Below are 72,089 nucleotides of genomic sequence, written 5' to 3' on the forward strand. Positions count from 1 at the left end.
CCTGATACTAAACGACTAACGCCACCACACTTGGCTTCCATTCTCTGGCAGCTTAGTTTTCTGCCTTTAGCAAGTTCGGTTTCCTAACTGACTTGGAAACTACACAACTCTGGGATGGTGTCTATCTTTCCCAAGCCACCCTCTCGGTTCCTAGCCACTTCTCATTATGTAAGTGGACATTCAATAACTATCTTCTGCCTCACTTTGACAGTTCTGTGTTCTATATCCCCTTTGTTGCTCTTAGGAAGGAGACTTCTCCATGGTGGATCTGTACAGAACCTAGAAATGCTGGCTCGAATTGACAGTAAATAGTCTGGGCATCCCAGCAGCGTTCAGTGCCTTATCATGTTAATCTTCCATGGGAGATGTCCTTCTCAGATTTGTAATGAAAGTGTTAGGCTACAGGTCATAGAAAATCTTCTCCAGAAAAATCCTTAATACTCCTCATCCTGTTAACAGGAATGAACAAGTTGACTGGAGAATTTTTCTCTCACTCTCAGTTACATGAGTTCCAAAGTCTGGAGGGATAGCTCAGTAAAGACACTGTGGCAGCCGCACAAACATGATAGCCCGAGTTCAGACAGTAGCACCTACTGAAAAAGCCAGGTACTGTGGGGGAATGGAAGGATCATTGTGATTTACTGGATATCAGCCCAGCTCCAGGTTCAACAAAAGACCCTGTATCAAGACCCCATATAAGGCAGTGAATAAGAGAGTAGGACACTTGATGTCTTCCTTTGGTTCCTCACATAGAAGATCACATATTCCGTTCACACACAGCAGATCATTGCTGTTCCTCTCAGTTAAGTATGTATATGTACAGATGCATGTGTCATTGGCTACAGCCTTAAATTTTCTTTTATAAGATATGGAGAAGAAATAAAACTTGAAAACTTAGAGGCAGAGGAAGAGAAGCATAAAACCATACACTCTCCTTAAAAGCATTTGCAGCTACCATCGGGTCATGACGAAGCTGGATCAGATTGCTACCTCAAACTCCCTTTAGAGAGGCAGAGGTAAAACAGTGCACATTAGCTGACCACAAGGAGAGAAGTCATTAGTTTCTGTCAAAAAGTCCACAGATTTGACACCCCCCTTCTTCTTCCTTGAGCTTCTCTCTTGTATTCCCACTTCTTGCAAAGTACAAGTAGAGCAAAGGCTCTTTTCTCTTCCTCCAATTCTGAGGAAATAATTGAGGTTTGTCTTTTTTTTTCTCATTTGCTAATTTACAAATCTAAAAAACTATAAATCTCAGTATTATTATCCAAGAATTAAAATTACGAAGTAAAATACATTGCTAATATTACTGGGTAGCATCGTTTTAATATTTATAATAATTCTATCACTTTTCTTAGAAGCTTATTAAGTTGAAGAGGGAAATAAAAACACCACTCAGACCCTTTACAAAGCATTTTTCTCTTTGCATACCACAGCAACCTAATACAGATATGGTAACTTGGCAGATGGCATGGTACATTAGCCTTGGAGCAAAATATTAGATGCCAAAAAAATGCTAAAATAGCCCTGCCTTCCCTTTTTTGCTTCCGTTTCCTTCCTTCTTTTCTTCCGTTGTTTCTTCTCCTTTCCTTCTTCCCTTCCATATTTGTCTTATCCTTCATGTCATTCTATTACAAAAAAGTTATCAACTTACAGTTTTTCAGTGCTTAAACAAAAGACACTTGCTAAGGCCAGAAAGTTTCTGGCCCTCTCAATCTGGATAAAAGCATTGTAGGTAATAGTTTCTGTCTTCTTAAAACTGTCTTGTAAAATGTATACAGACCGGCCATTTCTGCCATGTCTGAGCAGAATTATTTTCTTTGTCTTGTTCTTACACATACATCTGAGTCCCTCTTCTAATGGAGTGTGTAGAATCACCCAGCTGTACACTCCAGGAGTCTCAGCATCTGTGGCCATGAAATAATGCAGGCAGGGTACCCCTCTTCAGGGGGGAGATGGACCCTGTTAAAAATACAGTCTTGTTTCTTTAAGAACTAGTAGAATTTTTTCCAGCCAGCCTCTGAGGGCAATGAAAGTTATCCCTGCCAGGTGGCAATGCTCCAGGTGAGGGAAGATGTAGAGCACACTTTTTATGTGTGTGTGAGTGTGTGTGTGTGTGTGTGTGTGTGTGTGTGACCAACTTTGTAAGTTATAGGTTCATTAAGAGTCCGAGGAATTAAGCTAGATCTAAGTTATACTGGAAAGAAAAATCCTCTTCTTTCCCTCCTCCTTCTTAGCCCAGCCCCCTTTTGTTCCCTCTCCTTCTCTTTTCCCTCCCTACTCTCTTTCTAAAGATCTCCTTGGACACAGACTTTTTAACCTCATCTGTATCAGAACAAAACTATAGGCAGCTTTCTGTGTTTCACACTTTTCTTATGAGTATGAAACCAATGAAAGGGCCTGTCCTCTAGAGAGGAAAAGATTCAACATTTTGCCTTGTAAAAGCTGGCTTTTTTAAAAAAACATTGTCATGTGATTTCAGTGCCATCTAAAGTGTCTTATTCTATAAAGGCAAATCTCTCTGTGAAATAATTGTCATAATTCAGTCTCAGAAAGAAAATTCTACATAGCAATGAGATAAACACAGGTTTTCATGAAATGTATTCCAGGCTATGAGCCTAAGAGAAAACAAACAAACAAACAAACAAAACTAAAGATGGACAATCCAACAAGATTATGAATCCCTTTGGAAAAAAAAATTATTTGTAATTGTCACATTAAAATTTAGAATGTTCTTTATAAAAGAAGAATCAGAAAATTTAAGAAATGAGACTTGTTATTTCCCATCCGTTTTCCTTTTCTCTTGGATATAGCTCTATCTTTCTTTTACCTTCTACTTAGAGTTAAAGTTATTTAGTAGGTTGAGGGTCAAAAGAATATATCCCACTTCCAAGTTTAAGCCATGAAGACCTCTCAGCAGCCAGCTCATAATCTCTTTCCCTCCATCTATGAGCTAGAAATGCAGTATAAGCTAGAAGTCATATGGTGAGTATAACATGGCTTTCATCAGCCTACTTCCCCAAATGGCTGCAGGGAGCTGAGCCTCTTCACTAATCAGATTTCGGTGAAGAAGGAATAAAACTCTGCGGCTTTACGCTGTTGAGATTTCAGGGTTTATCTTCGCAGCAGCTAAAGTTGCCCTAACTCTAGCTGGACTATTGCCATATCACAAATGTGAAATGTATGGCGTGGTTCAGCGACGAGGGCAGGAACAGCAGTGGAGTGGACTTTGGAGGCTGGAAAGATGAAGCTAAGTTAAGCGGTGGCAAAATCCTTTGATGATATTGCCTTTGATACAGCCCAGAAGATAGGCCAAGTGCCTGCTGGTTCCTTAGCTCCGGGGGAAAGCGTTAGAAGACAGAATGTTGGTGGCAAGTCACAAAAGGGTGGATGAACTCAGGAGCAAGATGGCTTGTTTTCCAGCAAAAAGAAAGCTAAGCATCAGAAATGAGAGGTATTGAAAAGCTGGAAAAAAAATGACTGCTTCTACAACAAAAACAGCAAGGAATAAGACTGAGTAAGACCCAGCTTTGCATCTAAGATCAAATCAGGAGTGAAGTCTCTCAGTGTAAGCTACATAGCCTCAAGGTAACAAGGAAGCAGAGCTGGGGCAAGGATGGGAAGAAAAAGGGAACTCCTACCTGAAAGTCTTAACCAGGAAGAAGCTGATTGCAGCAAGCCTTTCACCAGAGCAATAAACTTTAATCCAAGATTATCAGTAAGAGGTGAGCTTTGAAAGCCAGGAATTCTCCAGGAAAGCATGTTGTTCCCCACCTTAACTTAAAGGTGGATAAAATAGCATGGTCCAAATAACTTCTAGATGGTGTACCTGACATGCCATGAAGAACAATAAACAGAGAAGTTTCTGCAGGGAGGCAGGTTCTCCTCATCCCCAGTGTTCTCTCAAAACAATAAGATGTAACATCTTTACATACCAGGGACTGCTCTGTGTGCTTATCACTGAGTATATGTGGATCTCATATCATGGTAAAATTAAAAAGTTACGAAGTTAAACCAGCCTAAGGAGAGGACTGTCCCTGTCTTCATCCACCCAATATCCCCATATCCTCACAGAATGTTGAGGCTAGAAGTGGTTCTGATACTCGTGTGAAAACACCTTGCCAATGTCAGCTGCCTTCTTCAGTGCATGCATGAAGCAAGGCCTCCCATCTTTTCCCTCCAACACCGAATGATATTGCGTGAGGAACATTCAATTAAGCCACTACAACTTCTTAGTTGACATGTCCAGGTAAAAGAGGGTCTATGAGTTCTCAAATATCTTTTTAATTTATTTGTTTTCGGTTTCACCAAGAATTGTTTTTTGACTGCAACTGAAACTTTCGCCTAATGTATTAGTTGTAAAAATCAACCTCTTCTTCTGGTGTACTGACACCTAAGTATATCACACATAGATAACAGCTTTTTTTTATTTTACCATAGGTCAGTTAAAACCCCTATCTGAGTCAACAATTGAATCCAAATATCACCTCTCTGCAATGAGATTGTTGCCTCCTGTTAACTGATTACTGAGAAGAATATTATATGACTGATGAATTGTGATGAGAGATGTGTGAACTCAGGACTTAATGAGAAACAAAAACAGTGGAAAGAAAAAACATGTATATTTTCTTATTTTCCCCAAAGGACCACGTCAATCATAGCCAATACAGAAACATCTAAACACAAAGAAGAGTTGAATGTGTTTTACGATGCAAGTTGATGGTGACTGTTTAGAAAATTTCATGCCCTGGGATGACATTAGGATGTCAATTATCCTAGAAGGCCCATGGGGTAAGTACATCTGCAAACAAAGACTTGTAGAATATGGACCTGTGGATAGATTTACTTTGGGGATGGTCTTGTAAACCATAGTTTTAATCTTGCTCAAGGAAGAGCAAATTACATTAACACTTGTAAGGAAGGCTCATTAGGACGATTCAGTTGACCGAAAGAGGGGTGGAATTTTCCATAAACTCAAAGTCATAAGCCACAGTATTGAAGTCTCATGAATTTGGAACTAAAAGATCATTTGGAGTTTATGTCAAGCTCTGAAGACCTTCAGAATCTGAATTCAAATATCTTCCTTTCTCTTTCTATATATTTCAACCATTTTTACCTTTTTTGGTGTTAATTATAAGTAATTTTCATTTCCTTGCTTAAATATCCATTTGTTATAGACTACAGCTTTCTTCTCCATGGTTTAGCATGGGTGGCTACATATTTAGCTATCATATCCAGGCTTCCAAGACCATAATAGATAGTATACATAGATAAGAGGAGGAGAAGCAAAGAGATTCCAGCATCTCATTGGAAGATTGGTTCCTCTATGTTCTTACATAGTACTTACGTTCATGTTTTATTAATTTTACTAATAGGAAATTGAGAATAGGAAGAAAGACTCAAAACAAGTCTTTATTTTGGATGGTCACACATTCAACAGAAAAAAAATAGGTATAGAGTAGATCATGAGAAAAAAAAGGACAATGGTGGTAGACACAGAGAGGGTGTCAGCAGTCTTAATATTTATTTCTGTAACAAACACACAGCACTTATGAGTTCACAGACACTGATGCCAAGTGCTTGGAGACTACTCTTTGTTCTACAAACCTTGACAGCATGGTTCAAGTGCAAGAAAGGTGTGTGGGGAAATGCAGCATGGGTTTGACAGCTGTAGGCTGCTGATACACTGTCAATACCCCTACCAGAGGTCAATCACCTGAAAACCAAAGCTGACTGAAAATTTACTCAAACAGCTATGCTCAAAACAAAGTGATCAGTTTCATGTCTTCATTACCTTGCTTTTTGGTACAGTTTTCAGCTTCTACAATTTACTTTTCAACAGTAGCTATGGCTAAAAACTGGCTGGCCAATTTCCTGTTGATATGACAATCCACTTTTACAAGCTAGAACAAGCCAGTTTCAGCCCAGAACTGGGTACCCCCTGCCTGGAGATGGAAAAAAAAAAAAAAAAAAACTGGCAACAGGAGCTCCACAACCAGCCAGGGCTTATTTGCATGCTTAGGGTTGCAGTGGTACCAGTATCTGCTCCATCTCCTTCAACTCCAGCCCAGACTGAAACCTCAACATCACAGAGCTCTTTCTTCCTAGGGAACAGTTCTTCCTAGGTTAGAGACGGGAAACACCTCACGTTGTGGTTTGAAGGTTACTTACTAGTCTTCCTGCTTTAGATAATCTGATGAAGAAAGTCCCGCACAGGAGTGCCCAACAGCTTATTATATGACATGAATTGTGAAGAGAGACTGAATCCAGATCCAGTCCGGTTGACAAGCTAGATTAGCCATCCCAGAGCTTCTACAGTGTGCTATGCTATAGAGCTCGTAGTAAAATTCAAATAGCTCTTTGGGATGGGTTAGCCAGAGTTCAGCATATTCTCATATCACTTTCCTCCTGACTCAGAAAATGGTTGTCTTTCATAGGGACACTTGGCCATCTTGGATATTCAGAAAAAGAAAGACTGTGGTGGGAGGGAACCCACTCCTTGTTAATAAATTGGGGAGCTGCTAAGAACTTTCATGGATTATAAAAAGGGAGTTCTCTTCCTCTTTGTAGTCTTGGCTTCTATTGGTAGGGGGGTGGGGGTGGAGGTTTGATTAATGTTCCTAGACTGAATGTGGTGGCAAGCTTCATGATGGTCCTTAATATGCCCTTTTCCTGGCAGCTTACTCTTTTGTGTGTCGATGCCCCTTACATTGTGTTAGGATGATCTGTGACCAACAGAATATGGCTGAAGAGATAACAAGTCAGTTATGAGGCTAGGCCACAAAAACACCTTGACATCTATCCCACTCACTCTTAAGTTGCATGCTAAGAGGAGGAAGGAGGGCTCGCCTTGCTGTGATCAGCAAAGCAACTGCAGCCCCAGCTGACATCTTGACAGCAAGCTCATGATTGACTGTGAGCCAGAGCTAGCCAGTAAGCCCTTGACCCTCAGACTCTGCATGAGATAATTAGAATTTGTTGTTTTAAGCTGCCAAGTCTACAGCCATTTGTTATGTAGCAATAAATAACTTATATACAGTCTCAGGTTGTTTTTCCGTATGTTCCCATATAACTCATTCTAGATTACAATCACTTACTGGTCTGGCTCCTCCATTGAACCACTTATATTTTGAGGACAGAAATCAAGCTGGTGATTCCATCCTCAGTACCAAGGGAAGCGTATAGCACACGGGAAGGACTCGGTCAGTGTCGCTGGATAAATGGCTATGACAGGATGGAATGAAAAGTCGAGATGTCTCTCAGGCAGGCTGATGGGACCTGCCAGCTGAGGACAGAGCTTGTGATTGAGTTATTGTCTCCAAGGCTGAGAGGTTCAAAATAAAGCTTCCTTCTCCTCCTGCTGTGACTTTCCTTCCTGCTGTCCCCCCTGATTCTCCAACTTGGCTGCAAGTAGCAGAAAGAGTGGCTTTACCTCCCTAGCCACAAGAAGCTCAGACCTTGGGGACACCCCCCCTCCCAGAGAAAGCTTGTTTAGAGGAGGCCGAAAGTTCAGCAGCTGCTCTAAGGGGTGTGGCATCTGGTTACAAATGTTCTGGGACTGACATCTCCCCTTGAGGCCTCATCATGCCCTCTTTGAGAGCCATACAGTGTGATCTCAAGCCCTTCATGGAGCCTTTCAAAGAACCCCGAGCACTCCATCATTCATCATCTGATGAGAAAGTCTGAACTGATATGCAGAAGACCAAAAAAGTTTTTAAAATAAACAACAAGAAAACTGTCCAGTAAAATAAACAACAGAGAACTGTCCAGGTCTGATCATGGATGAACGCTTGGGCGGGAAGCATCTTTGCAGAGAGTTAAGGAACCCAGACAGTTGTCTGAGAACTGTCAGGAAATTTTAAATAATACTGACTGCATATTTTTTATGTATACCTGAGAATAAGGAGTAGGGAAAGATGCCCCCTCTTATTTTTTTCTCATTACAGAACTTTCAGAAGTAAACATATAGTATTCCCTTGGTGTGGTAAGCAGGGCCGTGCACGTGGAACAGAAGAGTGGGATTTCAAATCCCTCAACTGTTACTTCTAATTGTTTAACCACAGGCGTTTCAGCTTTCCTCAGCCTCAGACTTTTTTTTTTTTTAACCTATTAAGTGAGTGGTATTTGCCAACTCTCCCCAGCCCCAGTTCTCCCTGAGAACATGTCAGCTCAATCTGACTAGGATTCTTGAGGCCAGAGGAAATTTTAAAAAGATGTTAGCAGAATTTGGGAATGTTTGATTAAATTTAGGGTCTACGGATACAAGGGGTAACTCAGAGGCTCCCTGCCAGCTTGGGGTATTCTGCTGCTATTTCTGCAGGTAGTTTGGTGTCACTCCAGGACACATGCATAGACCTAACACTGAGCTTCTATTGGCCATGACAAACTTAATTTTTATTTCTACATTTGCAAGAGACTATTTAGTATAACTCAGCATCTGACTAAGGAAAAAAAAAAACAGTAAAAAAGAGAGAGATCTTTGCAAACAATTTGCTGAAAGTTAATAGGTTTTCTGACATCCCATGTGCCTCAGAGGTTTGAACTCCCATAATTCCTACCTTTATAAAATCACCAGTGTTCCCTTACATTGACTTGGTCTGTTTCATTAGTGAAAGCGAATCTAGAGTGCATTTCCATGGACTCTTTCAGAAGTCTTGTGAGACTTGAGACCCGTTCCCTGCCAAGTTTTCATAGCACATTGTAATAACTCTAAAAAAGGAAGCTATATAGAAACAAAGTGGCTACTAAAAGGGCAAAAGCTTATATATATATATATATTTTTTTTTTTCTCTCAGTGCTGGGGTTTGAATGTAGGGCCTCAGGCATGCTAGGCAACAGAGCTAGGCCTCCCTCCCAGCCTCCTTTTCTCTTAACTTTTCATTTTGACAGGTCTAGCTAAGTTATGCTTAGGTTTGACCCCACCCTGTAGCCCAGGCTGGCATTTGGCTTATGAGGCTCCTGCCTCAGCCTTCCCAAGTAATAAGGCCTACAAGTTTGCACTGTCAAGATTGGCTCTTTTCCCCGATTTTACCTGTTTTTCTTTTCAGGATGGCTTGTAAGGATGGCTTACAGTTCAGAGGTCTAGCCCATTGTCATCAGCTGGGGAGCATAGCAGCACGCAGGCAGTCATGGTGCTGGAGAAGCTGAGCGCTCTCCATCCAGATCCACAGGCAACAGAAAGAGAGAGAACACCTGGGTCTGGCTCGGGCTCTTCAAAACCTAAAGCCTACCCCCAGTGACACGCTTCCTCCGACAAGGCCACACTTCCTAATAGTGTCCCTACTCTGTGGCCATGCATTCAAATCTACGAGCCTATCAGGGCCATTCTTATTCAAACCACCATCTCCCCACAGACAGTAACAAGGAAGTCAGGCCAAATGGCTTAGTTTCCTTTTGGTGGCTGTGGTGGTTTGAGGTATCTGAATTCTCTGTCTCCAGGTAGTAGCACTGTTTGAGTTGATTTAGAAGGTATGATCTTGCTGGGAGAAGTATGTCACTGGCAGGCAGGCTTTGAGGTCTAAAAGCCAGTACCATTCCCGGTTCATTCTCTGCTGGTGCTTGTAGTTCAAGAAGCGAGCCCTCACCTCTCAGCTGTTCCTTCTACCCGCTGCCACAATTCCCAGACACGATGAGCTCAGATCCCTCTGGGACCACATGCCCAAATAAACCCCTTTTTCTGTAAGCTGCCTTGGTCATGGTATTGTATAATAACAATAGAAAAATAACTACAGTAGAAAAAGAGCTAAGTCAGGGAATGGGCTGTGACAGACCTGACCATTCTGTGTGTATGGGAAATATGGAAGATGCTGAGGCTTTCTAGAAGAGTGGTAAATGCTATAAGTGGAGCTTGATGAGCTGTCCAATGGGAGATGGAAAGGTGTTAGTGCTGAGACCCACGTGCACTGTGGAGGAAGCCCAGCTCTATAGGTCACAGTATAGAGAATCAGCAATTGGGCTAGAGTATACTCCAGTGATCATCTGGCAAAAAACCTGGCTGCCTTCTGCCCTTGTCCTAAAGGGTAAAGTAAAATGTTTCAGTGAAGGTTTGTGCTGAAGAAGAGAATAAGATAAAGAGAGACCTGACCTACAGCCAGACAACATGTTGCAGAGAGGCCCCGAGTGGCTGTTGCATAAAGGCTGAATTGCATTGGAGAACCCAGGGTGTTTGAGATGCCAGAGACCTGGGCCACCTGCTGAAGAGAGCTGTAGACAGGGAGTGGAACTAGCCCGAGGGAAAGCCGGATGCTACAGGCAGCAGAGTCGAGACGCTGGCCGATCCAAGCCATTTGACACCAGACACGGAGCTGCAGGGTTTGGTGTTTGTTCTGTTGGGTCTCAGTCTTTCTTTGGCCAAGCATTTCCTCACCGTGTCCCCAATCTTCCCTTTTGGAATGGCAGTTCTGTGTCATCGTATGTTGGAGGGATATTTGCTCTTACAGGGACTTACAGTTAAGAGATTGCCTGGAGTTTCAGAAGAGAATTTAGACTTTTAAACACTGCTGATCCTGAGAGACAGTGAACAAATTCATTTTCCATTACAACATAGCCATGAGCCTTTGGGGCAGCAAGGAGGGAGATGTGGTTTGAAAGAGAATTTCTTCCATAGGCTCAGATGTATGAATGCTTGCTCTCCAGTAGGTGGCACTGTTGGGTGGGTAAGTTTAGGAGGTATGATTTTTTTTTTTTTTTTTTTTCCTGGAGAAAGTGTGTCACTGAGGCAGGCTTCGAGGTTTTAAAAATCACGCGCTATTTCCAGCTGGTTCTCTCTGCTTCATGCTTGTGGTTATAGAAGTGAGCTCTGAGCTTTCAGCGTCCAGCTCCAGCCTTCATGTCTGCCACCTGCAGCCTTGTCATCCCCACCATGACTGACCCCAACTATCGCAGTATTTTATCACAGCAATTCCTTGAAGTAGGATGTAGAGCCACACTCGGCTACTATCAACAGAGAGCCTTCAGCTCCCACAATCCACCTGGTCCTCTGCCATATAGACTCTCCCAATATAGCCATTTCCTTTATCAGAATATCAGGAAGAGTCTGTATGATGATTTTTGCTGGCAAATCAGTCGTATATAAAAGACTGTTATATTTATTACACTTTATAATCAGATGGAAGACATCCTGTCACCTTGACTATCCTGTCACTCAAAAGGAGGGGTCACACCAGTGTAAATGGTGGGGGGGGAACCTCAAAGACTGTCCATTGCTATCATCAAGGGAAAAGGCACAACTAGTTTTCCATTTTAATTGCCCAACTCAACTTCTGTTTTATCCCTATAGGCTGGGCAGGTTTTATAGTCTGTTAACGAGAGGCACAAAAGCACAGGCAAGATGGAAAGAACCAAAATTAAGAGAAAGGGAAAGGGAAAATTATATGTTCTATTTGAACTGTGGCAAGGGTGATGTCAGCGCCAGAAACAAGGGCACAGCCAGTGTGGCTTTGGGGAAGGCACTCTGAGGAGACCCACAGAGCAGGCCTAATTCAGCTGCCCTCAGACCTACTAGTCAGGAAACTGCCCCCTGAGCCGTGAGCAAAGCTGCCTGCCCCGCAGGCAGGTCGGGAAATAACTCTAACCTCCCTTCAAAAGACACAGGATAATTAAGAACACAGCACTTCAAGCAGTTTCCTTTCCAGAAAGGGAACTGGGGAGATAGACTAAGGTTTTAGCAAGAAAGATTTGTATAGACCTCTGGATGGTCACTCGGCATCAATGGAAGCTAGGAAATGAAACTGAAATACTTGCCCCTAAGCTGTTTTTAAACAAGCTACAAAACTACCTAGACACTAGCCCAAACTCGGAAAATCATCCAATAGGTCCAACACAGGACTCCCCTTTCAAAAGAGCTACGAGCTGGGCATGGTGATGCATGCTTGCAATCCCAGAGCTTTCGAGGCTGAGGCAAAATGACCATGAATTTGAAAGGAGCCTGGATTAGATGTCGAGACCAGGTTATCTCAAAGGTACAAAAACAAGTTCAACAAAAACCTTGTTTGTTTGTTTGTTTTATTAAATACAAAAGTATGTTGCTACTGATAACCAGCCCAATTGACGTAGCTATTAAACAGAGACTATTGCTTTCCCTGTACTGAAGCAAGTACAGATTCCCGGGTCCTCCCGAGAGTAGAATAGAGAGGAAGTGAAGTATTTTGAATTGGGGTTCAGGTGTAGACTGTGGGAGTGTGTATGTGGATACTGAGGCTACCATAAACAAATCACATCAAAAGTGGGATTCCTTCTTCAAATTACCTTATCTCTACACTGCCACCCACAACCCTAAATTCCAAAGATGCATCTGCTGCCTCCCCAGCATCTCAGAAGGCCCCTGGCTTTAATCTCTAAGCACAGGCAAGCAAACACACTGCATGGGCATGGGCACATAGGCTGGCTGTGGCCGTGCTGCCTCCCCTGGGAAATGACGTAATAGTTTGCTGGCTGGCGCGCGCTGCTGGTCCTAGCACTGCAGATGAAGCCCCACTCCCATCTCTCTAGGACTCTCGTGTTTTGAGGGGAACCACAACAGCCTGTCTGCGGCCTGCACCCCAGGGCTCCAAGTCATGCTGGAAGAAATGTGTGGCTGCTGTACCGCCGCTCAGGGCAGGCCCTGCTAGGCCCTGCAGGCCCCCGCTGCAGGCTGCGCTTGAATTTTTGCAGGACCCTATTAGGGTCCCCAGGAGAGTTCTCATATGAAGTTCAAGAAATCTGAAGAAACTGTGGCGCTTACATGATGGACTAATTTCATTTCAATAAAATTCCCGTATTACATTCAATGCGCCTGGCTTTATTAAGTTTTGTCATAAACGCTGGGAACGCTTCCAAATTTAGGCTTGCACAATTATTTTTATTGGTGCGTTAACTAAAAATGGTATATGCATAAGTCAGAGTGTACGTTCGACTTCATCTGGGAAGCCAAAATGAGCTTTGGGTTGATTTATAGTCATTTTACCCCTGTAAATGAGATACAGGAAATGGGAGCTAGAGTTTCTGATCACGGCATCGCTAAAGCCTCCACCGGTTCCATCCACAGCTCTGTCGTGTATCTAATGAATTTAAATTCCAAATGTCTATCGGAAACCCACAAAGTCACTGAACAAAGAGGCTGGCTTACTTTCAGACCCAGAGCCATCCAAACAGCGCAAAAAGCTCAGAGGTTTGTTGCACAAAAGTGGGACTGGGGAGTTCTTGGTGCTTTGAAAGGTTTTAATTGCTATGGAAAAATCCTTTCAAAGATTTGCCCCCTCAACGTGGGCCCCTTGGAAACTTTTCTTAGGGGAACTGTAAAATATTTATACAGCTAGCAACATTGTTTAAAAAAAAAAAAAAGAAAAAAAAAACTAGAAGAGAACTATACTGAATGAAAAGCAGACTCACTTGGAGCAAGCCCTGAAGATTTGGGGAGCCTCGAGGGGAGGCCATTGCTGTTTCAGCCCTGGAACACAGGATTCATCCGTGTCGGAACCGCACAAGGCACAGAATTTACGGATGTGTGACCTGCGTGGTCACTCAGTCCTGCATTGTAGGGTCCATGTTCGGTCCAGGGCTCGGTCATCACTGTTTGAAACTCTTTTTAATAAGGGCCCCGTATTTTTCGGGGCGCGGGGCGGGGAGTTGCTAGTGAAGCTTGTGGAGTGAAGGAACTGGCCCTGCTTACAGAATTTCCTTCCGGAAGTAGTTTTGGAGCCCGGATGTAGGATCCCCATCTGGCAGTTTGGCGCTTTTACTCTTCAAGGTCATTCCAGGAGGCAGTCCTAGTGCTTCCCACCGGCCTGTTGTGAGCACACACGTCCTACCCACGAGACTGTGTGCGGGAGGCTCTCAAAAGCTTGGAAAACATGGCCCTGATCTGGGAATAGGCCCAAAGTGTGGAGTTTGGGAGTTCAGAAAGACCGTGGTGATCTCGTTTTGTAGCGTAAAGGTATTCCCAAGGCAACTTATTTAGTACTGGTCAGGGGCAGGACCTCGGGCCCACGCGCCTCTCCCATTCTGCAGCATCTGTCAAGAGGAGCTCACCTGGATGATTACAGTCCCAAACAGCCCTAGACTCACATCAACTTCAGCCTTAGTGTGCGCTCAGTACTTCAATCAACAACAGCTTTATTAAAGGAAGGGATGAGGAGATAACCGCTCTCTCCGCATCATCTCCCCCAACATTTTCATTTCCTCCCACTGCTTGATCTTTCACTGATGAAGCTATGTGCTAATAAAAAAAAATAAAAATAAAAATCACGGATGTCAATCGCATGGCCTCTCGGGATTCAACCTACGCACGATGCCGTCAACCCTGTAACCCTGTAGAAAGGAGGAGAGAACCCAAGGTCCAACAACCCACAAAGTGGGTAATTAACACTCAGAGATAGTCAGATTTGGCTTCGTCGTGGTGCCTGAATTACTGAGGGGCAAGATGAGACAGAGCCCCAAACTTTCCTACAGAGGAGAAGGGCTGCAGTACCGCCATGTTCTCCTCAATCAGAAAGGACCCTCTTGTCTCAAGACGGACTTAATTGCCATAATTCAATTAACATGCTTCCACTAATTATATAAGCTTGGAGATGACAGTTCAACAGCAGCACCACTGAGAGCAAGCCAATTTCTTTTCATTTTTTAACTTAATCTTAATTATAAGTGAATTGGATTGATTTCTTTTTCACATCTTGCCTTCAGCCTCAGCTGTTTAGTAGTGTGGGCTACTATTATATAATTTAAAGATACTGGGTCTTTGACAAAAATTAAAGGTATTTATTTTGTGAAGAACTGCTGAATCCATAAACATAAATTCACAAATATATAAATTTCTTTTTTCTTAGATGACAATTCTTATCATGTGTTAAGTGAGATAATGACTGTTCACATCAAGCGAAATAAATGATCATTTATTTCCCAAATTCTGAAGTATATATGGAAGATTCAATAAAGATTTGTAAACTAGTTATCAATGAGATGACTTTGGGCACAGAAAGAAACGCTAAGGAGAGCCAGCGCTATGCTACCTCATTACAAAGAGCATACGTGTTCTCTCCCAAGATAAAGTGTACGGCCATTCACATAAGGAGCCATTCAAAAGCTACCTGGAATTTAAGACACCGAGTGCATAGTCTATGCTGTAAAAATGGTAATTGGATTAGCTCTTCCACCGAGCAAGATAAGAAGACGGGCCTTCAATATGAGTTACCATAGCCACACACAAATGAGAGCTGACAAATGTGAATTACCTGCTAGAAACCAGCAGACAGTGGCCCCACCACACTTGGAAACATTTCAGCAAAGCAAAGAATATCCCAGGAGGGCTGGCCCAGCGCTCATTTGCATCACAGAACAGATTCATTTTGATAAACCTCTGTGTTCATTCAACAAAAGTGTACGTGTTCTCCCTGCCACACCATTGCTGATGTTTTAGGGTTTCCATGAGTTTTGATTTAGTAGAAGTTCATGAGTAAGTCAGAATTTTGATATACTCAGGATTCTAAAGTTAACAGAGTAGAAATAAAACTATTTTTCCCCTTATGAGCCCTTAGCCTCACTTTCTTGCCTCGCATTTTATTTTAGTTAGATCAAATTTTGTCTTATGCATTTGCTACTTCATAAGGCCCCAGACTAAAGAATAAAAAGTACCAAAGGGACAATATAGCCAATAGCATCAAATGAACAAAGTGGTATCAGCTTAGGGGGTGTGGAAACAGACATCTTAAAACTCAAATACTCCCCAGCTATGCAGGATTCAAACGGCAGCGCCAAGCTTGGCCCAGAAGCATGAGGTGAATTCACCCACCCTCATTGCTTGCCTGTGTCCTTCCTTTTCCCCAGGTATTAGGCTTCTTGTTTGGGTTACTTCGCCTTATGGAACAGTAGACATCTGAAGCTCACCGGTTATTAGCTATCTTTGATGTTTATTTATCCAGCAGAACATAATCTGCCTGAATGTCATCATATCACGGCCATGGTTCTGTTCTGGCACTTCCACAGTTTTTGCAAACATTCTTCTGGAGGAAGAGAAAGAAACTGAGGCTCCCAGCTCATCTACCAAAGTCTTTGACTTCGTTGGAAGTTTTTCACTTGCATGGGATAAACATATGGCTCAAACTCCTGAGATTTAGGAATACAGCAAGCTTTCTTACAGTACTGGAAGAGACAATATTCCCTCTGCCTGCCACCAGACGTCTGGTGGGAGGAAGGTGGTTGCTTTCTCCTTGGTCATTTGGCCATACCCAAAATACAGTGCTAAGCTGGTTCAGACTGAGTCAGGTGACTATTTCTGTGGTCAAAGGGATACAGAGCATTGTTCTCCAGGTTTTACCTGTCTATAAATTAGTATTGTGGAGCAGTAGTGAGTAGAAACAAGAGTGGGAAGGATGTTAGGCACAGACAATTGCGGTGATCCCAGAGTCAACCTTCTCTGGAAGAAAATAGGCTCTTCCGAACCTCAGAATACACAGAAGCCTCAGCCTCAGGAGGGGTAAGTTTTACTTCATATTGTAAGAGCCATCTGCACTAATGAGAGTTCACGTTACCATGCCTATCTCGACTGAGCCTCTTGCTAGGAAAAGGTATATCCACATGCCAGGAGCAGTATCTTGCAGTTATATTCATACTGCTACCGACTGGTCATCATGAATACGTGATTTGGAAAATAAGACATACATCTGGCTTACTCTGGGAAAGATCTGAGGGACAGAAGTGGCAAGGGTTAAGGAAAAAAAGTGTTCTCCTTCATTTTAAAGAATGTTTTGTTGCTCCTGGACACAAAAGCTCAGAACATCCAGGAAGATCTGCTTCGCCTGGGGCCCTGTAGCTTCCCCCTGCTTCCCCGTGGATGTGGGGCGCATTTTCATGCCCACACCATACATGTAAATCGATCTCTTTCCACAGAGATATGTGCAATGGGATGGCTTTTTTTTTTTTTTGAGTTATATTTTCAACCCACATGTGGTTGCCCAAGAACATCAATACCCCTCCTTCCTGTACCCTTCTCCCACATACACTTTTTAATCTGTGTGTCAGGCCAGGCTTCTCTATTTACACAAGGACAGAAGAAAAGTTTGAGGAAGGTAAAAGGGTCACTGGGCCCATTATCCTGGCTATCTATGGCTTTCTCCTGTCATTTCCTCTCGTCCATCATTGTCCTTTCTAGAAACTCATCCATGTCACTTGAGTTTCGATTATGCCCACCCCTCCCCCCCCCTTAGGTAATGTTCCTTTTACAGAACCTATTTTTAAGATCATTATGTTCTCTGCAAAGTTGTTTGGCCAGAATGTTCCTGTTGGTCCGGGCTTTCTATCCACCAGTACTGGCTTCCTTGTTCCCACATGCAGGGAATATTAGCATTCTTTCTTATTGTGGGGAACAGAGCAGTAATCTTACACCGTATGTATTTTTATATCGAAAGTCATGAGATCCTTATTTTGCATTCCTTCACTATGAGCCATCTTCCATTTTTCCATCCTTCATAAGGGTAAACCGGGTCAGCAAGGCCATTAGAGATTTCTCAGAGAAGCTTGGGAATTTGGCAAGGGTGGGGGAGGGTTCCTACTTGTTTGTTTGCTTCTGATAAAGTCTTTTAAATTCTAGTCATTAACTGCCTAACTCCCAGGTACTTCATATTTGCCGCCCTGATGTCATGGTAGCTGTAGCTAAAAAGCAAGCCCAGGCTGGGGGGTGGGGGGAAAAAGGGCGGGAAACAAATTGGAAGTGAACGCTCTTCTGCAGCTTGCCTGTGCTTACTTAATGAGGAAGGAATGTAGCAATGGGCACAATCAGGAGTTTAAGGACAAAGGATCTTCAAGGTCTTTCACTCCTGAGCTTTGCAGAGCGCAGCTTCTAGGAGTTATAAACAAGTGTCTTATGAGCAAATAAGTTTGGGAAACATCGTATCAAAATTCACAGAACACATTAGCATATTAAAGGCTCTGATGGTTTCACATTAAATAAACTTAGTTAACTTTATTTAACTCAGCATTCCCAAAACCTATTTGAGCTTGAAAAACTTGCCACAGTTTACCCGGAGGCAACCTGCAGAGCCACATTCCTTGGACCACTCAATTAGAGGACATAGAAATACAGTCTATTATCTTAAAAGTGGTATGCTCTTTGTAGATATTAAATATATGAATGTAATTTCCTTCTCTAATCATTGTTCATTGCTGTATCTCGTGGACCTGGGCCACAGGGATCACTGGCCCAGATGGGGTCTTTGATTTTTCAGCAAGATAGGCTTCAAAGAAAGGGAAAGGAGGGTTTTCTGGTGTGTTTGTTTGTTTAATTTTTTTAAATTGCTGATTAGATGCATCTGAACATACGTTTTGGGGATCATTTTACATCAGGGTTATCTAGGTAGAAAGGGGAAGTGAGAGGGAAATTATGTTTTTGGTGCTGAAACACTTTGAGGGCTGATTGTGCAGAGAATGTGAAAAGTGGAAAGTGGATGGATCAAACCTGATGCAGTTACCCCTTCGAGGGATGGCTGCTAGAAAAGAGGGGTGAGCACTGGGAGAATCTGGAGGGGCCAGAGGGGCTGGCTCCTTCCTCGGAGAGCTCTGGTATGGACAGGCAGAGGTGATACTTGAAATTCAATTTCACAGCTCGCCCCTAGCTTTGAATATGGCGTGGCAGATAACCCCTAACTCCAGTACCATCAGAGGCCAGAGAGAGGAGGAGTCAGTCTGGATGGGCCAGTTAGACCTCAGCAAAGGAGAGCAAAGCCAGAGCACAATATCCCCCACCCACAGCCCTGTGGGACAGACTGCAAACAGCGGTACTGCTTGTGGTCTGTGCCCCACCCCTGTGCACCCCTGAGGACTTGTGAATCCTGCTGCCCCTTCTTCGCCCCAATTCTGCACTTCCTGAGAACCGGGAGAAAGGGTCAAAAACAAATGATGCTGAACTACCTTTGGAAAGGCGAAGCACTAGCCACATGGCATATTTATACTTGTGGGTTGGAATAAAATTCACCTGGACATTTAGTTACTTATTTGCCTACCCACCTGTAGAGTGGGGCTCATGAGGAAGGAAAGAGAAACTGGAGAAAGGAACTGTATTTTCCTGCGTACGTGAGTGTTTTAATTTGGAATTTTAGACATTGCTGCATCCTGATTTGGGTATTCCGGAAACACTTGCTATGAGCCCAACTGTTGGACTGCCTTCTTATGACAACAGCTTAAATGCACTGTTGTAGTTTCCAGTTTATTGGAAAGGAGCCAATTCACTGCAGAGGCCTAGCTCCAATCATTATTTCTCCCAACACACAGAAAACACCAAGTTTAATACACTCAGTATACACCCAATAAGCATTCACTGAAATGAATGAATAAAAAGGTGAAGGAATGAAATGTGCTCAGGACATATTCTACAGGGAATTCGCCTGTGCATCTTTTTTTTTTATTATTAAAAGAGAAAATAAAAGGAACTAAGGCTTGCTTGCAGAGCACATGGCTCAGCCATCCTTCCCTGTGATGTCCTTTATTTTTTCTCTCTCTCTTATTTCTGTCTCTGTTCAACCATTTGCTTCCCCCACTGACTTTCTCCTGGGTAAATGCTTTGGAGATAAAGTTGGCTGACAGATTAAAGGAGTGGTTCAGTGTTTGAGCAGTCCCAACTCCTCCTGAACCATGACTTTGGAGAAATTTAAATCCAGCTTAAATGGAGAACGGAGCCTTTTGTTCTTAGCTTGAGAATGTTCGTGCTCATGCCATGATTCTCCTCTACATTCAACCTGCACAGTTGCCCCATCTACCAACAGAGTTTCTCTGCGGGCTGTGGGTCCTGCGTTCTCCCAAGGCTTTGCCTGGACCCATACGATGACGTAGTTTGGTGGGTTGTAGCGACCCATTTGCACATCTGTTTCCCTCTATAGACTTTAAGCTCATTGAAAGCCCTGCCTTCATTATTACATTATGAAGATGCTTTCTCCTGTGTGCATGGAGCATATAGATTAAGGCAGATATTTTTTTGATTTCTTAAAAGCAGAAAAAAGGAAGTTTACTTCTTTAATATTCAAATGCTGGTTTTTCTGATCTCCTGTCCCTGCTGGTCCATCAAGCCTGCAGGGTGTGACTGAATGGCTGCCTCCCCTCCTCACCATCCCTCTTGCTAGAGAGTAACTTAGGTATTCAGAGCGTACCCACAGAGTGCTCTGTCTCTTCATACCTGCTGCTCTGACTGTTGTGGTATTGTGCCTCTGCCTTGTCACAGGCACTCACAAGTGTCCCCAGACATGCAGAGGCTTCTGAAGAGGCAAGTTCCTCAGACTGCACAATGGTGATGAGTCTCTTCTGCTTGCACTGCATCAGAGCCAAGCTGGGTCTTCAAGAGAGGAGCACATCCATTTCCTTTCCGTGACTTTAAGCCAGAGTCAGGGCACTCCGTATTTGGTAGTCATCTTTGTAAAGACCGTATCTGAGTCTTTGGGACTCTTGGTGATAGGAGAAAGATTTTTCTAGGTTCCCAACTGGGGCTAAATGGCTGCTCATATCTTTATCATTCTTGTGGCTTGCTTTTTTTTTTTTTCTTTTTATTTTCTTTTACTGAATAGTAAATGTCGGGTGATCTTTTTTCCATTAAGGCAAATATATTGCTTATTTTGTTCAGTCTTTTATCCTTTTCACTTGCCCTTGTGCCTACCACATTATAATGGTTGATAATTATAATAATTACGGGCCATCGAGCAGGTCAACAGGTAAAGGTGCCTGCCGAGCAAGCCTGACAACCTGATTTGATCTCTGGAACCCACATACAGAGACAACCGACTGTGCAAAGTGGTCCTCTGACTTCCATACCCATACTATGGTGCTGGTGCTCTCATCGTGGTGCTAAAAATTATCACAGTGAGGATTTGCATCCACACTGTCATCTGTACAGTTGCTTTACCAGCTCAGGCTGCCCACACATTCCCCCTGCAGGGTGTATTTATCGGTCACATCATATAGCTGGACAAAGAAAGGCAAGAAGAGACTAAATAATTTGCCTGTGATGGTCACCCATCAAGTAGCTCATAGTTTAAATATAGGTGTCGGACCCTAAGCCTCAAATGTTTGGCAACTAGGCTACACCATGCCCCTTACTCTACATAGATGGTACCTGCCTGTCACTGTCACTCTGGGAACTGGGTTCATTCTTGGAAGCAGACCCAGCAGACTAGACAGAGGAGACCACTTCTCTAATGCAATGAGGATGTGCACAGCAAAGAAGGCATAAGTATCCCAACTAGGTATGAAAGAGAGAAAGGTATAGGGTGTGTAGATGGCTGGGAAAATCAGAAAAGCATGGGACATATGTAGCCAGTAGTAGAAGCTGAGGGGAGGGGCGTTCAAAGAGACAAAAACATCGTGTCACAAGGAGATTTGTGGGTAAAGCTCCTGGTGAGGCAGCCTGAAATACCACAAGACCTCATCTAAAAACCTTCTAGTCTAGGCTTACATTCTCCTTCAGTTTAGTCTCGTCACTGAGTAAGACTGTGCTACGGAAACATCCAGACTGGACTCTGGTTCAACAGGCAGTTAGCGAGGCGGTGGTTGTTACTGCTTCTGCCCGTCTTTAAAAACCTTGGGGAAAGAAGAGGAAATGGCCAGGCCTAAGCTTGAAGCCAGCTGCAGCTAGGAGTTCTGGTCAAAAGCCCTCCTGTTTTGGATTTGAGGATACACACATTCAAGAAATGACAAAGGATGCAAAGGCATAGAAACGGAACAGGAGAAAGTGAGAGAGGCCGCAGCATCTCTGATTTTTATGGTGTGATCGCTGACATGGTTCCAGCTTGGTGGGATTTATGTGGCTTCATTAATCACACTTTCATTTGAAATGGAATTTTCTGCCTTGGAGCCTTTGAACGTTGACATCCAAACACAATCTATTCCTTTAAAATCACCTCTGGTTAAAGACAACCTGTGGGGTTAATTCCCCCTGCTCGTGGACAGGGGCTGTTTGGTTCACAGATCTTGATGTAGTATGTGAAATTGGCCCCTCCCTGCCCAGAACAGAAGAGTCCCTTGTCTCTGATTAATGACAAGCAGTGCCATCTAGTGGCAATTTGTGTTTATCCTGGATAATGAGAAAGGGGCCTCCCAGCCCAGCTTTCTCAGGACTGGGAAAAACAATCACTTTTTCGATGGATGCAGTTAAACGGCAGAGAGGAGAGTGTCATGGGACTGCTGCCAGTCGAAGTGGCCGAGTCTAGAACAGGCCTTTTGTTGGTAGGGTGTCAGCTTTTGAGGGCTGGGAAGTCCACACAAACCACACAGAACAGAGTTCCTCGGGAACGGGAGGACAAGGGAATGTTCTTGCCAACTGCACATCTTACCTAACGTTAAGACTAACCCTGGTTTGAGAAACCAACCATAAACATTGGAAGCCAAGCAGTGGAAGGGGCAGAGGTGCGGGTCTCTTTACTCCTTCCTTCTGATTCACTTTTTTTGGAATTTCCCTTCCGGGAGGCCAACATCTCTAAGTCTTCCCTGGACTGTCAGCTACTGAGTTATCAGTACCACCTTAGGAGAGGTAGAGGCCCCCTTAGGTTATTTTTTAGAACACAGTTCCTGTGACTGAGGTGCAGAGAGAGAGAGCACCCATGCTTTACCTCTCACAGCCCCTATCCTTGAGTTTGAAGCCCAACAGAGGGATATTCGCTAGCTTATGGGGCAGCTGCCCCCGGCTGCTGCTGCAGCTCTGCAGCAGGCCTCATGGCATCCTCAGGGCACCTGAGCAACCTCTTTGCCTCAGTACTGTACCTTGAAAGTAAATTCTAGCTTGTCAGATTGTTTTAACAAATCGTTTCCTGTGGATTGTGAAAATAAGTTAGAAATATATGATTCACAATGGAGAATGGAGGGTGACTGCAAAGCAGGAAACTACCTCTTTTTGAATAGCTAGTTCACCTGGGGCTGCTCAATGTAGGACTCAGTCAGAAAAATAAATGTTGATTTCCTTTGTTGCTGGAAGTTGACTGAAATAGAAGGAAAAAAATATCCAAGAATATAAAGCCTCTTCAATGTAACACATGAAGCATGGGGACCAATGAAATAGCTCTGCTCCCCTGAACTACAGCAAGAAAGAGAGAGCATTTGGCTACAGCTGGCAGTAATGAAGTAAGTGTATGCAGTTCTGGATCTTTAATCAGGCACTCAACTGCAGTTACATAGGTAAATTATTGTGTTGTTTGACCAGAATCTAATAGACCACACAGACAGACCAATATGAGGGGCATAAAGTTTTAGGTTACATAGCAAATTAATATATAGTCTTAATTTGACCACAAGTCCTGGCCAAAGGCACAGAAAATGAGAGACTGCAGAATACTCAGCCTTCAAGTTAACTTCTATACCACAGCCCCCTCCTCCCAAGGCTCTGGGGTCACTGAGGAAGATGGGGCAGAAAGAGTGTAAGAGCCAGAGGCTGTGGACGACAACAAGGAAACACTGTCTTCCAGGCACATCAGGGCAACTGCACATATGAACTCACTGAGGTTGCGGCGGCACACAAGACCTCTGCAAGTCCGAGACCCATCAAATTCCAGCGCAGAGATGGGGGTTGGGCGTGAGAGCCCACCCACACCCATGGAGCCACTGGCAAGTGTTAGCTGCTGGGAACGGGAAAATCGGTTTTCTCTCAGAGGCTAGCCCTGGCGAGTCAACCACACTCTTCCAGTAGAAAACCAGAGACACAAAGTTAGGTGGATGCAGAAATGGGTAGCTCTTGGAAGAGCTGAGGGAGGTGAGTATGAGCAAACATTTTTTAAAAAGTCAGACTAACAACAATCAAACAAAATACCCCCTTCCAGTTGTAGCGGACCCTCTGGAAAACAGGAAAAGAATATCATTAATTAATTAAAACTATAGTTTTCAAAGCTGCTGCTGCACCACTACAAAAGGGACTCAAGTCTCAAGTGTTTCATCATCAGTGTGAAAAATTCATTCTCCCTGAAATGACCTGAAGCTGACATTTCAGAGAGGTAATTTCTGAAACATTATATCACAATTACCTGTTTGTTCACTAGCAAACACTGGCTCTTTATATAATATGAGCTGTTCCTGAAGAGTGAAATATAGACTATGTAAACATGGAGAAAATAGTGGGGTCTGTTTTGATATTTGTAAAATGCTTCTATAAATGAAAACGAGCAATGTCTCCATGTTAATGTAATTTAGAATAAGAAGTCGTTTCCCCTCATAACTTGGGCTTTCATTTATTCTGAAAATGAACTTGACATGAAGTTGTTTTTAAGAGTGAAAATTTGACACGCTTTCACAACAGCAAGAAGGAGCCCTAAGGTACGCAAGCCATGGGTGAAAGCAACCGTTGGTTGTCACGGCTCTCAGTCATGGAGACCAGGTGAAGAGGTGGAAGCCGGGACTGCAAACATGGGTATGGCTGCAGTCACTCCGGGGGTGCCGATTTGGGCTGCCCTTGAGTTAGAGTCCACACTCTCATATTTTTAACACTTTCTCAAATTTATAGTGCTGAGACCTAGTCTTAGCTTAGGCTCACCCCGGGGTTTCTACCAGCGGAGGCCAGACGATGCCCCACAGAGTGATCTCAGTGGATAAGGGAGAATGTTACTGCTGTGGCCGACGAGGTGCCAGTGTTCTCTTTCTATATATGCTCGTGTGTTAGCTGGTTTTCATTTGTGGGTACATTTTTCTTTGAGTTCTAGTCACTCACTCTCTTTTTCATGTGAGAGCTCATCATCGGCTCAAGAAAGGCCTCCTTCTGCTGAAGACAGTGAAGAGGGCATTTGAAATTGCTGTCTGTTTAGGCAGCTGCTCCAACTGTGTAGCTGGGTTCAAAGTCAGGCCCAGGCTAACTCTATTCATACTATTTTCCCATTGTTTTCATTTACCACAAGGCAATTGTGGTGGTTTGAATGAGGTGCCCCCGATTCTTCAGTACCCAGTTGGTGGTCGTGTTTGGTTAGATGTAAGAAGAAAGTCTCACTGGGGATGAGCTTTGTGGTTTTCAAGGTCAAGTGTGTATTCCCGGTTGGCTCTTCCTCTTTTCTGCTTTTCCTTCCAATTGTGAGCTCTCAGCTGTTTCTGTACCATTGCCGTCATGCTCTCCCAGGCATGATGTAGATGGATTGTTAGGATTGTTATCATAGCCCCAATAAATTCTTCATTGAGTAAGTTGCCTCGTTCATGCTTTTTTTTACCACAGAAGTAGAAAAGTAACCAGTACAGCAGTAAACACACTAGCGGTGTGGGAGGCAAACTCTGGGGCTCGTGGAAATCCACAGATCGCCGTTGGTGCTCTTCTCTACAGAGGTGGCAGCAGCTCCAAGGATGTCAGTTCTCTCCCCCTCCTTCAGAGACTGACCTCCTGATGTGACAAAGGCTCTCTTTTGTCTTATAAGACTGTCCCCATGACATAGCTGATGGACTCTGACTAAAGATAAGCCCATTTCATCCTTCCCAGGATTTTGGAAAAGAAACAGAGGAGATAGCCCACTGTCTCCAATGCTTAAGACATAAAGAGCAAACCCGCCACATTTCCATCTATATAAAAGTACATTTCAGAGAATCACAGTAACATTCTCCGTGAAACATGAGGTGGAAACAGCCTGCTCTCCTCAATACCCTAGTCCTCCAGAGCTTCTGAAGCTTCCTAAACTCACGATTCGGTTCATGCCTCTCTTGCGCACAGACTGAGTTGCTGTCACTTATAACCACTGGATCTGTTGAATGCGGGGTGCTTCCCAAATGAGTAGCTCATTGCACTCAGTCACTTACTGAGATACAAAGAACTCTGGACAGGCTGCTCCTGTTTTAACTAAAGAACTATGGTTCGGTGTTGTCTTGAAGTGGCGTTAGTGCTGGCGGTAAGACAAGGTGTGCGGATCTGAGGTAAAGGCTAGGCCAGGGCCTTTGGAAAAAAGGACAGGCATGTGGGGACAGACGGAGAGGAAGGAAGGGTGTGAAGTCAGCAGTTAGAAGAAATTCCAGAGTGAGAAATGGTCATGAAAGTTGAGTCTGGAGGAGACAATGAACACATTTTACTGCTTCCATAGCACGGTGCTCTGAGACCAACGTATTTAGGGTTCATAATGAAGGAGTGACTGCTGGCTTTGAAAAGGGAGGAATGGTACTTCTTCTGGTTCTTCTGCAATATTATTTGCAAGAACTCACTGGCTCTGAAAGAATTTGATCAACTCTGTATATTTTTATTTGAACAATTTTCAGTATCCCATAAACTCAACACACTATTGCTAAGTCATGGAGGAGTCAGGCACCAGGGCATTAATGTAGAATATTCTAGGGGTCCCTTATTTAAAACGTGACTGCTGCAATTGGAGAGCAGTAAAACCTCATTATAACACACTTACTGTTGACATTTTCAGGCTGGATTGTTCATGGTCTTAAGTCCTGGAGAAAAGCCCATTAAACCCGTGTTACCAGCGTCAATTCAACATTTAGCCACTTACAATACAAACCCCAGTCTTTTGGAAAATGACATTAAAAAAGTTACGCCATATATGGACATTATTTATGGCCTGAGCCCTATTGTCTGCTTTTAACATGCCCTTTATCAGACCCAAATGCCCACTTCAGAGATTTTCATTCTAAGCAACAACTGGCTTCTTACATTATCCAATGATGCAGGAAAGTTAAATTACAGCCAGTTCATATCATAGAAACAAAATGTTTCCTGCAATTACTGATAAGGGACAGTTCATTTTCTCTCTGTCATCCTGAAAAAAAAAAAAAAAAAAAAAACCCTCCTAACAACAATTCATGCCTGGTTAAACAGGATTTCCACATCTCCTGCTGACATCTTTCCAAATAATTCAGGGCTGTTATTACTGTACAGCCCTGGCAAGACTCAAAAGCAAGCAGACTTGACGAGTCCGCTCAAAGCACAGCTTAAGCAGTTGTAATTAATAATAATTACATGCCCACTACACTCCAGTTTTATCATATTATCCGTCAATGCAAATTAAAAAAAAATCCCCATACAACACACTCGCAGCAAGATTGGTGCTTTAATAAAGCGGCTGCATACATGTCATCTTCATAGAGTTTAAAGTATTTGTGCTGGTTCCTGTTTTTATTGATGTTCATTATTCTGCCTGCTTGCAAAATGTGGCTTGGATGCTAGACAACACATGGCCACACCTTTTTTTTTTCTTCCAAAAGCCTCCTCATTCCTGCCGTGACTCGGATTCGAACCGAGGTTGCTGCGGCCACAACGCAGAGTACTAACCACTATACGATCACGGCGAGCTACTGTCGAGCTGAGCACCAAGCCTCCCTTCAAAGCCTCTGCAATATTAAAATTTGTGGAAACACTGCCATCTATTGCCTAAGCATGTATTTTCCCCATGTTGCCAGAGAAGAGCTGTGCATCAATGAAAGCCAGCATGGAAGGAGCTCCGCCTTCTCCACTCACTGGGAAAGCTGTCCTGGGAGAGGAGAAACTGGATCCACTGCCTAGGATGTTAATCGAGGCGACAAGGCAGGCAGAAGCTGGCGGGCTGATTCATGCTCTCTACTGTTTTATGTGGCAGAGGCCACGCATTGCCCACCCCATGCTGCTCTGGGTGACATCAAGTGGAGTCTCTGTGTCCTTTCTGCTGTTTGTCTTACTTACACCTGCTTAGGTAGCACCACTTTAAAAACATGGCAGAGACAGAAATGTCCCGGGATTCAGAGGATTTGAGAGACTTTTTCCTATCACAGAAACAGAACATATCCCCAAAGAGGAAAGGCTTCCTCCAAACCTGCTGATCCCCGAAGCTAACTTTCCCCCATTCATGGGTGTAAAAGGCACAATCCAAAAGTGCCTTAGCACCAGCAAACCATCAGACATGGGAAAGAGTATGATACAGGCGCCATACATTTCCAGGGGAAATTTAATATGTTTTTGTTGTTGTTTTGTAAACATTACTATTTGAAAGGCTGGGAATCTTAGGAGAAAGCTACACCAGAAGGGGTCCTTATTTTGTTATCACTTTTAAGCCTTGGAAACCTGGGCACAGCAGGCCGGACTAGCAGGTGGATGATGATGCCATATCAGTGTGCTGATTAGCTAGGAGCTTCCGGGTTTCTGGATGAAGAGTGACTCTAGAGGTAGAATTAGAATACAAAAGTTCACTCTCTTCTCTCTTGACCCACAGCCCCTCTATCTTCTTTTTTCATAGATATTCCTTCTTTCCATGGTGCCATAGAACAGTCTTCCTCAGTTTCCTGAGCCCTTCATGGTGTGTGTAAGAAGCAAGGCAAAAAGTGGATGAATCCAGCAGGCCACCAGGTGCAGAAGGGACCAAACAAATGTCTTCTCAAAAGGAAATAACCATTTTCTAAGCTCACTCTTTGGTAGATCAGCTTTAGTTGGCTGCGTTTTGTTTTTACTATCGCCAGTTACTAACTAAAATACTACTTTTATGAAAAGGACTCTATAATACAAATTATGAAATAAGATTCTGTTTGAATTGTGGTTTGTCAACTATAAACTGGGGAGGGATAGGCCATTTTTAAACCTCTGTGCTTTTCTACTTAGGGATCATAATGGCATCTACCCCACAGGACTACCCGGAGAACAGATGGGCAGGTACGTGTCAGTATTTAAAATAGGACTCTCACCGGGTAAGCACTGTAGAAATGTTAGCTGCTATAGTTTAAATAAACACATCTCATTAGCTGCTGAAAGCCACTTCATACATCTCTCTGTCTAGGATATACTATGCAGCAATGCCCAAAATAAGATTTCCTTTCTGCTTGGGCATCACAGGGTCCTGATGTGTCTCCTCACTCAGGGTCCCAGGCCCAGGGAACATGTGTTCTCGGGAGCTGACTGCCCATTGAACGTTGCTCATTGCTTGACAAATGAAAGAAGATCTCTAGAAATCCTAAAATAAGCAAGCAAAAGCTCTTTGGAGCAGCTGAACCATGCATTCTTGCCCTAGGGGTCAAACTCTTGGATTGAGAAATATGGGTTTTGAATACAGTATGTAATAATCATTAAGCAGCCATCGGGTATTTGGAAGTTGTTGGAGACCATATTGTCCAGGCTGTGCTGACTGTTTTGCAATGGGAAAGGAGTTCATCTCCTTTCTGCTATCTTCTTGGACCCATGAGCTATATCTGACATCATCCAGACCCCATTTCCAACAGCCAAAGTTAAGCATCAAAATCTTAGCTTTCATTACACGTCACCTCTTTAAGACTTCCCCAAATGGAATTCTATCGAAAAGAGTGTAACGTAAGAGCAAGGTGGCCGAGAGAAGGTTACCACGACGTGGTAGGCTCATGTTTTGTTGGGTTTCTGCGGCACAGTCCATCTGGAAATGATGTTTCCAATTCCTTTCCACTGCATCTGTCAGTGCAGTGTCCTGTTCAATGGGCTGCATGAACGTTTGCCTTTTGCTGTCTTAATTCAACGACCCAGGAACAAACTCTCCATTTAGCTACATCCGAGAAGCAAACCGCTCAACTGATGAAGGCAGAGAAGGTATGATGAGAGAAGGGGGCCCATTTGCTGTTCCTGTATTCTAGCACATTCTCCGCTCGTTCTTTTCTTTTGACCTTGGCCTGCTCACTGATCTTTCCTCATGAAAGTAAGAGTTATTGAGCAAGATTTCTTCTAACATATGTTGCATCTCTGACATGCCACAAGTTAACTTACATACGTTTATGGACAATAATGCAATATAAACTATTTGCAGGAAAAAAAAAACCATTTAAAGAGGAATGGTCACCACCATTACAGTCTGTTTCTCCTGAAGGTCACAGAAGCTGTCTTTTAGCCAGTTAGCTGGCTTTTTGATGCTTGTAGCTTTAGTCTCCTGCCCTTGGGAACATATTTTAAGCATTTAGGATTGGTTATTTGGAAGAGTGGCTTAAGCTGAGTGTGGGGAAGAGTTTCTTTATCGTTAGTAAGTGTTTAATACAGTCTTATTTTGTAAGAAAGAACACTAATGTAAGACCAGATGCATACACACATTGTGGATAAAAATTGTTTGCAGGCCTGAATGGCAGCGGGTTCCAAGAGGACCAGCATCTCTCATTTGTGAGAGGCGCTAAATGACGGATTTCTCTCCCGAAGACACTAACTGTTGACTTCCCTTCTCAAGCCTTTAAGAGGAAGATTGATGCTTACTAGGGTCTCATTGTTAGAGTAACAGCCTTGCCGCTTGACTGCCGTGGTGTCTCTCTGATGGAGCTGTTACCTCCTGGTTGTTCATAATGGATTCTAGCACAGGAAAGGGGGCTGACAAGGGGCCAGGGACTGCGCGGGTCCCCACCTCCCAGCTGAGCCCTGTCTCCTCTGTCACTCCTCCTCCCTCTTTTCCCAGACTCAGCTCTGTTTTCTCCTCCCTCATCCCTTTTTTTTTTTCAGTTTGCCTCCTGCCTCACTGGGGGTGGGGAAATGACAGTCAGATCCCTCACTGGGCTGGAGGCCAAGCACGCCAATCCATTGGGCTGAGGCTGGCTGCCTGCCCAGTTTTCAGACAAAGACAGGTTGGGAACCCCCCTACAAAGAAGGCTCCACGGTCCCCTCCTCCCAGGGTCCTGTCTCTTCTTGGGCACTTTCTAGAACACCACCTCCATCCTAGGAAGCTGTGTGTGTGTGTGTGTGTGTGTGTGTGTACATGAGAAGAGAGGGAGAAAGAAAAAGACAGAGGCACAGGGGGCAGGGGGGAGAGAAAGAAAGAAGGAGGGAGGGAGGGAGCAATTAAAATTAGACAATCTGGTACCTATAAGGGGACCAAGGATTTCATGTACACAGCACATGACTCAGAGAATAAGACGTATTTTCAGAAGGAAAAATAAAGCAACTGGAACCAGGAAAAGCCCAAACACATGGTGGCTTTGAGTTTCAAACTTCACCACGAGTCTCCATCACAAACAGATCGGAAGTGCCGACTGACTCAGATTTGAACATATCTTTGAGGCTCCCTATCTGCACTGGAAGATCGCTGACTGGGAAATCACAAAACACTGGAGAAAATGCATGATTTTCAGAACGCTTGTAACCACAAAATGTTTTAACAGCTTACGTTTTTGAGAGTAAACTGCCTGGAGTGATTTTCCCTCTGCTTATTAATGAATTCTATTTAACCAAGTCAGAAATCTTGCTGTGGGGAAAGCTGGAACTGTGGGTTGGCGGTGGGGGGTTGGTGGTTGGTGGTTTCATTTCAATTTTTTTTGCCTGAAGGCACCTTTATAAAACTCCAGATGCAAAGCTCTCTCATAGAATTCCTCCTCCACCTAACACTCTGAAACATACAGCCTAACCTTACGACTGGCAGTCCAGGCCTCTGGAAGCCTTCCGAAGGGGCTGATCCATTAATGAGAGTGAGAGACAACAGGGAGTGACCCAAACAGCTGAAGGCCTCCGGCAGCAGAGAATCGGGCTCCGCATGCAGGAAAAGTGCCCACTGGGTGGGAGAGGAACCCCTCAGGATGGATAGCAAGTTTCTTTTCATCACATTAAGACCTGAGGCTTGCAGAAAGAGAAGTGATGGAAAAAAGGGGCCTGTTAGCAGCCTGGATTTATCTCTTGACAGATTCACTAGGCAACTACTTCTCTTTTATTGTTTATTATGATTATGTTTTCTGGTCTGCTGGGGATTGAACCTAAGACCTTATTCAGGCTATTCACCATTGAACATAATCTATGCTAAGGCTAAAGCCTTGGATAGATTATTTGGCCTTTCTGTGTTTGTTTCTTTCATACAAGAGGGGAAATAATATCTACTTTATAGGGCTGCTGTGAAGATGAACTAAATGTACAATATGCTGAAAACTGTCTGGTTCACAGTAGACTTTAGAACAGTGGATCAGATGTGAAAGCCAGCTGCTCTGAGTCCTGGGCCAGCATGAGAAGAGGCGGAAAGAACAGGCACAGGGCAAGGCCCACAGTGGCTTGAGGTTTACCTACTGGTCTCTTTTCATTATGATCAGTGGCTGTGCGGAAGGGTCTGTCCACTCTTCACAGCAAAGAGTATTGCAAGGCCTGGGAATTCCAGGATCAGAGGAACCCAACTGGAAACCGTGGCTAGAGCAGGAGGCAAAAGTAGAGCTGAAGAATCCAGAAGGCTCCCAAGACAGGGGCCACTTGTACCAGGTTCAAACTGATTTGTCGCCACTGGGCCCTAAAAAAGCCAATGTCCGAGCCGGTTCAGCCAAGAAATAGGTGCCTGAAGCAGGAAGTGGTGCTTTGGGGTAAAGGGAGGGTTGGAGAGGAGAGGTAGGTAGGTGAGATCTAGGGGTTGTCTGTCAAGCCCTCTGTGATACCGACAGAGGTGAGAGGCTCACCACCTGGGCCAGTTCTTTGTCTAGATCTTTTTTCTTAACAAGATTGCTCTTAAAATGACTGTGCAGTCACGTGTAGGAAGCTCCTGGCCCCAGGTGGATGGGGTTGAGGGCAGTGGGTCATGTGTGGCCTTTGGGAGGGCTGACACCATGTTACTCCCCCGCCTCCTACACTCTTCACTGAAGTGCTGGCGGACCCCAGCCACCGATCTCCAGGAGCTTCAGGAGTGAGCTGTGTCTGGGTATGTTTTGGAATCCAAAGTGTGGTCATTTCAGGGCAAGCTGATAATACGTAAGAGCTTTTGGCTGGATGTGGCAGCACATGAGTTAACACCAGCGCTTAGGACAGCAAGGCAGGGGGGGTCACGAGGTCAAGGCCAGCCTTGCCTACACAGCAAATTTGAGGTCTAGTTTATGTGACAAGACCCTGTATCAAAAAATGCAAAAAAAGTTTTCCTTGACTGATGATTAAATGCTTTGTTACTGGTTATTTTAATGCCGTTCATTTCTGAAGAATGCTCCATAAGTATATATTTATTAAGTTGGTAGAGTACTTGGTCAGTTTTGAGCTTTTCTATGCATATCAAATTTTGTTTTGTTTTGTTTGTTTGTTGAGACAAGGCTTCACTGTGTAGCCCTAGTTGTCTTGGAATGCCCTGTAGACCAGGCTGGCCTTGAACTCAAAGATCCACCTACCTCTGCCTCCCAAATTCTGAAACTAAAGATGTGCAGCACTATTCCCAGTGAATATCAAATTCTTCAGGGCCAAAATCTCTCCTAATTAAGGTGGAGTTAGAATCCCAACAAAAGCCAGTTAAGATGACTCAATAGGTAGGGACACTCGCTGTCAAGCTGATGACTTGGAACCCACATTGTAAAGGATAAAACTAATTTCCACAAGTTTTTCTCTGTCCTCTACATGTGTTCTATGGAATACACACACACACACACACACACACACACACACGGAATAAAAATATTTAAATCTGAACAAGCTAGCTAACAGGTCAGACCTTGATAACTTGGCCATCAGAAATACCCAGAAGGAAGTATAGCTTGCCTTGATCTCATTTTTTTTAGCCACATGCACCAGAGAGAGGAACCAGGAAGTTAACAATGAGATGCAATGAACACCTTGAACAAAGTGACACCTCGCATCCTGCTTATTCATGTTGTGTTTTCTTTTTTTCATGATGAAGTTTATGCTCTGGGAAAGCCATTTAACCTCCTTTGCTTCCCTGGCTTTAAAAAGAGCAAAAGTAAATAAATAAATAAATGCAAAAAACAGCTCCTTATCTACTATATGAGGATGTTAAGAGAAAAACGTGAAATAATTAATAGAAGGATTTGAACAGTGTCACCTACAGTACACAACTGTAATTATCTCACCTTTATTATCATCATAGCCATTATTAATGTAGAAAGTAAATATTAAGGAGCTCTGCAAGGAGAGCAATAGAACCAGAAAACCTGGGCACAGGGGTTCTTTCTAAGACTGATACTCCAAACAAGGACTATTCATGGAGATAATCTAGAACCCCTGCACAGATATAGCCCATGGCAGTTCAGTGTCCAAGTGGGCTCCATAGTAATGAGAACAAGGACTGTCTCTGACATGAACTGATTGGCCTGCTCTTTGATCACCTCCCCCTGAAGGGGGAGCAGAGTTACAAAGCCACAGAGAAAGAGAATGCAGCCACTCCTGATGAGACCTGATAGACTAAGATCAGAAGGAAGGGGAGGAGGACCTTCCTTATCAGTGGACTTGGGGAGGAACATGGGTGGAGAAGAGGGAGGGAGAGTGGGGTTGGGAGGGAAGGAGAGAAGGAGCTACAGGGGGGATACAAAGTGAATAGACTGTAATTAATAAAAATAAAAAATAAAAATAAAATGGCAAAGGGGAAAAAAAAAGATTGTTAAAAAAAAGGCAGACTTCTTTCCTCAAAACCCTGGGGTCAAAAAGATATATCTTGGATGAAAACTGTAGACTCTGACACCTTTCTCTTATCACCAATTCTTTGGGTGATTGAAAAAAAAAAAAAAAGAAAGAAAGAAAAGAAAAAAAAAACAGAGGAAACTAGCCTAATTGAACATAGTATAAACTATTCATTAGCAAACTAAGTAGCTACGCATTTAATAACCTATAGTGCCTCATGGAAAGCCAAGACACTGCCAAAAGTAATTGAAGTTTGCGATTCTCCAAACTGTTATTTAAAGCAGGGTTTGGCAAGGCTCAGCCAGCCTGCACCAATTTTAATTGTATTTTTAAAACTCAGGATGGAGATTGCATTTCTTTACCCGTTATTTGCATAGTGAAACCTCTTTATGGTGAATTTGCTTACAGTAAAACCTTACGCCGTGATTTTAGAGTTCAATCAGTGTGGGCTCCATCGATACCAAAACCCACACTTTAAGTTCTGACCTTTTAAATGATTAATTCCCGGTTGAACATTCCTTCCGATTTGGTCTCCCGCTTCCACGCCCCCTGACATCTAACAAGGCAGTGAACTCTATTACTACTAGAGAAAGCTTCTTGAGAGGCTTAATCTAAGGAGACTAGCTCACCGGGCCCTTGGGGAGATTTAGCAAGTGGCAAGATTTAAGCCACGGTTACCACACCCTGCCCTCCTGGACTTGGTTAAACATACATACACAGTGCATTTTGCACAAACTCTTCATCCCTGCCTCCACACACACACACACACACACACACTCTGCCACAGCAGTATGGACAAACTGAGCCCACATGTGACTTTTCGTAACTTTGTCCCCGTTGACTTTTTGTGCCTTACCACACAGGCACCTCAATCTCTGAAGGCTTTTAGAGACCCCTACCTTGTAAGAGCAGTTGTGGGTAATACCTCCCATAGGAGGTCACAGTGAGGATAGTTTGAGCCCCAAACAAAGGAAACGGCATTTGAAGAATGACAGGCTACATACAGCCATGCAGTGCTTGCCGAGGGCCACCGTAACTGCATAAATGCAGCAGCTTAGATGCATAACTCAAATGCAAGAAAGAGCCCCCGAGTGCTCCTCTTTGAATGAGGGTCTGGAACAGCTGCTGGTTACTCCAACCTGCACCAGTTCTATAAGATCTGTTCAGAACCCCTTTTGATCTTCACCTTCCAACCACCGAGGCTCAATTTGTTAACTTTTCTCTCTAGCTTTACCGTTGAACTCATCTTCCACATTTGCAAAGGTATTCGAAAAGGTAAACATGAGGGCAGAGTTTTCATGAGAGAATTGAGATTTCAAGTGGGCGGTTTGCTATCCAGAACTGTAATTAATATGAGAGGTTTGAGGTAGACTTAGATATTGGCAAGGTGCACAGTATCAATAATAGCCAAACAAGTGCCGCAGATGAACTCAAGGGACGGTCAGTGCAGATTCAGGGAGAGTATTTACTAAGCTCCACGCAGATCATCCAATGAGGCCTAAGGTTTCACATAACAATGGGTCTTTCGCTTGGCAGCATCTAGAAGAAACCAACCAATGGGCACAGGTGTCAAGGAGCAAGGAAAGTAGAGATCTGGAAGCCATAACCATAATGATAACTGATGAAGCTCTAGGAATGGAGGAGAACTCCAAATAGGCATACTTACTCTCATGCTAGAGAAAACCTCGATAGCACAATCAGACAGCAGACGCTAAGAGACGGAGACTGTGAGGGGCAGCCTTAGCTGTAAGACACCCATTTTCTTAACATTGCCAAGTGCTGGAAACCCATTTGCTCCTTGACCTTCACTCCCATTTTCTCTTTGACCTCTTAAGAACTATGAAATATGTCCAAAGAATATGGAGATATATGCACATTTCTAATAATTTTAAGTGAGTATAGGTGCAGCCAAATTGAAAGAGAACACTGTCGGGGGAACTGGGAAGACAGGAGGGAAGGGAAACTGAGGTCAGGATATAATATATGAAAGAATAAATTTTAAAAAATTAAAAGGGAACATTGCAGACCACAAGCCTTTCCTGCCCACTCTGCCTTCTCTCGGAAGTAACTGATACTCTTGCTTCTTTATTGCCATTATCCCCCACGTATATATTCCTCAGCTGTAAATGAATTAACTGTACTTGCTTACAAACTCTAAATACATGGAACAATAAAACATACACTAGCTTGCAGCTTGCCTCTTATTCTCATAGTTATGTTAGTGAGTTTGTGTGTGTTGTCATGAGTAGCTGAGGTTTGTTAGGTTTGTTAGGTCTTAGTGTTTTATGGTGCTTTTCTGCCCCACGAATTTGGTTGTGCTGGTTGGCTTTGTCAACGTAACACAGACGCTGGACATATCTGAGAAGAGGGAATCTCAATTGAGGAAATGTCGTCACATACTGGCCTGCAGAAAAATCTGTAAGAGGCATTTTCTTGATTGGTGATTTATGTGAGAGTCTCCAACTCACAGTCTGCGGCTCTCCCTGTCCCTCCACCCCCTGGGATCTTGGCCATTAGTCCCCTGTCCCTGAGGATAAAGGGAACAGAGGGAGGGGCTGGTGGGAGGTGCAGGCTTGGATGTCCATGAGCATGACAGAATGACCTCTGGATCAGCTGCTGGAGGAAGATCAATTTTCTTTGGGGTGAAGAAGGGTTAAATAGGACTTTGGGGGAAAGCCAGGGTAGGCAAATCTCATTGGCTAAGGGCTTAGAGTACTGAGATGCCTCATTTACAGGGAGGCTGCTGAACAGGTTCTACCTGGAGAAAATGAGCTGGACCTGTAATTTCCCTAAGGGCCACATGACATTCCTCACATAGAGGATGTGGGGATTTGGGCACTCCAGATAAGGCAAAGAAGAGGGAACCCCAACTGACAAAAAGGGAATCCAGTCAGGTAATGCCAGATTTCGACCTTAGCAGGAGGGTTTCCCAACATCTGTGCGGGTTGTCCCCCCTGGGCGGGTGGTCTGGGTTGGTATTAGAAAGCAGGCTGAGGAAGCTTCAAGGAACACGCTATGGGGGCAACCGAGTAAGCAGTGTCTCTCTGTGGTCTCTGTTTCAGCTCCAACCTCCAGGTCCTGCCCCGAGTTCCCTTCATGCTGGACCATGTTTGTAATGTGTAAGCCAAATCTTTTTCTTATCAACTTGGTTTTGGCCACAGTGTTTTATCACAGCAATAGGAAGCTAACTCAAACACTGGCATATAGAATTGTAATGTGTATGTGTGTATGTATGTACGTATGTATGTATGTATGTTCATTGGGTTGTTTGTTTGTCTGGAAGTAGGGGCTCTCTACATAGCCCTCTCTGTCCTGGAATTCATACAGAGCCACCTGTCTCTGCCTACCAAACGCTGGATTAAAAGCATGTGCCACCATATCCAGCTCTGAAGCTCATTTCTTTTCCAGTAGTTTAAATCTGACAGTGTTGCCAAACCCTCTCAACAATTCTATTAATCAACTCATTTATATTTTGAGATTTTTTTCTGTTTCTATGCTTTGTATCATCTATAAACAATGGCACTTAAAATGACAATTTGATCTTTGTTTTTCTGTTTTTTTTCTTTGTTATCCTAGCTAAGATGATTAGGGCAATCTAGATTAAAATAAGAATAGCAGACATTCTCGTCTTTTGATAATTTAAAAGGAATGTTCCCTCTGGAAAAGTAGTGGTGGGTAAAGGCTCTTTCCAGAACCAGCTGAACCGAGCCAATCCCTAGAATCTACAAAAGGGTAGAGAGAGAGAACTGACAGCATAGAGCTGTTCTCTGACCTCGGAGCATAGAGTGTGATACAAACACTACCCCTGCACCACATCATGCATGTGAACACACAGGATGATGATGAATGATCTTAAAGGAATACTCAACATTTTTATCTGTCAAACATTCCACTCCAAATTTTCATAGAGAGATTGGCAAATTTTTGGCACAAGAAAATTTGACTTTTTTAGAATTTAAATGATGAAATAGAGATTGCTGTTTACAACTCTTCTTGGAATTCTTGAGATAATCATGTGATTATTTTCCTTTTTATCTGTTAATTCAGGCATTGGTTTTCAAATGTCAACTGTGTGTCCCTAAAGTAAAACCAACTTGGCTATTAGTGTTGCTCTTTAAGAGCTCTGCTCGTTTAGCTTTCTGAAAATATGTGTGCGTTTTCTTGCATTCCCGAATGAGGTTGGCCTGACCTGTGTGTAGTTCAGTACTTATTTCTGTTTCATTCCATTTCTATCACATCTCCAAAGCTTGATTTGTAGCACTTTCTTGATGTCTAAAGATAATTTTTTCAGAACTACCATTAGAGGCTTTGCTTGCAGCAAACTAACAAGTTTCATGTAGTCTGGAAATGTGGAGATTCTGTCTTCCTTTTCCAAGTACGTTTTCCAGGCCTTCAGCATTCTGGAACTGTCTGGCTCTCGTCCAGCTCTCTTGCTAAGAAAGCTGCTCTCAGGGCAGAGAGATCGCTCAGTATTAGGAACACTGCTTTTGCAGAGGACTCAAGTGTGGTTCCCAGCACCCATGCCAGGCAGCTCACAATTGCCTGTAACTCCAACCTGGGGAGAGCTTGCTCCCTCTTCTGGCCTCTGAAGGCAACTGTGCTCATGGACACATGAACGCACCTAGACACACATACCCACATAATGAAAAACAAACAAAGAAAAGTGCTCTCAAATAGTTACTCTGCTGAGGAGTGGGGCTTGGCTGCCCAGCTCTTTGTAAGGCTATTTCTTCCTCGTGGTTTTGGTTGTTTGGTTTATGGGCTATATTTTCCTCCTGTTTTTAGTTTTACTGTATTGTGCCAGACTGAATTTTATCTTAATTAGACTATTTGAAATTAATGAAGTCTCTTACTTACTTAACGTTTAATTTTTGTTGTTTATTATAGTGTGAGAGAGAAAGTGTGTGTTTGTGTCTACTTATGAATGCAGGCACACTCAGACCACAGTGCCTGTGTGGAATTGGTATATTTCTTCAGTTCTGGAAGTTTTCAGTCATTAGCCCTTCAGATTCTGTCTGTGCTTAATTGTCCCTCTTCTGTCCTTCTGGGACTCTGGAAACCTGCTTTCCAGTCTAAGGAAGCCCACCACATCTCCATTTCCATCAGTGATCACTATTGTTTTGTTTTCCTGTGCTGCTTCCCGGATATTTTTTAATAGATCTCTTCTTCTACTAAGCCTACCCATTTCATCTCATCCTATATAACATCCAGTTATAGTTTGTGTTAGCCAGTGAAAATTTGTATGTATATCACATGTACAGTCAAATGATATGAAAATACTTAAGATAATTATGTATTTTTAAATTATATTTTAAAGATTTGCTTTGATAAACAGTTCAATAGCTTTGGCAAAGGTATCTAGGCAAATACACTTTCTGCCCCCAAATAAACTTATGATTACATAAAAATCATGCATAAACAAGAGTAAATAGAAGAATATTGTCAAATGTCAATTATGCAATATTAATAATTGTCACTTCATCTTTTAAAAGCTACATACTTTTTAATTAAATTTTTATTTTTTATATTAATTACAGTTTATTTAAACTACATACTTTCAACAAAAGTTTCTTAAGAGAATTTTAAAGCAAATCTTTGAGAGCCTGTAACTTCAAATGAAATGGAATTCCATCTGAAAGTACCTTAGCTCACATCTCTAACTGATTAGAATGCCTGCCTGTGTGTGTAGCAGAATCAAGACGCTATAATTATACCTAAGTAAGGCAGAGAGTGTGTGTGTTCATGTGTGTGTGTGTGCACACACATGCAAGTGCACGCGCTAAGGAATGTTATACAGCATTTGCAGAAATTCAATTCAGTTCTCTAAAAATATGCTCTGCTATTTCATCATTCATTATTTCTTCCACATGTTTTCAAGCCCATGATCTATTTCTTGAAATATATTATGCGTACCTTAAAAAGCATTCTGTCTGAACCTGCCATGATCTGCGGTCCTTATGAGCCTGTTTCTGCTGTACTTAAGTTACTGCTCATTGTGACTTACTTCCTGGTGTGTTTAGTTGATTTTCATTGTTGGATGCTTGATATTCTTGGAATCTTACTTATGAGGATTATTTAGGGTCTGACAGAGAGATATGTTCTTTACGAAGGGTATGCATTTGTTTGCACCAATCATCAGGTGGCACAACTATTCCAGAGGTCACTCTCGATTAAATTCTTGGCTCGAGCTTTTTCAAGCTACTCAGGGAATGTGGATTCAGGCAGTAAATCTGAGATAACTGGAGACACAAGTTCTCAGCGGTAATTTATAGTTTTCTTACCTTTCCTCAGCATCAAGGTTAAACACTGTAAATTTTCTTTACTGCCCTTGGTTGAGGACGGGAATAAGGAGAAATGACAAGATTATTCCTAGTTCACATTAAGCCATTTGTACAACTCTTTGACACGTAGGCTTTTGGCCTCCTCACTTTGGTGTCATCTGAGGTTTTTAAAAATATTCCCAATACCATGGAATTTGTAAAAGTGGGAGTTGACATTCATCTGATAGAACAGTTGCCTCACTTTGTGGGCTAACACTCTCATCCATGGGTTTAAGATGGGGCTTTTCATATACCATTTTAGATTTGAGTTCTAAGTGTGTGCAGAAGGAAGGCTCATCCAGGAAGGGGAAGTAGTCAGTTATGTAACAAATGCTGTTCTCACCTTCTGAACAGTGAATCTGGAGAAAATCTAGTCAAGAAATACACACACACACACACACACACACACACACACACACACCACAAGTATACACATAAATGGGAATAAATTGGAGTGAAGAAACCTGATTTTTTTTTTTTCAAATATCACACTCTCTGGAAACAAGAACCACAGCAGACCGATGTCTGTGCTAAACCATGCTTGGAGACCGAGTTCTTTGGACACAATTCCTTTCCTGTATTATAACTCAGTCATGTGACATATGTCTGTCTTATGGCCTCAACTATGCTGATTCTTTCCGGAATAAATTTCATCATTTAGTATGTGCCTTTCAGTACTTACCATGGTGAGATAAAGGGGTAAAACTAACTGAACCAAGAAACTAAAAATATGTTAATTAATGCCTGAACTGATTTAATTACTCACAAAAAGAGATCAGGAAGAAAAGATTGGTATTTTCATGAGTATCAGTAACACTTTCTCCAATACTTTCACTGTCTTCAACTTTTTTAATTAAAAAAATTAGAATTTATTCACCTTTTATCCCAATTGTAGCTCCCTTCTTCATCTCCTCCTGGTCCCACCCTCCCTCTTCCTCCCCATCCCCCCTAGTCCACTAACAGGGGAGGTCCTCCTCCCCTACCATCTGACTCTAGCCTATCAAGTCTCATTAGGACTGCCTGGGTCCTCTTCCTCTGTGGCCATCCTGCTGGAGGGAAGTGATCAAAGAGCAGGCAACAGAGTCTATGTCAGAGACAGTCCCTGGTCCCCTTACTAGGGAACCCATATGGAGACTGAGCTTCCTATGGGCTACATCGAGCAGGGGGTCTGGTTCTTCTCCAGGCATGGTCCTTGGCTGGTGCATCAGCCTCTGCAGGCCTCCCTGAGCTGATTTGTTGGCTTTGCTAGTCTCCTTGTAGAGCTCTTGTCCCCTCTGGGTTCTTCATTCTTCCCCCCTTCTTCCATAAGACTCCCTGTGCTCTGCCCAAAGTTTGGCTGTGAGTCTCAGCATCTACTTCGATCCCCTGCTAGGTGGAGTCTTTCAGACGACATTTATGATAGGCTCCTGTCCCGTTTCCTATCTTCCACTGCTTCTGGGGTCTATCCTATTTGCCCTTCTGACTGATAATTAAGCATCCTCCCTAGAGTCCTCGTTATTTAGCTTCTTTAGGTCTGTGGATTTTAGTATGGTTACCCTGCATTATATGGCTAATATCTGCTTAATACATGAGTACATACCTTGCATGTCTTTCTGCTTCTGGGTTACCTCATTCAGCATGATCTTTTCTAGTTCCATCCATTTGCCTGCAAATTTCATGATTTCCTTGTTTTTCATAGCTGCATAGTAACTATTCAACATAGTACTTGAAGTTCTAGCTAGAGCAATAAGACAACTAAAAGGATACAAATCGGAAAGGAAGAAGTCAAAGTATCACTATTCTCAGATGATATGATAGTATACATGAGTGACCCAAAAAATTCTACCAGGAAACTTCTACAGCTGATAAACATTTTCAGCAAAGTGACTGATACAAAATTAACTCAAAAAAAAAAAAAAATCAGTAACCTTCCTGTATACAAATGAAAAACGAGCTGAGAAAGAAATTAGGGAAACACCCTTCACAACAGCCACAAAAAACATAAAATATCTTGGTGTAACTCTAACCAAGCAAGTAAAAGACTGGTATGAAAAAAACCTAAGTCTCTGAAGAAAGAAATTGAAGACAATATCAGAAGATAGAAAGATCTTGCATGCTTATGGATTGGTAGGATTAACATAGTAAAAATGGCCATCCTACCAAAAGAATTCCAACACAATTCTTTACAGATCTTGAAAGAACAATTCTCAAATTCATATAAAAAAAAACAAAAACCCAGAATAGCTAAGACAATCCCATATAATAAAATATCTTCTGGAGTTATCTCCATCCCTGACCTCAAGCTGTGCTTTCGTTATCTTGTAGGACCTAGTCCAGATGTGAAGGAGCTTTCTGAAAGATGATTAATTCTCAAAGGTCTTTATGAGTCTGAAAGAAAATCTTAAAGCTGTGTGTGGGGATTCAGATGGAAATGAATGGAATGCTTTACGAGAGACATGGAAAGAACTTCATTCTCTCTAGAGGAAAGGTAAGGAGGCAGAGTGGAAGCATGAAAGTAGGGAGATGTGGTCAACTATAAACAGATGAGGTGGCCAAAGACCTTCTCAGCCCATCAGTGTCTGTGATCTAATATTCTACTTCAAGGTCTTAGGCTTGTGGAACTGCCCCAACATCCAGGAAAGTTGGTTATGATCCCAGAAGTAAGGAAGAGACATGTGTGCAAATTATAGAAAGAAAGCTGCTTCCTGTTAGGGTCAGTGCTAAAGCTGAATTGGCAATCCAGTAAAGAAGAGGAAATTGTTTGACTACATAATAAAAGGTGGCTACCATGAAACTTCAAGTCCCTGAGAAATTTGATGGACTTCAGTCCAGAGTTTCAAGGGCAGATGTTTGCGTATAACACTTGGGTCATTGTTAATATTTGTAGCAAGTTCAGCAGCTTTTGAAAGTCCCTGTAGCTTTCAGCAGTTAGAAGTCACTATCAAGGCCTACCCACAGTCTTATTCTTCCTCCGCCATGGCTTTATGAAAAAGCTCTGCTCTAGCTCTGCCTCAAGCAGTGCTTTTCAATGCTATATACACATGGGAATTCCTGGGATAGCTTAGACCTACGTGCCTCACTCTGGGCGTTCTGCTTTAGTCGATCCGAAACATGGGTGTCAAGACTGAAATCTTCCAAGCGACAGCAATGGTATTTATAAAGATGTTGTCAAATGGCCATGTGAGAAGGTAAAAAGTATAGAGAACGTGAGAGATAAAGATGATAATGAAGCATGTTAACTCTGATGAAAACGCATCTCTACATAATCCTAGTTCATACTGGAGCTGGAAAATGAAAGTTAAGAAAATAAATAAGTGTTTTGTAAAGCCCACCTTTTGAGACTAAAACCTGTCTAGCCACGCAGTTTATCTCTGTTACGTTTACATGAATAAGGCTGACCTTGACTTTGCTATGATACTCCTGCCCAGGAAACTAAAGCTGAAAAGTAGAGTATTGGTTGTTTCAAGAACTCCCCTCATTGTGCACAACCCTAGGTGCTATACCTCCAACACAACTCCTGCACTTAAGGCTCAGATAACATCTCTGAAGAAGAGGCAAAAAGACTGTAAGAGCCAGAGGACAGAGATCTGCTGTGATATTGTGTCTTCTAGGAGTGAAGGGGAAGCTTCAGCTCCAATACCTCAACAACATGGCTGCCTAAACAGGACCGGAACATGACCAACACCAACAGAAATGCTGGCATGGAGAGTGAAAAGTCACAGGACCCATCATTACCCAAAGAACTACTGGAATGCACCTAAGGAACGCTGCGCTCTTGAGCAATAGTCCTCCCCAGAGATGAGCACCATCATTAGTTATCCAGTACCAAGTGGTCAGCTCTGAAAATCACACACACACACCAATATTTATATATTTAGGCATTTCTATTTATACAGCAATAACAGCTAAAGGAAAAGTAATGATTTTGAGAGGAAGCAGGAAGGGTAATCGGGAGGGACTGCAGAAAGGAAAGGGGAGAAAGAAACGACACAATTTTATTTTAATTAAAAAAAATTTTTCCCTCAAATTCATTCATTGTTTTCCCATCCACTATCCCTTCTTGGGATAACTGATGGATACAGAGCTGTTGCCTTTTACTTTGAAACGTACTTTACTCTTTACTTTGAAACTCTGCCCCTTCTGTGTCTACTCAATCTTTATAACATAGTAAACTTCCCCCAGTTCCAATCTAAAGATACACCTGAGCTCAGACCCCCTCCCTCCAGCCTTACATCTGTCCTGACCTTGTCCTCCGAGTCCTCAATGCCCCTCAGACATCTTACAGGAGACGATTCTCTTTCCTTAAGCAAGCGGCAAACTGGGCTTTGTTTCATCAACTGGCCATTGGGTCTTTTCTCGGTGGTATGTATTAAAACCTCAGTTGAAACAGTTTTCTTTTGGGGGGTGATGGCTCTGCAATTTACAGACACCGTTTGTAATGCTTCAACTGCATTTTCAAGGTTGATGTCACTAATCAGGTTTTTATAGATGAGGACGTGGGATTTGGCGCCTTACTGCTAGTGGCACGACTGTGTTTAAGGCAGGGATTTTAGCCCAGGTGTTTTCGATTCTCAAGCCTTAGTTAGCTCCATGGCAACGCAGTGAAGCCTGAAGCCAGGTCCGGTCTGGCCAGCTGGAGGGAACATGTGAGGTGTTACTCATTTTAATGAGTTGACACCAGCAGCTACTCTCCCAGTGGGACCCCACAAACACAGCTAGATAATTGAGGCCAAAAAAAAGAGTATAAAGCTGTTTTGTTTTGTCTTTTTTTTTTGTTTGTTTGTTTTTTTTTAGATACCTTGATGTGTTTTAAATCTTTAGCCGGCTAGTGGATAGGTAATTGCTTATTAAATTATTTATTACATCTTTGTATATATGGCATACTATAATAATTTCTTTCTTCTTTTAAATTTTATCATCAAGTATTTTATCTTATACAAAAATAGCAAGTGTATTGGTCCCTTATATGTTCTTGCCCAGCTTCAGTGGTGACTTAGCCAAGTTAGTATATACCGCTGAAAGATAAAGATTTTAAACATATGTATATGGAAAAGGTAAGTCATTAAAAACAACGCAAAACCATGTCAGACTAAAATAAATTAACTGCAGTTTTTAATTCTAATTAGATATACAGCCAGTCTCCAAATACCAGCCATAACAGAATCACAACATTCCATATCAGTGGTTTTCAACCTTTAGTGCTGTGACCCTTTCATACAGTTCCTAACCATAAAATTATTTTTGTTGCTACTTCATAATTTTGCTACTGTTATGATTGTAATGTAAATAAATGATATGCAGGATATCTGATATGCTACCTCTGTGAAAGGGTCATTCAACCCCTGAAGGGGTCGCAACCCACACGTTGAGAACCTCTGTTCTAGAGTGAGTCTGGACAACTGGAACAGCTTGGGCTGATTCAAGGTTGGTTTAAAGCTTCATTTAAGTTAAAGGACAAAACATCGTCCTAGATCAGGCTGACCTCACACTCGTGTGGAGTCTCTGCCTATGCCTTCCCCGGAGCTAGAGTTATAGGTCTGTGCCACTATTCCTGGCTCATTCCAGTTCGTAGAAAACATTCTTCCTTTTCCTTCTTCTTCATTCTTAGTTAACAATATTTCCAAGGAGCAATAAAGTAGCTGTCAGGAATGCTGAGAACCAGAAGAAAAACAGCCAGAGATTATACAGATGGAGGTTTTACTGCTAAAAATCTCAAGGCACTTTAATCAAAACCCATCCTTTCAGGGTCATTGTCTCCATAATATTTTCATGTAGAAATGAAAAAGGATGGAGATAGTAAAAGAAGGTGAGGAGGAGGTAGAGAAACAATCGAGGAAGAAATGGAAGAGGAGGGGGCAAGGGCAGGAGGGAGGAGGCAGGGGACAAAACTAACAGGTGCCTTTGAAATCATATAATGATAGATTAATCTTGTCTTTCTTTCTTCCTGAGTCGTATAGTTAGAGCTTGTCAGGTCACCTGTCAAAATGTAATTAGGAACTCTCAATCCTGCAACTTTATATTCTTCCCCATTCCCTAGTAGACATGCCTAGTCCTGATGAGGCATCCCAACGTGGCGGTCGTCCTGTTAGCTAAACAAATATCTGCCAAAACATTAGGCAGATGGTTATCAAATGATTTTCACATTCCCCGTATGAAGATCCCTGCGCACTGCCGATGACAGGATTACACCGGGACTAAAGCAAATTAACCAGAAGAGGGGAGGAGAAGGGAGCGAATCCTATTAGTTAGGACCACACATGTGGTTAAATAAAAGCAGAAAAAAAAATTCTAGCACTGGGTTTTACTCACAGCAGCCCAAGCTTTCCCAGAGGGGTTGGAAATGCGTGTGATGTGCTTTGTCCGTTTCTACTCATATGGATTGCTTTGCATCATAGGGTTTCTTGAGAGACCCTGAGGTCATCCCACAAGCCTGCCATCATCCCTCCAAGTGATGTCCATGGTATGGGTCCTATGGAGGTGCGCTCCTGCTCTCATTTTAGAATCTTGAGGCTATTGTTTCTTTTCACATGTAAAAGATAATTGCTCCCCCTCAGACATCACCTGCTTGGAGACAGGAACATTAAAATGAGTGCTAGCAAGGGGTAAAACTTGAGTCTGCTTAGTGTGTGGGTTGTGTAACAAACCCTGGGTAAGTTTCTTGATCTGCGCTTAATTTGAACCAGGAGCTAGCCTGACATTCATTTGAGGATCAAATGAGATTCTTTTCGTCAGCCTACTATGAGCTGGGAAGACTTATCGCCAGCCACACTCGGGTAGCTTCTTAATACCTTTCAAAAATACAAGTACTTCCATCCTAATAGGTTTTTAGCTTGAGATCTAATCATCCACTCTTGAATTAAGATGCTTGAATGAAGCCAACTCATTTGGAACTAAGCGCTTTAATGTCAACAGAGACATATGGTAGGGAGACGGAATTACAGAAGCTGTCTTCTAAAGCATCCGTTAAGAAGGCAGGACCAAGACCCCAGCGCCATTATGAGTTTACTCATTTATTTCTCAGTAAATAATCGAGAGTAATATCATCTCAGCAGCCTGGAAATTCTCTAATAATTACATGCCTGGGATAAAGGTGCATTCCCACCTGAAGGGATTAAACCATTCCCTGGATGTATAATTACTTCTTTTGAAAACAGTGTTGTTTTCAGATCAAAGAAGATATATACCATGTGTTATACACACTGTGCAAATACATAGCCTATATATACATATCTGTGTCAAGACTTCTATGAGACAGCTGCAGCCAGGTTGCAAATATCAGGGCATGGGTCGCCATCTGTAAGAAGGTATCACCTAACCCATGGAATCTGGCGTCATAATAATGTGTAGCTGAGCTCACCTCTGACGTGTCACGTGGGAAATCATGATAACAAGAATTTGTGGAACACTGGATCTCTGAGATTGTGTTGTTGATCTTACATGTAGGTAATCCACCAAGGGTAAGAGTGTTAGTTCTGTTCTCCCTGTACCCTGAGCCCAGCATGTCTAGACAGGACTGATCCTCTCTCCAGGAAGGTAACGGGTCCTGAAGTGAGATAGTGACACACAGACAGAGCTGAGTGAGAATGGACACGTGTTACAAGAAACCCTTAGTTATTGATAGTTAATGTAGCTTTGTTTGGTATAAATGTCTGATGATTCTCAGGCCTACAGCACACATTTGAGGATGGACCTATCAGTAGATACAAATGCATGACGCAGACAAGAATTCAACGTATACCCAGGTCCAGAAGAATACAAACCTGTGTGCATCATGATGTCAACCACAAAGATCTGGGGCTTAATGTGATGTAATTAAATGTTTAATTATCTACTTTTGAAGCCTAAGTCACTCAGGTTAAATATGTGTGGAGTAATAAAAGTCATGAATTATTCAGTGTTTACTATGGAGAATGAAGCTGTGATTTCATGGAAGGGGGAGATACATGGAATGTCGTGATGACAGGCTGATAAGAGATTCCCCTGAGGATCTGGCTGGGTGGACACGATTCCTCAAGGGTTTGTCAACAAGGCCTTTTGTTCGCAGGGGAGGAAATGGCAGATTTCTAAAGAGAGATGAAGGCAAAGACAATGTGTAGATTAGAGACATTCAGGGATAGGAGCAAATGGGGAGGATACATGAGGCTGATTCGTCAAATGGTAGAAGACACTCAGGACAAAAAGATCTTCTAAGCAGTGAACAGACTAGCTTAGAAAATGTGCCTTTATAAAAGTGGTGTGTGTGTGTGTTTGTGTGTCTGGTGTGTGTGTGTGTGTGTGTGTGTGTGTGTATGGTAGGGGCTCGGTGATGGAGTTCCTGTCCAGAATGTGCAAGCCGTTGGCTTTTATTCCTAGCATAGAACAAGAGATGGAAAGAAAGGGTAAGGACAGATAGGAAGAAAGAAAGAACAACAGGTGGAATGGTCAAGCAGAAGAGTGGAGAACTTTGAAAATCAGAAGCCGTTACAAGGGCAGGATCGGAGTGGGCAAAGTAGTGAGCAGAAGGAGCAGAATCAATCAGCCGGGCACCCACAAAATGTTTACCTGTCACGAGCCGGAGCGGATGCATGTGCACAGTATGTGTGCGGTTGCCTCTGACGGCCACAGGGTGTCAGATCCTCCAGAACTGGAGTCACAGCTTGTTGTGAATTGCCATGTTGGTGTTGGGAACCGAATCCAGGTCATCCACAAAAGCAGCGAGTGCTCTTAGCCACTGACTCCTCTCTCTAAGCCCCTTTTGCAAATCATTACATTGGACTTGACTTCACATCTTGCAGCTGAATAAATACCAAGTTTACCTGTAAGGATGCTAGATCTAACCATGTGATCATTTCTATGGATTAAAAACCGTAGAACACCGATGATAGAATGTTGCTACATTATGGATGTAATGATTTTTTTTTGTAATCTTGAATTAGAAAAGACTTTTTATTTTTTAATTAATTCAATTTACATCTCAGTAATAGACCTCTTCCTTCTCTCCTCCCAGCCCCATCCCTTCCCTTGTCCCCTCTCCCTTATTTCTCAGAATAGGGGCCCCCTACCCAGACACTTCAGCTTATGTATTCACATGAGGACTGAGTTCGTCTTTCTTTGTCTTCCTCCCGTGAGGCCTTGTAGGGAAGTCCCATCAGGGGGAAGTGATCCATGTCAGAGATATCCCCCACTCCCCCAACTAGTGGGCAGACATGAAGTCTAAGATGCCCATCAGACTTATCTTCTTGGGGTCTGTGCATTGTAGTATGTCTGTCCTGTGCTATATGACTAAAATCATCTTATAAGTGAGTAGATACCATGTGTGTCTTTCTGAGTCTGTATTACTTCACTCAGGATGATCTTTTCTAGTTCCATCCATTTGCCTGAAAATTTCACGATTTCCTTGTATTTAATGGCTGAGTTACCATTCCATTGTGTAGATGTACCACAGTTTCTTTATCCATTCTTCAGTTGAGGGACATCTAGGTTATTTCCAGTTTCTGGCTATTATGCTAAGTCATCAAGTAAAGGAAAATCAAAATGGCTCTGAGATTCCACCTTACACCCATCCAAATGGCTAAGATCAAAAACTCCAGTATCGGCACATGCTGGCGAGGATGTGGAGAAAGGGGAGCCCTCCTCCATTGCTGGTGAGAGTGCAAACTTGTACAAACAGTTTGTAAATCAATCTGGTGCTTTCTTAGAAAACCAGGAATATGCATACCTCAAGACCCAGCTACACCATTCCTGGGCATACACCCGAAAAATGCTCTACCATACAAGATCATTGGCTCAACCGTGTTCATAGAAAAGAGTTTTTAAACTGTAACAGAATTCAAAAGCATAAATTCAACCACTTAAAATAAACCTTTTCACAAAAAGTTATAATTACCATAAAAAGTTTAAAAACACAAAAATAAAAGTAAGCATTCATGTTTACAAACATCCTACATATTCATATTTATAGGTACATGAAAACAAAATGAAGTTTAAGACAGACAAGGAGAGACAGCCTATGGGTAAATCACCTGCAACCAAGCCTGCAAACCTGATCCCTGGCCTGGACGATGTGGAAGGAGAGGACCAGCCTCCACAGACTGTGCTCTGACCTCTGCATGGCTGCCATGCTGGGCCCAGTCATGCACGCGTGCGCGCACGCACGGACACACACAAGATTTTAAAAAAATGTAAAATAGTCTTTCAAAAAGAAATCAAACATGAAGATAAATTACAAACTCAAAAAATGTTTTCAATGCACATATAGACATGATTAATATTTTAAATATCTCAAGAACTTCTATAAATGCCCTTAAAAGACCAATTAAGTCTTTCATTAACAACCTATTATAAGGTAAAAATGCAATAAGAACAAGAGTTCAAAGGTCAAGACATTCTGCTAGATGGAGGGATGCTCAGTCTTGCTTGGAATACTCAGATGCAAACTAAAATTAGAGTGAGGTAATGTTGACCCCTCCCCCAATTAAGCTGTAGAAGCCCAAGAGTCTAAGAACATATTGCATTGACAAACTCATGCACTTCTCATGGTATACAAGTTCAATGAAGGCCATTTCGGCTTCACCAATCAAAATTACTCAAAAGCATATTCTGCTCCAGACATCCCATTCTGGAGGATTCATCCTACAGATGCTCTTGCTCATGTGAGAAATGACAATGGCATCATTGTTAATTGCATAACTGTTTGCCAAATCAAAAGATGGGGAGTGATCTGAATGCCCATTATTGGGAAAAGGCCTACGCAAAGATGTCCATGCCAAAGACATGTGGAAAGAGAACAGGAAACACAAAGAGAACTAACTTTCAAAAGGCCAATAAAGAGCGGGGGGGGGGAGCAGCCTTACCAGGCCACAGTAGAGGACAATACAGCCACTTTTGATGTGAACTGACAGACTAAGATCAGAAAGGAGAGGAGAACCTCCCCTATTAGTGGACTTGGGGAGTGGCATGCAAGCAGAGGGAGGAGGGAGGGTGGGATTGGGAGGGGAGGAGGGAGGGGCTTATGGGGGGATGCAGAATGAATAAAGTGTAATTGATGAAAAATTAAAAAAAAAAAAAAAGAAAAAAAAAAGAGTACAAGCATGTACATTCTACAAGTGTAAAACTTCTGCTGAAGCCTGGTGGTTGTGAGAAGAGGAACTGGTTGCCGAGAGAAACACGCAGATTCTGCACCCGCCACTGTATCTTCTCTTACTTCTTGAATTTTGATTCCTCTTCATATGTGCCTTGTTCACAAAGTTAAAATGTTAATTCAGCTACAACCAGTTGATGTCAACACTCGTTGAAAGAGGATTAGGTCTTACTGCAGAGACTCATACGCCTGTCTTGAAAACAGGAAAACACAGACATAAAATCTCAAACCTGACATAAAAATAACTAAAATATTTTGTGAAGTTATCATATTATTATGTGTAATTATAATAATTACACTTTAAATAAGTGAGTATTAAGATAATTCATTTCCAGCACCACAATTAGATGGAACTTTCTAGAACACAAATTTGATAATGCCATCTTCCTTCTGTAGATCTCTCCATTGCTCGCGCTACCTCAGAGTAATAAAGCCTCAATTTCCTTAATATAAACTATAAGGCCTGTAGTTGGCTGGCCTCACCTTGCAACTCCAGCTTCATTTCTCATTCCCTTTACTATTTTGTTCCAGTAATCCTGAATTCAATGTCGTCTTTAAGAACTGATCTCTACTGCAGACCTTTACTTTAGCCCGTTTGTCTTCCCGGGTTCCTTTGGCTTAAGGATTTCACCTCCTCTCTCCTTTTATCTCTGTATCCTCAGTGACTAAAAAGCATGTCTCCTTGACCCCCAAAGCAGGATAAGCCTAATCATCTCCATGTCCTGTGACACACTACACCACTCAATCTCTGGCTGATCCTCACTTCCTTGTTTGGTAACTGGGACTTCTCTCTCCCAACTTCTCAATAGACTGTGATTTCCTCAAGGGAACTGTAAGGATCAAAGAATCCATAAATAAATTAATCTGTTGAACTTCATCAGTGGGGTCGCACTGGAGGAGAGACGTGGATGCCGAAAAGAAATATTTCGAAAGAAACAAGCAGGATTTGGTGTCAGGGTAGGCCTTGCCAAAGAATGGACTTCCCAAATACAGTACTCTGATTTTCTTGGCCATGGTCAAGCCTTCGGTAGCAGCAGGCAGGAGTCCTTATAGGTCATCAGGTTTGCTTCCTTGGAAAGCACTTCTGATAGGTTTTCTACAACTCATCCCATTTCACTAACAGATCATGATTGTAATCCTAAGCAGCCTGCTGGACACTGGCTGTTGCAATCACAGCCAGTGATTTTGAGTGGGTGCAGTCTTGAGTGGGTGCTGGAAGACCACTGGGATGGAAAGTACTGAATGGTGCAAAGATATGACTCAAGCCATTAGGATGGCTTTCAGAATAGTCCAGCGAACACTGTAGCGGTGATTATGCATTAGTCTGTACATAAGCACTGCAGGTAGAAAGGGAAATGCTTATATAACTATTCTATAAGTCCATGTATTTTATTGATGGATTAATATATATTAATAAATATCAAAAATTTTAATTTTTTTTAAAAAAAGAACAGTCCACTGCTATCCTGGGGGTAGCAACGGCAAGGGGAGACCAGGACCTTAGTGAGTCACGTGACTGTGTCATCTGAATTATTTCTTCTGGGGCTTTAGAGATGTTTCCAAAAGAGCACCAAAGGCAAAGGCAAGTGATTGGGAATGGCTAGGGCACCTGGGTGAACACCGCCATGATTATGAGAATATAAATGTTTTTATTTATTTGTGGTGAAATTGGTTAAAATTTACATACAGCCAGTTCCTTCAGCTTGCAACAGCAACATGCTGGGGTCCTTTGGTTTCTAGTGGTTCTCCCTGCATTCCATTCAGCAGACTCCTGAATTCCTCCAGAGTGGAGTAACCACGGGAGAATGGCTGGTCAAATAAGCCTTGATTCTTAGCATTTTTAATTGAGAAAGATTTCTGATCCATAAAAGTGAGACATTCTTGACTACCAGGTGAATGAATATTCAGATATTAATACAGTTTCTACAAAACCAATAGATGTGAAAACTACGATAATAATTTAAATTCAAAGTAGCTTACAATGATAGAAAGAAAAACTGCAACAACCCAGGACTACACATAAGATCCATCGAGATGTTTATGGGTATAGTTACTAAAAGATAAAAAAAAAAAAAAATCTAAGAGAGAAAGGTAACTACTGAATAATGTCCAGAGAGGGAGATTTGATGGCACTGGCTTTAAAACTGACAGAAGGGAAGAGGAGGGCTGTAGACCCTGGAAAATGAAAAAGGATGGGTTTTTTTCTTTTGGAAGAAATACAGTCCTGCTGGAGTTGGCTTCAGCCTGTGAGATTCACCCAAGGCTACTAACCTGCAGAGCCAACCCCATCTTCCTCTGTGGGTCTCACTTTAACCCTACCACCATTTCTGGTTCTAATCTAATACCAAGAGGATTCCCACAAGAAGATTCAGACATCTCCTTATTCTGGATCAAAAGTTGAATGAAGTCAGCTTCCTGAGGAGAAAATGGGCTGGCTCGCTGAAGAGAAGTACAACAAAATGTCCTACAATCTTAGCTAGACCTAGGTAAGCAGGTCCTTAAGTCAGAAAAAGAAACTTTTCTCTCAAGCCTAATGATAGAAGCGGACATGTTGAGAGAAAGATACAGAATGGCCTTAGGAATTGGAAAGCAGAAATGGAACATTCAGCTGCCTCCTACCTGGTGTCCTCTCTCTTTGAGAAATACCAGTGGTCTTTTCTCAAAAGGGAGACAGGAGAACATGACAGGAGCTTTCGTGTTTCCATTTGGGGGGTGGGGGAGGGACAGACCAGAACCACACCGATTCAAACTCAAGCACCCTTCTAAAATGGAAAGGATGTATTTCTGACTAATCAGAAGAAAATCTAGTGTCAATGCAAAGACTCCTGCCCTGGTATTTACAACATGGAGAGAAGAAAATGGCTCATTAATGATTCATCAAGATTATTGTCATCATTAACTGAAGCACATTTTGTGATGGATAAAATGACTTATTTGAAACACACACACACACACACACACACGCCTCTTGCAGGAGTGCTTCCTGGCTGTCGTAGTGTTTTCTACCACTCGAGGGAGCCCGAGTTTCTTTGGTCTTGGCCTCACTAGAGTCACATGGGGGCCCGGTAGAGGCCCAGCCTTCTGTTACTCCGCTGCAGGGTGGACACCCAGATGAGCTGGTTCTTTGTTGTCAAGCTCTGTCCTATGTGCAGCATGACGCTTAGCAGCATCTCTCTGAGCTTCTGCCCACTAGTTGCCAATAGCAACGATACTCCCATTTCCCAATTGTGCTGATCAAAATGTTGCCAGACAGTGCCAAATGTCCCCTCCACTCTCGGAAGGGGATGCCTACTTAGTGAGGCTTCCGGAGCTTATTGGGCCCCAAAACTCTGATCCCTAACAGTAAAGTGGGGCTGTTTCTGTGTCCCTCTTGTGTGAACAGCCTGGTGACAAGCAGAATCTAGGAAGACTGATGTGTCTCCTGCAGGCCTGGCAGGAGGCATCAGAGGGTTCGAATCTTGGCCAGCCTTTATAGAGAGAAGAGCACTGTCATGGTCCCTCTGGGTGGTGCTGAGCTGAGGCAATGCTGTTGTCTTCAGGCTTTTGGTAGCAGCTCAAATGATTAGTTAATTATTCATTACTATTTGTCATAAAATCCTGAAGGGCTGCCAAGTGGTATCATGCAGGCAATGCCAAAGCAGAGGACATGTCTTTTCTTATGTGCCAGTGGGTAGCAAACATAGGCTGCTTTGAAAGCACACCGAGGACTCCAGGCACCAGCTCGAGAGTGTGCAGATGGGAGGCCCAAGACAGCGGGTCTTGAGGCTTTGCCCTCCGGGCCTGTTCTTGCACCTGCCCCCTTCTCCTGGCTACCGACAGTATTAGGCTGAGGGAGAAAGAGATGGAGGAAGATGCTTCCAGTGAAAAATGGAAGCCAAGGTCTGACCAGCACTCAGGTCTCTCATTTGTTCATAAACCTTCACCTCCTGCCCACAGAAGCGGTCAGCCCACAAGGAGGCCTCTGGGTCTCTTTTCTCCTCCCTCACTCCTTGACCTCAGGGCCCCCTTCAGGATATCTCTTCCCCATTTCCTCTTTTATGGGCACCCTTCAGTATTCACTTTAGATTAAAAAAAAAAATGTACACGGGTCGTGGTTTGTATTGGGGCTGAAGTCAGCAGAGGGCACATGATTGGTTTATTTTGAAAGTCCGTGGGGAGGAAGCCAGGCTCAGAGAAACCAGGCAAGGAAACATCGGCTCAGAAAAAGCCTCAAACAGAACGGGAGATGGGCCTGGCGTCTGGATTAAAAAAGGATCTTAGAGGTACTGGGAGCTTCTCTCTCCGGTGTCTTTTTTCCCCCCTTATCACCATAATATTGCCTGTTAGGATGTGTACTCACAGACCCAGGCATCAGACAGGGGTGGGATGTGGGAACGCTACCACCATCAGCACCCACCAGTGTGATACCTGCAGCCTTTGTCTATATTTTTTGGGCTCCCGTTTCCCCTTCAAGACTATTTTTTTTTTACATTCATCATTTTTTCCAAAGTTGTCAGGCACACAGTTAATTGAGGTGTGTGTGTGTGTGTGTGTGTGTGTGTGCGCGCGCACGCACGCTATGCACACAGAACCCCTCGGGGCCTGAAATCCTTTTCAGACACAGTTTCTTATTTGGCAGAGGGATAATTCAAGTGTGACACGCTGGCCACACGGACACCGCTCGCCAGTGCAGTGCTTCCAAACTTCCTGATGTCCAGAGTGCTATGGTTGACATGCTGTTTGTGAGCTGGTTCCCGGGGCTGCTTTTCTGCTGAGCGGGGGCCAGTGGACTTTCCAGCCTCAGCAATGCTACAGTGGGTGTCCCTTCCGTGTCACAGTCTGACATCACACAGCCATGGGCTGTGCCACTCTCCCCTCATGATCGGTGTGTGACGCTGATTGGTTAGGAGTTTGGCACCTGGGCTAGTCTGCGCTTGGCTAAGTGTTTTCCTCCTCCTCCCACCTCTGTTTTACACATCCTCTGGGACATGGGCTCAAAAGAGTTTAATTTTCAGCAAGGTCTCCTGTCTTTGTTAATGACTGTCCACTGTGGTTCCGCCCGGGAAGGTTTTCAGTGCGAACTAACTCAGGTAAAGAATTGTGAAAGAATATTAGAACTGAACTCAAGAAACAGAAACTTCATTGTTCCTGGGGGAGGGGGGGTTCCAGTCCACTTTCCCCCCAAATTCATTAGCGAGGAGAGTGGAGGAGCACATATGTGTGAGTCATTTGTGCAAGTGTGTGCATGCCTAGCTACCTGGTTGGTGGGGGGGTGTATGTCTTAGACAGGGTTTTTCATGGGTCTGGGCCTCTCCCTGTAAGGAGAGGATTTGCCTATGTAGTGCTAGGATTATACGTGCACAGATCCGTGCCTAGGGTTTTGTTTGGTTGTTTGGTTGGTTTTTTTCCATTTTTGTTGTTTTGTTTTGTCTTTTATGTTTACTGGAGATGGACTTGGGTCTTTTGGGACATTACGTACTAAGATAATGCCCCAGCCTTAAATAGTCATTTGTGTTGCATTAAAAAAACAAAACAAAACAAAACAAAACAAAAAACAACTATACTTTCATATAAGTAAAAGGCACTAAACTAATTGTACCACTGGGACTCCTTAAAAAATACACTTTTATGGGCTAAAAAGAAGACACTACCAAAGACTGGCAGGTGCGTGGACAGACAGGAAGAGCTGCGGCAGTGGTCCCTGTTGAAGTTAATTGTCGGCTCCCGGGCTTTACTGACTCCATCTGCAAATACAAGCCTAGTCCAGGAAGCCCCAGCTTCTGCACAGTCTAACCTGGGCCTAGAATGTTTTCAGCCCCAGAGACTCACTGCTAAATAAGCTCGCCCTTCCAATCTCTTCCTGAACTCTGGCTGGCTGGTTCAACTCAGCTGTTCTGGCTCAAACGCCTCTCCAACGTGACTGATTCGAACTGGCTTCTCTCAGCTTCTGACTGAATTTCTCTGTTTGGTCTCATACTAACTTTGGCAATATGTTCTAGTCTTCTGGCTCCTCATTCTCTGGCTCATTTTGTCTTCACCTATGTCTAGCTTGTTGTCTCTCTGCAAACCTGTCTCTGTCAAACTCTCGAGGTAAAACTGTCTTCTCAAATTCATGGCCTCTCAACTGGCTGACAGACTAGAACTCAGAGATCTGCCTGTCTCTGTCTCCTGAGTGCTGGGATTAAAGGCGGGTACCACCACACCTGGACATAAGCTTTTCTTTACCTGAAACTTACTCTATGCCAGGTTGGCCTTGAACTCAGAGATCTCCTTGTCTCTGTCTGCTGGGATTAAAGGCGTGTCTGTATTCCATCCATGTCACACAGAGCTAGAAGGTCTTTGGATGTGATCTCTTGCCAGTGTAGCTATGTTTTGAATTAAAATTCCTCTACAGGTCCCCATATCGGTTTAGTGACATGAAAGTAAAGACAGCACTTACATCTGCCTCATGGGTGGTGTGAGGGTCGGAAGGACTTCATACCAGGGAGGTTTTCGGGATAGTGCCTGGCACAGAGTTGGCAGCAGCAGAGAGATAGTGTGGTCTGTGTTTGACTGTGTGTCTGCTCCATTGTCTTCTCCTTGGCTGCTGCATGCTCCTGGCTCTCTGTGCTCACAACTCTAAACTGAATATGGTTGTGGTTTGCTCTCATTGTATTCTTTTAACTGACTCCTGCTCTGACGCCACAGTCACACTTTCAATGGCCACGTCCCTCTGTTCTTTGGTCAATGCTCCAAAAGGAGAGACTATGATCAATTACGGGTGATCTGTGGGCAGACTTTATGTTTATCAGCAGGCCAATCAACAGTGAGAGTAGAGGAATTGCAGCAGAAGGTCAAGCAACTTGGGGAACAGGGGGTTGGGGCTGGAGATGAGCAGGCAGACAAGGTGATCTTGCGAATCAAAACCATGTGTCCACAGTGGTTACATTCAGAGTTGAGAAACATGATATCAGTTTTACGGAGTGATCTTAAAAGAAGGATACAAATGTTACTGTTATTTCCTCAGATGAGGGGATGAAGAGAGAGCCATTCCCAAGACATTCTAGCTCTTTCTGAACCATCCTTGACTGGGTCAACTCAGCTGTTCTGGCCTAAGCTCCTCTCCAAGCTGACTGATCCAAACTGGCTTCTCTGGGCTTCTCTTGTCTTCTGTCTGAATTGCTCTGCTGGGCCTCAAACTAATACTGACAACATGTTTTAATCTTCGGGCTTCTTCTAATTCTCTGGCTCGTTCTGTCTTCACCGGTATCACCTTGTTCTCTCTGCAACCTGTTTCTATAAAACTGTCCTGGTAAGAAACTCTCAGTAAAAAAAACAAAAACAAAAACAAAAAGCCTCCACCTCTCTCCCTCCATTGCTCTTAGGTAACCTCTCTTTTCTCTCATGTTCTTGTGAGAATTGGGTGTATCTTATCTCTGACTCATTCTTCCAAACCTTTCTCTGATTCGTCACTTTCCAACATGGCTTCTTCCTTCTATAAACTAACTTTACCTTCACTGGGGAGTAAAGGTGTATACTAAGGGTGTGTCTGTATTCCAGCCAGATCATACTGTAATCCTGAGCATGTCTGCAATTGATCTAGTGGGTCTTTGGATGTGATCCCTTGCCAAAGCAGCCACGTTGCTGGATTAAAATTCCTCTAAAGAAGGAATATTTACTTGGGTCATGGTTTCAGAGTTTGCCATTCACATGATGGAAATGCTAGGAGGGAGCTTGCATCACGGTGTTCAGTTAGCAGAGAGCAACCGGGAAATGTCTACTCTTGCTGGCTTCCTTCAATCCTTCATTCTATCCAGGCCCCAGCCTCTGTGTTAGGGAAAACCCTTTTCAGGGCTGATTTATCTCTGAAAATACCTTAACTATAACAAATACAACCTGAAGTGGGTTTTATCAGCCTAGGTACTCCTCACTGAATCAGGCTAAAAATCAAGATTAATCTCCACAGGCCATTTGGGCCACTATAATGCCACTATAATGCGTCAGAATGTATTTTGTACAAGCTGAAATGTTCAAGACAAAGGTGCTGTCAGACTTGTGTCCATGAGGTGCTACTTCCTGGAAAGGCCACACCTACAGACTGACTGACCTCTTGACTGTAGAGAATTAGAATGATGTCTGCAGATCAAGGGCGCTATCCTGCTTGCGCTATCTTTATTCTTTCTTAAGCCATTTTTATTCACCTCTGTATCTAACCTAACATTCTTTTGTCTTTCAGTAAAACCTTTGGTATGTGTTCTTAGCAGACCACTAATTTTTGCCACACAAGCCAAGACTGTCAACAGGTGCCATCTGAAACCTACGACGATTTTCTCTGCTTTGGTAAAACTGCTTTACCTGCTGTCTCCACCGATATATTTGGCAAGTACATTGATTTATGGCTGTCTTTTGTGCTACGACTCTGGAAGCTTCTTTGTTTTCATTTTTTCTTGTTTTGTTTTTGTTTTTTGAGACAGGGTTCCTCTGGGTAGCCTTGACTGTCCTGGACTTGCTTTGTAGACCAGGCTGGCCTTGAACTCACCGAGATCTGCCTTCCTCTGCCTTCCTGCATGCTAGGATTACTGGCGTGAGCCACCACACCTGGCTGACTCTGGAACTTTTATATAACCAGGCCCATGGTGGAATATGTCATTCAGGAAAATCTGCATCTGTGTCCCGGAAATGGCCATTCACATTTGGCTTTGAATAGACTATCTAATTCCTTTTGATAAGAGCTGTGTATCTGTCAAGGATTGTGGGCAGATAGGTATCTTTTACTGTCTTCATGTGCCAGAAAAGCTGAGGAATTTCTCAAGTGGTCACTTCTATAAACAGTATGAACTATTTTCACCAGGGTTTCCACCTTCCTTGACCTCGTCTCTCCCAGAGACCCCACCTCCAAATATGACCATAGTGAAAGTTGGGTTTCAGCAGATGTGGTTCAAAGGCGAGAGAGATCATCATGTCGAACATTTGTTCCTTACCTCCTTTGCAAAATACACTGTTCTTGTACCAATAGCCTTTAAAATAGCTTTAATTTGAAAGAAATTTGTATTCAATATGTTCTGATCACAGTTTTCCCTCTCAAACATCCTTCCAGATCCCTCCCATACAACTCCACACCGTCACACACAGGCACACACACATACACAGATGCATTCACAAGCACATACATACAGACATAAAACCCATAAAACGCAGAATTGAAAACTCTAATATGTAAGCAGGAGATGAGGAAAGTTTTTTTAAAGTTCACTTTGAGTTGGCCATCTGCCGCTGGGCATGGGGCCTGCCTTCATTGTGGTTTGTATACCCAGTGAGACTCCATTTGAAGAAAACTAATTTTTCTTTCTGCCAGTGGTTGTCAATTTCGCCTCCAACATCTTAACTTACTCCAGGTTTAAAGCTTAAGTCCAAAATCTCATCAAAACACTGTTTAAGTTGGATGTGGGTGAGGATTATCCTGAAGCAAAGTTCTTCCAGCTGTGGACCTGTGAAAGCAAGCAAGTTATGTCCTTCCAAACTACCATGGTAGGGTAGGGATCAGATAAATATTTCCATTTCAAAGGACACAATTTGGAAAGAAGAATGGAAAGACAAAATTCCACGGCCAAATTCCAGTCGACCTTACGGCTAAAGAACTGGTGGCTGAAGGGGGTCCCCAGACAACATTTACTCTCCATTTCTTCCTGACCTCGTACCCAATGTTACATCATGTCCCCGAGCTTTCCCAGGCCTTACCCATGCGCTATATTCAATACCTTCCAACACACCTCGGGAAAGGGTGGATTTCTCAAGGAAGTCGGTGATTTTTAAGCTTGCTATTGCATCTATCTTCCACGTGCCTAGGTAATAAAGCACACTTTTATTCCTTAGGCAGAATCCCCATTGGCAAAGGAAGATGATTCAATGCATTCTCCACATCTTACTTACATTAATTTCCAAGTCCTGAAGGCTCCACACCAATAGTGACATCAGCGTCATTGGTAATTACAACAGAGAGATACATTCAAAATCAAGAAATAGGTTTGCTATCTTGTGAGTCTAGTTAGTCAGAGACAGTTGTCAGTATTTGACAGTAACAACCAAAAATACAAGCCGTCCTGTATCTGTGAGACTTCTAATGTCTCTAAATCAAGCATCTAAACAGTTCAGAAGGAAAGTGAAGGAATTTTTTTCTTGACTGAGTGGAACATGAAAAATGAATGGTCCATATCCTGCAAGCAAGTTATGTCCTTCCAAACTACCATGGTAGGGTAGGGATCAGATAAATATTTCCATTTCCTCAGCATTCCTCTTCCCACAGAGAGTAGGCAAGAAAAGCGCTCAAATTTAGCTGATTGACGTGAAGAAAAGGATAGATCTTTACATATTTATTATGAGTGTCAAGTGCTGGCGATGCAGGACATCCAGCTGAGGCGTTTTTGACTTATCTTCTCAGGCGTGGTAGATGAAGCCTGACCTAGTGGCCAATTACTATCTCGCCAGCCTCTCACGGTCTCTATCAGTTCCTATTTGATAGACAGTGTATAAATCGGAATCTCAGGGCCCCCTGCTCTGGTTACTTCTGGAGGCTTTTCATTGCCTTTGGTTCTTTCTGTCTGTGAAATCAACACAGAAACTCCTGGTGGCTTTCTTAACTCGGGCAGTGAATGGACATGGAGAGCTTAGCCTTTTAAATTAAAATCCATTGAGCTCATTGACAAAACAAGAAGCGCCTACAATTCCTGAGAGTGAAACATCAGGCAAACCAGGAGCCAGCAATCACCAACTGAGGTTTGTCAAATTCTGGCATGTTCTTAGAGGAGACGAATGTGCTCCTATCCAGTAACAATGATGAGAACAAGCATGTGAAATCATCACACCTTGAAGATTCCACCCGTGGTAGCTAATCGAATGAGGTCTAACCGCTTTGTATAAAAGCTACTGACTTAGTCTGATGAAAACACCAGAAAACTCAACCTAGCCTCATTTTTTTAGAAAAGAATGCATGGATGAAAAAACAAAACAAAACAAAACAAAACAAAAACCCTCTTTGAAGATGTGGCATGGAGAAGCAGCTATTGGAATGCAAAGAAGAGCAAATATTTTTCTGTTTGTTTGCTTGATTCTCTTTCTTTCTTTTCTAGGAATTAAAGAAGCTTTATTTGTATACATCACCCAAAACACTGCATTTCCCTGTCACGTTTTCATACATACCACCTACTTTGATCATTTTCCATCTCCATTACACTCTGTGACCCCTCATTTCTATTCCTCTTTCTCAACACTTCCCCATCTAGCTCCCTCTCTTTAAAAAACATACAGATTTCACGTATGAGAGAGAATACTTAATACTGTCTTTCTAACTCTGCCTTATTTTCCTTAGCACAATGAGTGGCTGGTTTTTTTTTTTGGCTGAATAATATTCTACTCTATTGTGTATACGTATCACACCTCCCCCCCCCTTCTCTGTTCTCCTCTCCTCCTCCCTTCCCTCCTCCTTTCTTTTCTTCCTTTGGTGCCTGTGTGGGTCTATGTTAATAGGAGTGCATGTGCGTGGGGGAAGGGCAGAGGTCGAACTCCCGTGTTGTTTCTCAGAAGCAATCTACAACTATGGGTTTATTTATTTTTCATTTTTATTTTTAGGCAGTCTCACATTTGCCTGAAACTTGCTAAGTAGGCTGGACAAGCTGGCCAGCAGGCCCCAGGAGTCCTACTGTCTCCTCCTCAGCACTGGGGTTCCAGATGCTTGCTATCATTCTCAGCTTTGTGTGTATATGTGAGGAGGAGACAGGGGGCTTCTGGGGGTTGAACTCAGGTCCCCATGCTTGGGTGGCAAGCACATTATTGACTGAGCTAAATCCCTGAACCATATACCATGTTATTTTCTTTATATACTCCAATCCCTGTAACAACTTTTTTATTGTGAATAGTGCCAAAAACCAAAAACAAACAAACAAACACCATGGGCATGCAGGTACCTGCTGGCTTAGATTAGCCGGGGTGTGACCCAGAAGTGTTAGTATTATGGCATGATACGGATCATACAGCAGTTTCCAGATTTCTATCTTAGTTTCTTCAGGCCCCTCCACACTCATCTCTACAATGGCAGAGCTAATCTACGTCCACACTTACACCAGGGACTTCACCCCACATCTTCACCAGCATTTGTTGCTTTTTACTTTCTTCATTTAAAAAAAAAAAAAATAACTGCATTGTCTAAGTGGCTGCACAGATGTATGTGCAGAGACCAGAAGAGGGTGCTGGAGCCCCCGGAACTGCAATAGCAGACAGGTGAGAGCTCCCATGGAGGGGCTGAGAACCAAACCCAGGTCCTCTGCAAGGGCAGCCGCTCCCCTTAGCGCTAACCCTGGTTTTAACTTTCTTGTTGATAGTCATTCTGACTGGAGTGATATGGAATCTCAGTGGAACTTTGATTCGAATACTCAGGATGGCTACAGCTGCGAACATTTTCTCATGTACATTCCGACCCTTTCTGTGTCTTCTGAGAACACAGTATAGTTCATTTACCCGTTTCTTCATTTGTCATTAGTGTTTACTTTTGAAATGTTCTCTATGTGGGGTATTAAATTGACAGCTAGCAAAGGCTGTAGCCTGTCTCTCCACCCTGATAACTGTTTCCTTTCCTGTGCACAGCCGAATTCAGTTTGATGCACTCTCGTTTTCAATTATTGCAATTTATTTCCTGAGCTGTTTGCATTTCATTCAGAAATTTGTTGCCGGTCCCAATATCGTCAAGTGTTTTCCTGCACTGGCTTCAAATTTTCAGGTCTTACTTTAAGGCTTTTGATCTGTTTTGCAATGATTTTCGTACAAGGTAAGAGATGTGGATGTTAGGGTTCCACATAGCACCGTTATGTTGGACACACGCTCTGTCTTTTCTCCAGCGTAAATGTTTGGTCCTTTTGTTGAGAGTCAAATATGTGCAGCTTCATGAATTTCTGTCCAGGTCCCCTCTTCGACTCCACTGGCCTGCACTCTGGTTTCCTGTCATCAGGACACAGAGTTTGGAAGTATCAAGCCCCTGTCAAGTACTTGTGATATCCTGATACCATCAGCACTGTTAACCACACTCTCAGTATTGCTCTGCCTGACACCAATCGGGCTCACCTGTGAACGTTAGGGTTTTGTTTTCCAGTTCTCTTGAAAACGTTTTTTTAGGGATTCGGTTGGGGGATTGCATTGAGCTTGCAGACCTGGGTAGATAAGACTGCCATTTTCACAGCATTGATTCTTCCAGTGCATGAACATGGAGTCTTGTAAAGGGGCATTGAATTGTGGCACAACCTTTCGCACACTGTGGAAATGATGCTGTGATTTTTATCCTTGACACTGTTTTTGTGCCTTATAATTTGTGCATCTTTATGATTTCTTGCATCCATGGAATTAAACCAACTATCAAGCTTTATGCTAGTTTAAAAAATGTGTTGTTGGGTTCTGATGACAAGCATTTTTACTGATAATTTTTATATCTAAGTTCATTGGAGAAGTTGGGCTAAAGTTTTCTTTTCTTTCATAGTTTTATTTTATTTTTGTTATGTTCTTATTCAGATTTGGTTTCAGAACCATACTGGCTTTGTACAATGAGTCTCATAGCATTTCTTCTCTTTCTGTTGGGAGTAGTTGGAGAAGCACTGGTGTCCAGGCTGGTAGGATTCAGTGAGGAGTCTATCTTGGGCTATTCTATCTTGGGACCCTTTTTGCAATTGCTGCAGTTTCATTGCTTATCATTGATCTGTTATGTCTCTACTCTTCTGGTCTTTGTTGCTTCTGCTGGGAAGTTGGCTATTATTTTGTTGGATTGATTTTTACAAAGAACTCAGTGCTCCTGTCTTATAACCTACTGCACTGTCTGTCTTCTGTGACTGATGTTTGAACTATAGTATAGTATAATACAATGTGGACAGCCTTTTCCTAGGCATGTGCTTAGGATTCTAAATGCCTCCTGTACTTGGAGTCAATTTCTTTTTCTGGATTTGGATCATTTTCCAAGGTGATTTCACTGAATAGATATTCTATCACTCTAGTCTATACGTAGGTCCCTTATTCTACATCAAAGGGTCTTAGATCTACTCTTTTCATTATGTCCTAGATGTTCTGACAGTTTTAGTCTGTCATAGCTTGTTTTCTTTGCTGTCTTTGATCTGTAGTAATTGTCCAGCCTGTCTTCAACACTTGACATTCTTCCGCCAAGTCTAGGATATTACACCATTAGTGGCACTTTCCCATTTTCCTTCCTTCCTTCCTTCCTTCCTCCCTCCCTCCCTCCCTCCCTTCCTTCCTTCCTCCCTTCCTTCCTCCCTTCCTTCCTCCTTCCTTCCTCCCTTCCTCCCTTCCTTCCTCCCTCCCTCCCTCCCTTCCTTCCTCCCTTCCTTCCTCCCTCCCTCCCTCCCTTCCTTCCTCCCTTCCTTCCTTCCTCCCTTCCTTCCTCCCTTCCTTCCTCCTTCCTTCCTTCCTTCCTCCCTTCCTTCCTCCTTCCTTCCTCCCTTCCTCCCTTCCTTCCTCCCTTCCTTCCTCCCTCCCTCCCTTCCTCCCTCCCTCCCTTCCTCCCTTCCTTCCTCCCTTCCTTCCTCCCTCCCTCCCTCCCTCCCTCCCTTCCTTCCTTCCTCTCTTCCTTCCTCCCTTCCTTCCTCCTTCCTTCCTCCCTTCCTCCCTTCCTTCCTCCCTTCCTTCCTCCCTCCCTCCCTTCCTCCCTTCCTTCCTCCCTTCCTTCCTCCTTCCTTCCTTCCTTCCTTCCTTCCTCCCTTCCTTCCTCCTTCCTTCCTCCCTTCCTCCCTTCCTTCCTCCCTTCCTTCCTCCCTCCCTTCCTCCCTCCCTCCCTTCCTCCCTTCCTTCCTTCCTCCCTTCCTTCCTTCCTCCCTTCCTTCCTTCCTCCCTTCCTTCCTTCCTCCCTTCCTTCCTTCCTCCCTTCCTTCCTTCCTTCCTCCCTCCCTCCCTTCCTTCCTCCCTCCCTTCCTTCCTCCCTTCCTTCCTTCCTCCCTCCCTTCCTTCCTCCCTCCCTTCCTTCCTCCCTTCCTTCCTTCCTCCCTTCCTTCCTTCCTCCCTCCCTCCCTTCCTTCCTCCCTCCCTTCCTTCCTCCCTTCCTTCCTTCCTCCCTCCCTTCCTTCCTCCCTCCCTCCCTTCCTTCCTCCCTTCCTTCCTACCTCCCTCCCTTCCTTCCTCCCTCCCTCCCTTCCTTCCTCCCTTCCTTCCTTCCTCCCTTCCTTCCTTCCTCCCTCCCTTCCTTCCTCCCTCCCTCCCTTCCTTCCTTCCTCCCTTCCTCCCTTCCTCCCTTCCTCCCTTCCTCCCTTCCTCCCTTCCTCCCTTCCTCCCTTCCTCCCTTCCTCCCTTCCTCCCTTCCTTCCTCCCTCCCTTCCTCCCTTCCTTCCTGCCTGCCTGTTTTCTGATTTGTTTTGTTTTGGTATGTGTACAATATATCTGTATATGTACCCATTTCTACGTGTGGATTCTTGTGAGTGTGTGTGGCAGTTAGAGGACAACCTGAGTTGTCAGTCTTCACCTTTACCTTGTTTGAAATTAGGCCTTTTGTTGTTGTTGTTTTCCAACTGCACACACCAGGCCAGCTGGACCTCAGGCTTCTGGGGATTCCCCGTCTCTGCCTCCCCCTCTTCCTCCAGGAACTCGGGGATTGGAGATGCTTGTGCTCTGCAGCTGTCTTTCTTTAATGTGCACTGTGGGGATTTCAGCTCAGGCCCTCATAACTGCACAGGAACCACTGTTACCCTCAGAGCCATTGCTCCGAGCCCAGAGATGCTTTCCGTACTATTTACCGAGCTTTCGTTTCCATGGATTTGCCTTTCCCAGGTATCTCTGTTGAATCTTCTGCCTAAGTCTTCAGTTGACTTTATTTCTCACTCTCACTCTTTCTACTTATTTGAATCCCCGTTGAGGCAGCTGATCATTTTTAAAACTAATCTTTTGAAATTTTTTTGTTTGGTGTTTAAACCATTTTGTTATCTGTGATTATTAACGAGTTAATGGTCTTTGGTTAGAACTGCACGTCTGTGTTGTCAGTTGTGCATTTGTTCGTTTGCTTGCTTGCTTTTGTGAGCAGCCATCTTCTAAGCGTGCCATGTAAAGTACTGCTCACAGAAGGAAACCAACCACGTTGGTGCCATGAACAGCCATGGGCCAAGCTGGCCAAAGTTACGCCACCTGCCTCTTGTCAGCCATGTTGTGCGAAGCGTTCACTTTAGAGACTTCCTTTCCTGGTATACTGGAAGCCGCTGCTGATCCCAATGGATTTTGTGGGCTGAGGGCTGGGCAGGCCCACACTTGCCCCACTCCAGAGGTTCCCCAGTCTATGTCACCCAGACATTACCCCTGTGTCTCTCCCAGTGTTCTGCCTCATGGCTGCTCCTTGTTTAGAGACACCTAGATAAGATCAGCCTCTAATAATAAGCCACCTTTTAAAATGGTGCCTGGCCATCGCATGCCAAATTATGGGGAGCGATGCAATTGATCTTTTTTCTCCTGTGCCAGCCCGGCACGCAGAGTCTCTATCACACCAAACCCCTGGGCTGGCTCTAAGGCTCCTGAGAACACTGGGCTTTTGTGTGTGTGTGTGGCTGGGGCTGAACCTGATGTCACCAGGACTGCCCACCCTCTGCTGAGAGGGTGGTGCCACACCCTGCCCCGCCCCGGAAGTCAAGCTTGGAGTGGGGACCATTCCCTACTTTCTCTGCACTGTGCTCCTGCCCCTCTGTGATGTTTAGCCGCGTGTCCTCAATTCTTCCGCTCTGTCTTTCCTCAGAATAGCTCCACTTGTCAAACCCTGACCCTTCTTCCTCACAGGGCAGAAACTTGCCCATTGCCCATCAAACCCATCTTTAGTCTGTACTTTACATTTATAAGAAATAATAGTTGCAGTAAAACAAAAGTAAATAATAAAGTGGCATTAAAGTGAGGGTGACAGATGTTCAAGTTCGTCGGGGCTGGTCTTGTCTCTCACTCAGCCTGGAGGGAACACTGGCCTTTCATGTAGATCTGACTGATGGGTGACTTGGCAGTGAAGCCCAGAAGGCTAAAAACTTTCCCCCGAGATCTTGCTAAACATGCGTTTTCCAACATGTTCCAGGAAATGAGAACTTCTGGAAAGTAGCCATGTATGCAAAGGATGACAGACTGACGAGAACTTAGGGATGCGATGCGGAGGGGTTGGAATGTTGCAGATCAAGAGCCAATTTGTGATTTACCTGTACCTGTCTTCATCAAACAGTCTCTGTGTGGGCCTAACATCCCGGGACTAATAATAATAATAAAAAAATATTTAAAGTGCGTTTACTTAGCAGAACCCTAGTTTCCACAAGTTAAAGGGCTAAGAATGCTGTCAGATAGCTTCCAAGCCTTCAGAAGAGTTCCCCAGTTTTCTTCAACCTGCCTAGCTGGTGCACCCACTAATGTATTTGAGTAGTGTCTTGATTTATTTCTTTGTTCTGCTACTACAAAAAGTTGTTCCTGGGCCATGGCCACTCACATTTCCTTTGAGGTGGGAGCTGTTCCGTTCTTTGACACGCCTTCAGAAGCTGTTAAAGCTGTGTGTGTTCCTTACTTCCGCTATCCTCTCCCCCAGTTTTTTAGATATCTGTTTCCTTATTATAAACACACCTAAGCTCTTTCCTATGGAAGAAGATATGAGACTTGTTCACTTGTCTCCAAATGTAGCTGTCTCAAAATAAAACAAAACAAAACAACCAACAAACAAAACCAAAACCTCCTCTTTTCTTTTGGAGAACTCTGCTTCCGGTGCTTGGTCCTGCTTCAGTAACATTGCTGCCCAGCACATCATGACCAGCCTCCCTCGTGTTTCAGCCCACTGTAAAGCCCACTGACGGGTGAAGAAAGCGAGACACGGAGAGGTGACCTGGGACAGAGCATTAGTGAGTCAGAGCATCTGATCTAGACACCAAGTCTCCTGGCCAAAGACCATGGCTAGTGGCAGCAGTTTATCCCACAAGCGGGATGTACAAAGCACCGTCCTGTGCATCAAACACATACAGACAATGCGTGAAGACTGTGTAGAACATGTGAAAAATACAGACAGTAGCTCCTCCGTGATCACTGTTTCAGGCTGAAGGGCAGCCTCCCCGCATTGCGCATTCTCGGTATTTCCTCAGAAGGGCCTCCGACTGAGTGAAGGGGTGAGAGATGGGTGGAAAGGAGGTAAGGAAGCTGGGAAGTGAGGGGGTGAAAGTGATTGAAAGTGGAAAAGAAATTATTCTGAACAGGAGATATGATAAAAGGTAAGAGGAAATAACCTCTCAGATGAATTTGTTAAGTCAGCCCTTCAGTTCTTTTTAACCCTCCCTATGACACTTACGTGTTTTTGGGGGCAATGAGGGAGGGTTTCAACAGCTTGGCTGGGTCGTAAGGTATTACTCTGTTCAGGATTTGAACCTAGCTTTTCTTCATTCCTAAATGTAAGTCCTTTGGCTGTGCGCGGGGCTCCTTGACCCAGCGGAAAGCTCAAAGCGAAGGACCAGGTCACAGACACCAGACCCACGTGTCAGCCCCCGTCCGGCGACTCCACATGGAGGAACACGAGGCTTTTCCTTCATGGCAACTTGAAAAGCTGAGTGAATCGTGGCTGCCAGAGAAGGACAGTCCATTATGCAGCTCGTGTTTACACACTCGTCATAACCTTCCTGGGTCTATTTGCATTTTCAGTCCAAAACCCTGTTTTGGGTTAATGAGGCCCACAAGTTCCCTAGCCAAATGTTTATTGGCTTCCAGCTTAACATAAGCTCGTATCTAATCAGTGGAGACGTTGAAACAAGTACCATGCTGGCAAATTCCCAAAGCAAAAGGAGGTAAATGAGAACAACATGAATGAGACAAACAAGGGAACCACCATGGGGGAACAGTTTAATCAACACTTTGAGAAACGTGGCTGCCTCCTGCGGAGCCGGAGCACAATCTGTTTTGTGGATAGCCAGCGCTTAACCATACCTGCCCAGCGCAAAGCTCTTCTGCCTTTTGCACCGGTTCTGGGGGGTTGGGGGGAGTCATTTTATAGCAAGAGGAACTGGGAAGTCTCTTATCCGGGTTTTAAGCTAATCTTTCAGATGTAAAGGATGGGAGCCTACACTAAGGTGTCACCACACCACAAACCAAACCGCCGATTTCTCTGCGTGAGGATTTTGTCAGGCTCGGGGAGGGTGATAGACAGGCAGTAGGAAGAGCTAGAGGGTAGCACACGGTGGCTGTTCCCGTCCTGGGACCGAGGTGATAGACAATTAATTTGATGGGCAAACAGTCAAAGACTTCATTTGTCTGAGGAGCTCAGCACTAACTCCGTGCATCTTCGCCACAGTTGGGAGATTCAGCTTCCATCAGCTCCCTGCGCTTCCCTATCTCGCGTCTCCGCTCTTCTCTTCTGTCTCCAGACTGTATCTCCAAACACAACTAGAATCTTCTAGTTTAAGTCGCCTTTGGGACAGGCTACCTAGCATGAGCGCACGGTCTGGATGGGAAAGGAAGGAATCCCCGGGGAAACAAGGCTTCGACCCCTCACTCACTGCACGTGCTGACTCTATGCTGTGTCATCTCTTTCCAGCTTTTTCTTCATTCAGTGACTTTCAGAGATAATGGGGTGGGGGGGTTGCTGAGCACCTGGGAACTGTTTCTTTGTCTTCAGGGACCTCTAAAGATAGATGATAGCATTCCCTGCTTCTCTCAGGACATCACTACATTTTAAAATGTGAAGCATGGAAACGCCCAGCCTTAGAACAGGGCAGAAAGAACAAGGACACCCATCCAGGCCTTGGAGACACCAAAGAGGCTCACCTCAGCTGGAAATAGCTTTCCTTGGTCCCCGCGCCTGCCTCTGCGGTTCTTGTGTTGCCTTTCCTCCCACTATCTGCCTGTGTGGGTGCTACCTTCATCTGTAGTCCCCCCTCCGGTTCTGTGATGAAGCCCCTCACTGTTGCCTTGCTGCAGCAACTCTCTCACGTAAGAGCAGGTATACCAGGATGACCCCTAAATACCACGTCTGCCTGGATTCTTAAATATCACGTCCTGGGACATTGCTCTTCTCTCCCACAAGCTTGATCTCTTCTGTCCCCGAGCTGAACAGTTTCCCAGCTCTTACACCTTCCCCACACCTCTTCCATATGACAAAAGCAGCTCCCCGTTTTTCTGCTTTCAAACAAATCCCCCTGTGCCACAAAGAGGGGCGGGGTTAGCCAGAAATCACCGCACCTCAGTCCCTACCCACCCCGATGTCGCCATGGCAAGAGAGGGCACAGCGTCCTCTGCTTCCTCAGTCTGTGGCCTCCTTTCCCGCTCTGACACTGCAGGGGCGGGAGAGGGTGCGACACCCACCCTTCCTCTCAGTCTTATGTCCACCCCAGCTTTCTTCAGTACGAATCATGCACAGCAGGCCTGGCCTCCAGACATATAAAGCTAACTCTCTGCTTGTGGGGAGACAAATCAGGAGTAAATATTTTAGACATTCCAGTGTTTAGGTCCTCTTTTGATTATCCAAAACATAAGGGTCTGGTAAGAACAATGACACAACGCACTACTCAAGTGTATCAATCTGTGTGGAGCATGT

General features: G+C 43.6%; 1 long non-coding RNA gene and 1 other non-coding gene across 2 annotated transcripts; one reads left to right on the forward strand and one right to left on the reverse strand.

The window, feature by feature from the left end:
* Positions 1–27,114: 27,114 nt before the first annotated feature.
* Positions 27,115–27,186, reverse strand: Trnah-gug (transfer RNA histidin (anticodon GUG)). The gene has a single exon. It is a non-coding gene; the product is annotated as a tRNA-His (tRNA).
* Positions 27,187–28,463: 1,277 nt separating this feature from the next.
* On the forward strand, positions 28,464–50,595 carry LOC132646774 (uncharacterized). Its single transcript, XR_009585019.1, has 3 exons — positions 28,464–28,516; positions 37,222–37,278; positions 50,399–50,595. It is a non-coding gene; the product is annotated as an uncharacterized LOC132646774 (long non-coding RNA).
* Positions 50,596–72,089: the final 21,494 nt, after the last annotated feature.

Source organism: Meriones unguiculatus, chromosome 12 (genome assembly GCF_030254825.1).
Source record: "Meriones unguiculatus strain TT.TT164.6M chromosome 12, Bangor_MerUng_6.1, whole genome shotgun sequence".
Classification (NCBI taxonomy): domain Eukaryota; kingdom Metazoa; phylum Chordata; class Mammalia; order Rodentia; family Muridae; genus Meriones; species Meriones unguiculatus.